This window comes from Mus caroli, unplaced genomic scaffold (assembly GCF_978045245.1).
Source record: "Mus caroli unplaced genomic scaffold, Mus_caroli_1 scaffold_4, whole genome shotgun sequence".
Taxonomy (NCBI): domain Eukaryota; kingdom Metazoa; phylum Chordata; class Mammalia; order Rodentia; family Muridae; genus Mus; species Mus caroli.
This window is the reverse complement of record NW_028227259.1, coordinates 12,375,368-12,447,456: the sequence shown is the minus strand read 5'-3', so window position 1 is coordinate 12,447,456 and position 72,089 is coordinate 12,375,368. Positions and strand designations below refer to the sequence as shown.

Genomic DNA, 72,089 nt, shown 5'->3' with positions numbered 1-72,089 from the left:
ATTGTGGTAATTTTATGTTATGGAATCTCTCTTTTGCAAAGAGCAAATTTTTTTGGCAAGGGTTGAAGATTTCTTATCTATGGGAATACATGCTTAGATTGTCGTTATGGATTATGCTAGTTGATAAAGTAGGAGGTAGATTCTCCTCCAATACCCATAACTTCATTATCCATTAGCAGTTAGCTATGTTTCCAATAGCAGGCATGTTTTCCCTCTTGTTGGGCATTTCTTAAGTCCAATTTCCTTCATAATTTCTACCATGTTATGTGTGCTGCTACAGCACCCTTAGGGTAATCAAATCAGGTTAGCCATTATTATGATTCATGGACATGATAGCTAGGTAGGACTGCTGGTTGTTTCTGTTCTTTGGAAATTTAATGATGTCTTTCTTCTAGTACCATGAAAGCAAGTCCTCAGAGAGGAGACATTCAGGTCAGCTTCAGTTCAAGGGCAATTGGGAATTATTTCTGAAGTGCATGTTGACTTAAGCAATAGGGACTTAACTACCACTTAGTATGTGGGGGCAGGGGCTAACAAGGGCAATAGCAATGAAGAAACACATTTAAAAGTCTCTTGGACAATCTTGACAAATAACACAAAAGAGCATTTCTGAAGTGTAGTTTTGTTGTTGTCTTCAGTGAATGATAGTGAAATATACAAAAGGAAAAAAGAAATAAAGAGAATTCTATGCTAAAGTAATTTATATAGTATAGTTAACACTGAATACTTGTATTAGTATGAAATTAAATACATTTTGCGATCTTTGTTTCTGTGACTCTATAATGGTGAATGCAACCAACTTAAAACACATTGGAGCATCAAATTGTCCAACATACCTTGGTCCATATTCTTTCTTAAGTACCCTTTGGAGATCATTAGTTTGTCTGCTAATATAGAACACCAGACATGTTTACAGTGAGGTTATTTCTTCTCACACACTATTGTGTTCTCTCTCTCTCTCTCTCTCTCTCTCTATCTCTATACATACTGTAATGTAGTTTCATACTTATGTATGCTAAGAATAGACTACAGAGCTAGAAAAAAGCTTCTACTTCCTTTTATTCTTATTCTTTTCTTTCAGCATATTAATAACGAACATGAAGAACCTACACATGATACAGGTCTAATAACTTTGGATTTCCTTTTTAGTTTCTAAGCATATCAAAATTCTTCAGTAAAATTCTTGCTTAAGCTGTTTTTTGTATAAACATGAAATATTAAAAAAATAGTGTAATATCTTAGACTAAAAGTGCAATCCTTAAAGTGTCCTGATGTGCCAATCACTTTCCATCCATTCATCTCTAAATAGGAACATTGGGAGCCAAAATATTAAATGGAAAATATTCAAATATCATTGTAGAAATGAAAATTGTAAACCAAGTGGTATGTTCCATTTAGGATGAACCTGAGAGCCAGATAATTTAATTTTCAGGTTTGGAATCATATGTCTGCAGTGATTTAAAGGCCATTGAAACCCCACAAAATTCTATTTCTAAGTACAGGGGTGAAGCAGGGATAGTTAGTCTTCATAAAATCTATGGGGATAACATTAAGCTCAAAACAATATAGAGTACACAGGGAAGCAATTATGCAATGAGTACAAGTTGATATATTGATGTCTTACAAAATTGAGAGGTAACTTGCATGAATTTATTATCATCCAGAGAAAAAAAAAGAAACTGACCCTTTTTACCCATTGTAAAATTCACTACAATTCATTAACACAGAAATACCTACATCATATCTGCTAGAAACAAAACAATATACTTTTTGTTATTATCTCTCAAAAGCCTTCAGAATCAAAAAAAGCTATAAACCCGTGTAAGTGGGCTCATGGTAGAAGTAATTGTCCTAAGACTCAGGATCTAGGGTGTGATGGTTGGTATATGTTTGGCCGAGCGAGTGACACTCTTAGGAGGTGTTGCCTTGTTAGAGTAGCTGTGTCCCTGTTGGAGTAGATATGTCACTGTGGGCATGCACTTTAAGATCCTTTTCCTAGCTGCCTGGAATCCAGTCTTCTCCTAGTAGTTTTCTGAAGGAGATGTAGAACTCTCAGCTCTGCCTGCATCGTGCCTGTATGAATGCTGCTATGCTCCCACTTTGATGATAATGGAATAAATCTCTAAAACTGTAAGCCAGCCCCAATTAAATGTTGTCCTTATAAGAGTTTCCTTGGTCATGGTGTCTGTTCACAGCAGTAAAAGTCTAACTAAGACATATGGAGAAAGTTACATTCACAGAACGATTGTTGGGATAAAAAAAATGAAATATTCTAGAATTAGGGGACCAAAGCCTATGCCGAGTAAATGTAGAGGCTCCACTAGTCCAAAATATTATAACTTACCGAGAGCAAGACAAATTAATAGAATATAGGTTTGAAAGCTCTCTGAAACAAGTAACATGATTTATACATATTTGAAAATCCTCTTACTTAAAGATTGCAAACTGATTTATGTACAAAAGGAAAAAAATAACTGACTGAAGACACAGCTTATGGAATGGGGGAAATTCATTATTGGTCTTATATGTAATAGTGGATTAATATCTAAAACATATAAAGTTCTCCAAAAACTAAATACCAGTGAAACCAAACAACAATAGCTGGGTTAATTTGATGAATAGTCAATAATCAAAAGATGAAGGGCAAATAACCATAGCATACAAAATACAGGGGCCATAGTGTTCAATTTTCTAAAAGAATCTCCCTTGTGATGTGTTGTTGTGATGTGTTGTTATGATGTGTTGTTATGAATGTATCCAGGATGTGTGTACTTACTATCATGAGCAAAAATATATTTCTGTTTTATAAATTTCACAAGCAGTTTTTATATGTTGATAGTTACACAGGTATGTTAATATGTATGTGTATAAATAGTTACCATGCAAACAGATTATGGTTATTTATTATCTTTAAAGAGTGCAACTACACCTAATTTTCCATTATTTAAGGAAAAAACAAGAAACATCTCAAGAGCAGTGTGTAGATATAATACTGTCTACAGTTTGAATCCCCACAGCCCACATAGAAACCTGGCAGGCATCGTGACAACCTATAATCCCCAACATTCTGGAGGCAGAGATAGGTAGATTCTAAGGTAAACTGGCTAGATATACTTTCAGAAATTGATAAAACTTGAGGTTAAGTGAGGGACCCTATATAATAAAGAGTCAAAATAAATAGAAACTGATTGTAGAAAACAACAAATGGAAAACATGCATATCTCAAATTTCATGCAATAAATAAAAAAGAAGTATCTCAGTAGTTAGATGTAGAGATTATTTTTAATAATATATAAAAATCATCTGGCATCCATACTAGTAAAATGATGAATGAATACATGTGGAAATTAATGTCCATCTGTAAAGGCATGGTGGGTATCTGGGTTTCTAATTCCAGAGACTGGATGATAGAGGCAGAAAGATCAAGAGTTCAGTTCAAAACCAGCCTTTACTAAAGAGTGAGTTAACGGCCAGTCACAGAATATGAGGTGCTGCCTCAATTTCAGCAAAGACAACAAAAGAGGTGCCTTTACCTACATTTTATTTAAGGCAAAGCTACACAGCTCTAGAATATCTATTCTAACCATATGGAAATTCAGAAGCTAGTTGAGATACACAGCCCTCGGCTTTAGCTAATCTTGCTATGTAATGGCTTATAATTTGAAGTTTCTTTACAATATAGCTTTAATTAAATTTTATAAAGTGCCAAAGTATCTTGTAAAACCTTAAGAGTTACTTCATCATGGAAATTCTATTACGAAAAGAAAAACTGGCAATCAGAGTGTGCTTTTAATGCACAACTTGTTTCAGTCTTTTCCTTCTCATATTTGTCTTAATTAGGGTTTCTATTGCTGTGAAGAGATACAATGACCCTAACCCTAACCGTATCCCTGAACTCTTATAAAGGAAAACATTTAATTGTGACTGAAATATAGGAGTTTAATCTATTATTGTTGTGGAGGGAAGCCCACAGGCACACATGATACTGGAGAAGGAGCTAAGAATTCTACTGTAAAGTAAATTCCCTTGTGTGCTGTGTAGAAGCATTGTCTGTCAGTTAAAAACCTGAGGCAGGAAATAGGATGTCAGAGTTCCAGTAGAGAGAGAAGAACTCTGGGACAGAGTCAGGCATGTGAAGAAATTCCATCCAAGCTCTGAGGAGACTGACCCATTGTACTGGCTAGTTTTGTGTCAACTTGACACAGCTGGAGTTATCACAGAGAAAGGAGCTTCAGTTGAGGAAATCCCTCCATGAGATTCAACTGTAAGGCATTTTCTTAATTAGTGATCAAGGGGGAAAGGTCCCTTGTGGGTGGGACCATCTCTGGGCTGGTAATCTTGGTTCTATAAGAGAGCAGGCTGAGCAAGCCAGGAGAAACAAGCCAGTAAAGAACATCCCTCCATGGCTTCTGCATCAGCTCCTGCTTCCTGACCTGCTTGAGTTCCAGTCCTGACTTCCTTGGTGATGAACAGCAGTGTAGAAGTGTAAGCCGAATAAACCCTTTCCTCCCCAACTTGCTTCTTGTTCATGATGTTTGTGCAGGAGTAGAAACCCTGACTAAGACACCCATGAAACTGAGGAGAGGTAAGAAGCCATTTGGCAGAACTTAGACCAGTTTAAACAAGATAATTGAGTTATAAGCTATTGAGAATGAGCCAAAACTTGTGGCCTAGGCATTTATTCAAGGAGAGTAAGTCTCAGAGTCATTAGTTTGGGAACTGGAGCATATGGAAAAGCCCACAGTTACATTCTACATGTGGACTGGATGGTTTGCAGCAGGGATAAAGAGACATGGGGGCTGGCTTGAGCTTTTGAAACCCCAAAGCCCATGCCCACAGTGATGCAGTTCCTCCACAAGACCACACCTATCCTAACAAGGCCATACCTACTAATCCCTGACAAGTAGAACCACTCCCTAATGAGCAAGCATTCAAACCATGAGCCTATGGAGGCCATTCTTATTAAAACCACCACAATGCATTTAATTTATAATATATTTGCTTATTACTCTATAACATGCCCATTCACTTTAATCCCTAACGTTCATTTTCCAAGTTTTCCATAATCTTTATGTCTTGCAATTTCTTTCCTTAGTCTACCTTCCACTTTCTGCCCACTAAGCTTTTCACTGAGTAAGCTCTCCAGGGTTCTCTTTCTTATAAGTGCATTTTGAACTTCCTAAGGCAGCTCTGGAGACTACAGAAGGCCAGAAGGCTGCCTGGGGAACATGCTTCTCTTTATCAGGCATTTGGTCAAAGAGACCAAAGGAAAAGCTCGATAAAGCAAATTATGGGAGGAAGGACTGACCTTGGACAGTGTGGCAGGTGACAAAGTGACTACTGAAGCATGTCCTAGTTTTTGGTTACAGGACTTTGGCAGCCAAGACACAGAAGAGGGGGAGGAGTGGGTGGCTGTAAACCTCAAGAATTGCCCTCCAGTGACCCTTTAATCATGCCGCTCATCTCATCAAACAAAACAACCAGTTGGGGACCACATGGAAACTTATAAGCCTGTGGGGAGCATTTTACATTGAAATCACAGTAAAAGGTTAGGAGCCAGAGTCTCTCTTAGCATTTTTATTCTGGTCAAAGTGCAACCACACACTATTACAGGTATAACACATGTACATGAGACCATACTCAATTTACAACTAGCTTTCCACTAAAAGTACATTGTGAAATTCTATATTAGTAGCTTAAATAACTTCACATTAATGAATGTCATAAAATTTGTTTATTTCTTTTGATAAAACTTTTAAAAAATATTTAATTGAATATTAGTTTATGTTTTAAGGTTTTCAGTCTTATGTTTCTAGAAGTAATACTGGGGAAAAGTTAAAATAACTTAAACATTTTATAATATTTTAAAGTGTTTTCTCCATAGTAAACATATAGCAAAATTAAAATCAGTTTCCAAACTTTGTAACTGTGCAAAAAGGACTATTTTCATCTATAATAGTAGCTACATATATCTATTTCAGTATTCAGCATTTGTTTTGTTGTTTTTTGTTTGTTTGTTTGTTTGTTTGTAATAATAGAGGTTGAAGTAGTACCACCTTGCATGCTAGGCAATGTGCCAACATTGAGCTATATCGCCAACCTGAAGTTATTGTAGGAGACACTTTCTCTCATTTTAATTTTACACGTTTATAAACTGTCAAGATGGCTACTCACCATCACCACTGAATTCTAAAGAGTTCTCCTTTGGTTGTCCTAAAAATGTGGTTTGTGTCTTTCTCAAATATTTACTAGTAATTACATTAATACTGTATGAAACAATTCCCACTGCTCTGCATGTTACTGTGGCTGGATTTTATGTTGTACTTCATAACAAATAAAAATCATCCAATCTAATTCAACGTAATTTTTCTCTGAGAGATCACAAGCTCTACTGAGTTCAAACTGAAATCCCATGAAAGACTTTTCTGCCAACACAGGCCTTGGAGGAGAGCTCTGCATTCCTTGGCCTGTTATGGCAAAAGTGCTGGCATGGGAAGAGCCAGTGCAAGCAGAAGCTTGTACAGATAAAGCTGATTTGGGAAAGAAATGAAGTGATCAACACATGAGAGCAATTCCTTAGTGTGTCACCAGAGTCCTGGGCCAGCACGACATCTACACATCATCCCTGCCTCAAAAGAGGCTCTCAACTCATACCCACCTAAACTCAAAGTCCCCAGGATTTATTTTCGTTTTAACTCCCTCACCTTCTTTTTCAGGGAGTCTATTTGGTACAAGTGAATCTCAAGTCTCTATCTCCTGTCCTGTTACTTTTCTGGATGTTTACATGTGCCCTAAGTATTCTCATTTGGGTGGTATTATTATTATTATTACTATATTTTATTTACATTTCAAATGTTATCCCTTTCCTAGTTTCCCCTCCACAAGTCCCCTATCCCAACTCCCTCTCCCTGCCTCCACGAGAGTGCTCCCCTGCCCAGCCACCTACTCCTGCCCCACACCACTAGCATTCCCCTATGCTGGGGCATCAAGCCTTCACAGGACCAAAGGCTTCTCCTCCCATTGATGTCCAACAAGGCCATCCTCTGCTTTATATGCAGCTGAAGCCATGAGTCCCTCCATCGGGGACTCTTTGGTTGTTGGTTTAGACCCTGGAAGCTCTAGGGAATCTGGTTGGTTGATATTTTTGTTCCTCCTGTGGGGTTGCAAACCCTTTCAGCTCTTTAAGTCCTCCATTGGGGTCCCCGTGCTCAGTCTGATGGTTGGCTGTGAGCATCCACCTCTGTACTTGTCAGACTCTACCAGAGCATATCAGGAGACAACTATATCAGGCTCCTGTCAGTAAGCACTTCTTGACATCAGCAATAGTGTCTGTGTTTGGTGTCTGCAGATGGGATGGATCCCTAGGTGAATCAGTATCTGGATGGCCTTTCCTTCAGTCTCTGCTCTATCCTTTGCCCCCGTATTTCCTTTAGACAGGAGCAATTCTGGGTTAAAATTTTGGAGATCAGTAGGTGACCCCATCCCTTAACCAGGGGCCATGCTGTTTTGCTTTGCTCACATTGATCATTTCTGAACACAAACCTGTGGTGCCTATCTCCACTTGAGATCAACCTCTACCCTAGGAATGCCTGTTTCTGTTCAGCTGTGCTGGTCATATTATTCTGCTTCAGGACTGCCTTATCTCTTAAATATTGAGTTTGTTTGCTCTATTCCTGTGTGTGTGTGTTCCCTCATAATTTAATACTCCATATTAATTCAACCTATATACTCTAATAAAAACTGTATTTATACTGTTTTAATAAAAACCACAAAAAATGAACAAAATCTTCCCTAATACTTATTTTCCTACTTCTATTATTTCTATCACTTAAACTCTTCCTGAATAGTTACAGAGACAGTATTCTTAGAAATGGTGCTTTAGTAATAATTACCTCATTATAAACAAAAGAGAATCATTGGTCCTCCCTGTCATTGTACTTCCCAAAGCAAATATCACCATGATCTTCAATGTAGTACACCTTTCATCTGCAACAAAACCAGCTTTCCATGTGACTATATACTCTTGATTTCTCCCATTCGATATCCTACATAAATGAAGCCCAGATCCTGATGGAACTTACTTATTTCTATTAACTCCATCTCACAACAAGCATAAAGACTTTGATAAGAGATTACATTGATCTATCAGTTGAAGATTAATAATAACACACATTTTAAAATATATAAATTTGTGTTCTAACATGCTTATCTGCCACTTAATAAATAGGAAGAAGAGGCATGAAATTTGAGAGAATGAATGCTGAAAGTTATCATCAGGAATGAAGAATTAAAAGGAATTATTCTGATAAGTTATCAAGCATGTTAACAATAATTCATAAAGAAAAAGAACTATGATAAAGATCATAAGTAACTTTTAACAATTATAGAAGCGAGGCACATTAAAAAACAAAAGTGTAAGATGAAAAACACACTCTCATACTGGCTACTGAAAATATTTTAGCAACATGACTAAGACACTGAAAGGAAATGGAAGGAGTCAAAACAATACTTCAGTAGGTAATGAACAGAAGGAGTTACTCTGTATTTTATACCCTGTTTTTATATTCAGAAGGAAGGGAGTCAATGAAAAGGTCAGGCTGAGGAGGCCAGCTGTTAGGATGTGACTGATGGTAGACCAGAAGGCAGGAGTGCCTTCAGAGGGACATTATTCTCCTTTGAATTCCTAGTTCCTTTCTTAATTCTTGGCTCCAAACAGAAGTAGAATAAATAGTTTTTGAATTAATAGATGAAAGAAGGAAACCCCAATGCAACCACGGGAAATGATAAAAGCATGGGTAAGCTAATAAAAATGCCTTCCCCGTTACAGACAGCATGGAGAATTTTAATGTACACCTATTTCCAGCAAAATGGGAGACACAGTACTTGAAAAGAGTGAGTAATGGACTAAGAGTGGGAGACTGGTTAGAGTAGAAAAAAAAAATGGTTGCAGAAACTCTGTAAAGGAATAGAGGGCAATAAAGATAAAATACATTTAAGCTACATTGACATTTCCAAATAAAATGACAAAATTAAAGCATCAGTCAATAAATTCCAGAGTAAATTACAGTGGTCCTGGATTTCTACTATCAATGACTCCAGTATACCTGCTATCAAACATTAAAAACAACAAGAAAACAAACAAACAACAAAACAACACAGGAGCAAAAATTTCAGTGTTATGTCTCATGGGGAGAAATGCTTTCTGATCATTAGTGGTAATGCATCTACAGAAAATTGCTAAGACATTATCTTTATCAAATCATTTTGTTTTCTTCTCAGTTCTTTCATTTATTTATATATTTATTTATTGGATATTTTATTTATTTACATTTCAGATATTATCCCCTTTCTCGGTTTCCCCTCCGGAAACTCCCTATCCCATTATCCCATCTTCTCTCCCCCTGCTTCTGTGAGAGTGGTCACCCACCCACTCACTCCCTCCTCTCCACCCTGGCATTCCCTTTCATTTGGGCATCGAGCCTTCACAGGACCAAGGACCTCTCCTGCCATTGATACCCGACAAGGCCATCCGCTGCTACATATTGCTGCTGAAGCCATGGGTCATTCCATGTGAACTATTTGGTTGGTGGTTTAGTCTCTGGGAGCTCTGGGGGGTATGGTTGGTTGATATTGTTGTTCTTCCTATGGGGTTGCAAAACCCTTCAGCTATTATGTTATTTAGGTTATTGATGTTTAATTTCTTGAGTACTTTAAGAATTTAGGATGTTAACCCTCTTTCAGATGTAAGGTTGGAGAACATCTTTCCCAATCTGTTGGTTGCAGTTTTGTCCTATTAACAGTGTCCTTTGCCTTACAGAAGCTTTTCAGTTTCATGAGGTTCCATTTATCAGTTTTTGATCTTAGAGTTTGAGCCATTGGTACCCAGTTGAGGAAGTTGTTTCCTGTACAACGTATGAATTCAAAGCTATTCCCCACTTTCTGTTCAATTAGATTCAGTTTATCCAGTTTTATATTGAGGTCTTTGAAAAACTTGGACTTGAGTTTTGTGCAGGGTGATAGATAAGATCTACTTGTTTTCTTCTATATGCAGACATACGTTATACTAGCATCATAAGCTGAAAATGTTTTTTTCCCATTGTATGGTTTGCTTTTGTCTTAGTCAAGGTTTCTATTCCTGCACAAACATCATGAACAAGAAGCAAGTTGGGGAGGAAAGGTTTTATCCAGCTTACATTTCAATACTGTTGTTCATCAGCAAAGGAAGTCAGGACTGGAACTCAAGCAGGTCAGAAAGCAGGAGCTGATGCAGAGGCCATGGAGGGATGTTCTTTACTGGCTTGCTTCCACTGGCTTGCTCAGCCTGCTTTCTTATAGAACCCAAGACTACAAACCCAGAGATGGTACCACACACAAGGGGCCCTTCCCCCCTTGATCATTAATTGAGAAAATGCCCCACAGCTGGATCTCTTGGAGGCATTTCCCCAACTGAAGCTCCTTTCTCTGTGATAACTCTAGCCTGTGTCAAGTTGACACAAAACTAGCCAGTACAGCTTTCTTTGTCAAAAATTAAGTGTCCATAGGTATGTGGGTTTATTTCTGTCTTCTATTTGATTCCATTGATCATCCTCTCTGTTCCTATACCAATATTATGCAATTTTTATTCCTATTTCCCTGTAGTATGCCCTGAGTTCAGGAATAATGATATCTCTAGAAGTTCTTTTATTGTTCGAGATTGTTTTAACTATCTTCGATGTTTTTCCTTTACTGTTTGAAGTTGAGAATGGCCTGTCAAGGTCTGTAAAGAATTGTATTAGAATTTTTATGGGAATTACATTGAATTTGTAAAGTGCTTTGGGTAAGATGGTCGTTTTCACTATGTTAATCTTACCTATACTAGAGCATGTAAGATTTTTCTATCTTCTGGTATGTTCCTCAATTTCTTTCTTCAGCAACTTGAAGCTCTTGTCATATCGGTCTTCCACTTGCTTGTTTAGAGTTATACCAAGATATTTTATATCATTAGTGGCTGTTGTAAAGGCTGTTGTTTATCAACCTGTTAATCATTTAATAAGAGAGGGCTACTTTTTAAAAAAATTAATTTTGTATTCTCCCACTACACCAAAGGTTTTTTTTTTATCAGCTGTAGGATTTTTCTGCTATAATTTTTGTGTTCACTTATATCATATAATCTGCAAATAATAATAATTTGGCTTCTTCCTTTCTAGTCTGTATCCTGTTGATCTTCTTTAGTTGTTTTATTGTTTTGGTTAGAACTTCAAGTAATGTAGTGAAATTATAGGGAGAGAGTGGGCAGCCTTGTTTTGTCCTTGAATTTAGTGGAATTGCTTTAATTTTTTTCTCCATTTAGTTCAGTATTAGTTATTGGCTTGCTGTATATTGTTTTGATTTTGTTTAGGTATGTGCCCTGTGTCCTTGATTTTTCTAATACCTTTAACATGAAGACATATTGGATTTTATCAAAGGCTTTTCATCTCTAATGAGAAAATCATGTGAGTTTTTTCTTTAAGTTTGTTTATATGGTAGATTATGTTGATGAATTTTCATCTATTGAAACATCCCTGCATCCCTTAGATGAAGCCAACTGGAACTTGATCAATGATGACTTTGATGTGTTCCTGGATGTTGTAGATTTGAGTTAACACTTGTTATTATATAAACTGGTTCACAAAATTGCCCTAGAATCCCTCAAGTAAGATGCTGAGGGTCCCTGCCCTGAGTTGGTTCTGACTGGTAAATAAAGTTGCTCATGGCCAATGGCTAGGCAGGGTCACAGAAGTGGGACTTTAGGATTTGTGGTCAGGGTACCAAGAGAAGAAGGAATTAGGATCACCATGTCAGGAAAGGAATAAGATGCAGGATTCAGAGCTTCGGAAGACAGTGTATCAATCATATAAGAGCAGGGGAAGAGTGGCTCCAAACCTCCCCTGTTGGATCTAGGGTAGCAAGGACAGAATATAGAATTTAGAAACTTATAATTCAAGAGTACCAGAAGCTTGGCATTGGCAACATGGAAGTTTGAGAGTGACCCAGTCATTGAACTGATTAAGCAATATTAAATATAAGGCTGTGTGTGTGTGTGTGTGTGTGTGTGTGTGTGTGTGTGTGTGTGTGTGTGAGTGTATGTGTGTGTTTCATTAAGGAATCTAGGACACTGGGCTGGGTAGCTATGAAGTTTTGCTTCCTTCACCAAGCAAGTTGAGTAGCATTAATCACCTACAGCAGTACTTGGATTTAGTTTGTCAGTATTTTATTATGTATTTTTTATGAATGTTCATAAGAGAAATTGGTCTACATTTCTTTCTTTTTTATTATTATTTAATTTATTTATATTCCAGTTGTCCTCCCTTCTCAGACCTCCCTTTCACAGTTCCTCATCCCATTCCTCCTCCCCCTTGCCACCAAGAGGGTTTTCTCCCTCACCAGGTCTCTCCCTTCCCTGGAGCCTCAAGTCTCTTGAGGATTAAGCGCATAATCTCCCACTGAGGCCTGACCAGGCAGACCTCTGCTATATTTGTTGCAGGGATCTCTGACCACTCATGATGTCTCCTGCAGCTCCCTGTGGTCTGGGTAAGTTGAGACTGCTGGTCTTCCTATGGGGTCACTCCCCACTTCAGCTTTTTCAATCCTTACCCTAATTTAACCATAAGGATCCTAAATTGTAGTTCACTGGTTAGGCACAGTATCTGCTCATGTCTTAATCAGTGGCTGGTAGGGCTATGCCAGGCTCCTGTCTGTAAGCACATCATGGCATCAGTAATAGTGTCAGGCCTTGAGGCCCTCCCATAAGATGGATCTCAAGTTAGACATATTACTGGACTGAATTTCCTTCAGTCTTGTCTCCATTTTTGTCCCTACAGTTCTTTTAAACAGGAATGGCTCTGGGTCAGAAATTTTGACTGTGGGTTAGTGACACTTTCTCTCCACTTGAGGCTCTGTCTATCTACTGTAGGTTGACTCTACAAGTTTCCTCTCCCTAGATGTTGGGAATATTGGCTAAGGTCATGCCCATTGAGTCCTTAGAGTCTCTTACCCCCTGGGCCTCCCCACCTCCTATCCCTCCCCATGCTTATCTCCCTTCATTCTGTTTGTCCTCTGAGGTTCTTTCCTGTCCACGCCCCCCAAATCTGACCCTGTTCCCCTTTCCCCTTCCCCTATTTTCTCCCACCAAGGTCTCTCCCTCCCTATGCTTCCTGTGATTATTTCCTTCCCCTTTTTAGGTGTAATTGAAATTAGGGCCTTTCTGTTCTCTTTCATTGTTGAGTTTTTGTGTGGTTTAGGTATCAGGGTGACTGTGCCCTCATAAAATGAGTTTGGTAGTGTTCTGTCTGTTTCTAATTTGTGGAATAGATTGAGGAGAATTGTTATTAGATCTTCTTTGAAAGTCTAGGAGAATTCTGCACTAAAACCATCTTACCTTGGGCTTTTTTTTTTTTTTTTTTTTTTTTTTTTGGTTGGGAGATTTTTTTAAATGATTTAATGCTTCAATTTGGTTAGAGGTTATGGGCTGTTTAAATAGTTTACCTGCTCATTATTTAACTTTTGTAAGTGATATCTGTCTAGAAAATCATCCATTTCATGAAGATTTTCCAATTTTGTGGAGTACTGTCTTCTGAAGTAAGAACTAATGGTTCTTTGGATTTCCTCCATGTCAGTGCTTGTGTCTCCCTTTTCATTGATTATTTTGGTTATTTGGATACTGTCTCTCTGTCTCATGGTTCATTTGGCTAAGGGTTTGTCTATCTTGTTTGTTTTAGCAAAGAATCAGCTCTTGGTTTCACTGATTTTCTCTATTGTTTTCTTTGTTTCTGAATGATTTCAGCCTTGATTTTGATTATTTCTATGCCTTATATTCCTCTTTGGTGTGCTTGCTTCTTCTTTTTTCTAAAGTTTTCAGGTGTATTTTTAAATTGCTGATATGAGAACACCCTAATTTCTCTATGCAAGTTCTTAGTGCTCTGAATTTTCCTCTTAGCACTGTGTTCATTAGGTCCCATAAATTTGGGTGTGTTGTGCCTTCATTGAATTCATTGAATTCTAGAATGTCTAGAATGTCTTCATTGAATTCTAGACATGTCTTTAATTTCTATCTTCATTTCTTCCCTGGCCCAGAGATCATTCAGTAGAGATTTATTTGATTTGATTTGTTTGATTTCCATGAATGGGTATGCTTTCTGGTGTTTCTGTTGTTAAAGTCCAGCTTTATTCCCATGGTGGTCTGACAGGATACAAGGTATTATTTCAATTTGCTTGCTTCTGTTGAGGCTTGCTTTGTCACAGACTATATGGTCAGTTTTGGAGAAGAATCCATAAGAGGCTAAGAAGAAGATATATTCTTTTGTGTTTGTGTGAAATATTATGCAGATGTCTGTTATATCCATTTAACTCATAATGTCTCTTAGTTTCATTATTACTTCTTTACTTTTTGTCTGGATGACCTGTTAATTGGTGAGAGTGGGATGTTGAAGTCTCCCACTATTAATGTGTGGGTTTGATGTGTAATTTAACCTTTAGCAATTTTTCTTTTACAAACGCAGTTTGCCCTTGTGTTTGGGGCATAGATGTTCAGAATTAAGATATCATCATGGTGCATTTCATTTAATGAATATGAAGTGTCCTTCCCTGTCTCCTTTTGATTAATTTTGGTACAAAGTCTATTTTATTAGATACTAGCATGGCTACTCCAGCTTGCTTCTTGGGTCTGTTTGCTAAAAAAAAACATTTTTTTCTTTTACCTATTTAATTTTATTTTCCAAGATTTCTGTATGGGATTTATTTGTTTCTTCCTTAAAGACTTTTACATGTTTGATTGTGTTTGCCTGTATTTCTTTAAGGGATTTATTAATGTGCTAAAATTTTATTTATGGTCACCTTCTTGTGGTTTGGTTGTATTAGGATGTAGAGATTGCTGTGATAGGTGTCTGTGCTCTGAAGTTGCCATATTGCTGTGGCTTTTGTTGATTACATTCTTTCAAGGGTATTTATCTGGATTGTTTTGGTACCTGGATGTTCCTGTTGTAGTAGGTATTAGGAGTGGGGTTAACATTGATGGTCCTGGTGAGACAGGACTCTGATAAGTATCCTTGGGTTGTATAGTTCCAGATCAGCAGGTCTGTATGGTTCAGGCTTTGTAGGTCTGATGAAGGTTGGCCAAGAGGTCGCAGGAGAATAGAGGTTTCTCTGAGGTAACAGACTTCTCAAGACAGCTGGAGGTGTCCCAGAAGGCTGTTTCCATTCCCTGTTAGCAGCGTTCCTTGACAGGTATCTAATGGCTCTGGCATCTCTTAACATCTTGGCGTCTCCAAAGCATCTTCAATTTCACAGCTCCTTGTTCCAGTGTCTAGTGTCCACAGATGATTTTCTGGACTTCTCCATAGGAAGTTGGTCACTACTCTAGCTCTGCCCTCTATAGCAGTGTAGGCCCTGGCTGGTTCAGTTCCAGTGTTTCTGCTGTATTTGGTTCTCATCATATACTACTGGCAATTCTAATATACTGGGGTAGTCTGCTGAAACTAGGCTGCACTTTCATCATAAGCTCTTTTTGTGGTGCTAAGTCTCAACTTCCTTGAGTGACCCATTCACTTCTGTGCCTTCACCAATGGCTTTTCCTGGCCTCTTACAGTGCCAAGCCTCAGTTGCTCTGCAGAACTCTTTCATGTCTTCAAAACCATTGCCACCTGGGTGATTCTTACACTTTACAAAGTCCAACTCCTAGCACAATGTTTATCACTAGAACACAGCTTCTTTTGATCCCAGTAAACAGTTCCCAGAAGATTTCACCACAGCAATGCTGGTCTCTTCTTAATCACCACTAATTTCTTTCTTAGCTCCAGCTAACAAGCATCAATTGTGACTTTAACTATTTCTATTTTTGATTCTAAAACCGGAGCCATGTGGCCGAAGCTGCCAAGTTCTACTGCTTGCTGGGGCTGGAACACAGCCCTGTGTTCTACTAGATCTTCAGCAGTTTTCTGCTTTTGATGATTGTTTTTTACTGCCTAAGTTTGGCTGTCCTTGAATTTGCTGATTCTTAATTAAGAAATCTGCATGCCTCTGTCTCCTGAATTCTGGGAATTAAGGGGTGTACTAACACACCTAGAACAAAGCTTTTCTTTACCTAGAACATGTTCTATACCAGGCTGGCCTGAAGTCAGAGATCGGCTTGCCTCTGTCTCCTGAGATCAAAGGCATGTACCACCATCCTGTACCTAAGCTTTTCATGGCCACTAAGCCTCAAATACAGATCACAAGCATGTGTCATCTCATGTCAAGATCTGGATCAATAGCCTTTGTCTTCTAATCTTAAGGTCTAGTTCACAGATATGCTCTTCATTTATAGAATAGAGTTCATTCCAGAAATAATGTTGATATCTGAGAATAGTCATCATAATACATCCCTTGTCAATTTGACACACAATCCTATTCCTTTAGTCAAAATGAAAACATTCCTAACATGATATCACTTGTTTAACTGCAAATACATAAACAATAAGCTTAGCTGAGTGGGATATTGCCCTGAGGTCACCAGTCCCTTAACTCCAGTTGGAATCCTTGAACACAGGATTTAGCTCCATTCTACTTAATGGTATTCTTTAATCACTGAACAATATATTTTGTATTTTCCTTTCTAATCTTGCTACACTTAATCAAAATGTTCTTCAAAAAGTGAACCATAGGACAAAACCTATGTTAGGCTGTTTTGAGATTTCATTGTCAATACAATTAATCTAAATCTCTTCACCTAAGCCTCAGGCATACTCTTAAAAAAAAAAAAAAGGTGAGGGTAGGGGGAGCAGCCACATTCTTCACCAAAATATCACAAGAACAATGTCCAGGCAACGTACTAAAAATCTATTTTGAAACCTCTTGAGCCAAACCTCCATGGTTCAAATCACTCTCAGAACAGCTGTCTTCCTTGCTTTTACTAGTGTGGTCTCTTAAACCCAACTTAAAGCATTCCACAACTTTCCTAATTCAAAGTTCCAAAATCCACATGCCTTCAAACAAAAGCATGGTCTGGCCTATCAGAACAATACCTGTCTCCAGTATCAACTGTCTTATTTAGAGTTTCATTGCTGTGAAGAGACAATTCTTATAAAGAAAAACATTTAATGGGAGCTCTCTTACAGTTTTAGTGGTTCAATTCATTATCATCGTGGTGGAAAGCATAGCAGTGTCTGGGCAGACATTGTATCAGAAAAGTAGAGAATTCTATATATTGATCTGAAGTCAGCCAGTGGGAGAGGTTGGATCATAATGGCCGGTGCTGAGCATACTTGAGTGTGTGAGACCTCAAAGCCCCTTCTCCACAATGACATACTTCCTCTAACAAGTCTATCTCTTCTTTAATAAGGACACACTTCTAACTGTGCCCCTGGCCATAGGCCAAGCATATTCAAACCTTCATATCCTGTAGCTGAATTTTTCCCTAATTCCTTACAATAATAAATACAAGAAACCCACTTACTGGGCGAGAAGGAGGCGAGACTTCTGGGTCCAAGAGAGCATAAGGGGACACAGAAGAAATGGATCTTCCTTTTGGACTGCTGGAGCAATTCAGACACAATGTAGGCCAGAGGCTGCTAGTTTTCTGCCATCGGAAGCTTTCTAACATAGACTAGTTGATAAATTTAGGATGCTAGGTTCTGTGCCCAGCAATTCTGTTATCTGTTGACTCTTTTCTTCTTCTCTTCTTCTTCTTCTTCTTCTTCTTCTTCTTCTTCTTCTTCTTCTTCTTCTTCTTCTTCTTCTTCTTCTTCTTCTTCTTCTGGAATTTTTTATTAGATATTTTCTTTATTTTCATTTCAAATGTTATCCCCTTTTCTGGTTTCCCCTCTGAAAACCCCCATCCCCCTGCAAGCATCCACCTCTGTATTTGTCAGGCTCTGGCAGAGCCTCTCAGGAGACAGCTATATCTTGTATATTCACATCGGAGAATGTACAACTTGGAACTTTAGATGAATGAAAAGATATGATGCTTGTCTCTCTGGGTATGGAGTACCTCTGTCAATAGAATCTTTTCTAAGTCCATTCATTTACCCAAACACCTTTACTTCATTTTTATTTACACCTGAATAGTAAATATTTCATTGTATATATACCACATTTTTCTTAACCATTCATCTACTAAAGAACAGTTACTTTATTTCCATTTAAAATCTATTGTAAATCAGTCAACAGTGAATATTGCTGAGCAAGTGTTTACAAGGTAGGATGTTGAATCCTCTGGGTACAAGCAATGGAGTGGTGTAGCTGTCATATCTGATAGATTTACTTTTCTATTTATCTTTATATTGATTGATTGAGTGATTAATTGATTGATAGTGGCTTCATTAGCTCTCATTTCTACCACTGTTGTTCCTCTCTTTCCAGCCCCAACATTTGTTGTCAGTTGTTTTGTTCATCTTGGCTGTTCTAACTATTGTAAAAGGAAATCTTATAGCAGAATATTTATTATTATTATTATTATTACTGAGGATAATGAACACTCTTTGAATTATTTCTTAGCCATTTTTCTTTCTTCTTTTGACAACTCTCTGTTTAGCTTCATAGCACATTTTTAACCTGGGTTATTTTTTTCCTTGACTCTTTTTTTTTGAGGTATTTTGTACATTCTGGATATTAACACTCTCTCAGAATTTTAGCTGTCAGGGAATATTTTTATTCCTAAGAGTTTCTTTTTCATTCAACTGATTGTTTTCTTGGATAGACCAAAGGTTTAAATTAAAGGAAACAATATACTTCTTTTTCCAAGTCTAATTTTCATTCTTTAGATAAATGTCAATACAGCTACTTTTCTTATGCCAGCACTAGATAGAATCTAAAAGTAACAAAGTATCTATTAATTTATACAGAGAATCCCTAGAAGTAGATCTCTCCCTCTTTATCCGTTCCTCCACCCTCCTCCTGCTCTCCCTACCCCCTTTCTCTTATAATCCTTTACAGCAGCTGTCACTAGATTTCTGCTGCTTTTTAAAAGGCATCAACAGCTGGAACGGAAAAAAAAAAAGAAGGTGTGTCAGCCTCTGACTTTGTTTTCTTACTTTACCTACCACCTTTTGACAAGGACTGTCTTTGTTCAGGAAAAGTTTCTAGATAATGGGTGTCAACAATTCTTTACAAGCTTCTTCTTCGGTGTTGAATGAATGCACAATAAGTTAGAAGGCAGCTCTGCTTTAGGTTTGAGGACAGTACCACTCAGCTGCCAGGATGCTATTCCTTAGCTCATCTATGTTTGAACTTTGTAAGACCAAGTAGCACATGATGAAAGTTTTGAGTCAGGATGAAGTTGGTAAGGAGTGGACTCTGGATGGAAGTGAAAGTGTGGTCTAGTGCTGGCTCAGCTCCCACTTTAACTATGAGATTGAGAAGCTAACTCTGCTCACCATCTTTTCAATTGTTATCACAGCAGCCACGACTTAGAGTTACCGAGAGAAATATACAATACAAATGACATAAGACAGATTCTGGTGCACCATAGGCTCCTAAGAGAAGCATGTGGAAAAATTGTCTTCTTTCGTTTACTTAAAGAAAAGCAGACGGGGAGTGGTGGCACACGCCTTTAATCCCAGCAGTCAGGAGGCAGAGGCAGATGGATTTCTGAGTTTGAGGCCAGCCTGGTCTATAGAGTGAGTTCCAGGACAGCCAGGGCTACACAGAGAAACCCTGTCTTGAAAAACAAAACAAACAAACAACAAAAAACAAAAAAAAAGTAGATTAAATTTATTTAATAGAGATTTCTCTGGTTTCAATGCGTATTTGTTCTTACAATTTAAAGATGTTTGATTAAATAGGAGAATAAACAGCAGCTTATGTTTTCTTTAAAGAATGACAGAAATTTTTAGAAATTTCTCATTCTACAGGAATGCATTTACAACAAAATCTAAAATTAGGGCTTTTTAAAATTAGATATTTTCTTTATTTACATTTCAAATGTTATCCCCTAGTTCCCTAGTTTCCTAGTTTTCCCTCCGAAAATCCCCTATCCCCTCCTACCTCCCCCTACTCCCCAACCCACCTACTCCCATTCCTGGTCCTAGCATTCCTCTATACCGGGGCATAGAGCCTTCACAGGACCAAGGGCCTCTCCTCCCATTAATGACCATCTAGGCCATCCTCTGCTACATATATAGCTAGAACCACAAGTTCCAGTGTGTGTTTTCTTTGATTGGTGGTATAGTTCCAAGGAGCTCTGGGCATACTGGTTAGTATATAGTGATGTTCCTTCTATGGGCTCAGTCCCCTTCAGCTCCCTGGGTATTTCTCTGGCTCCTTCATTGGGGACCTAGTGCTCTGTCCAATGGATGACAGAGTATCCACTTCTGTATTTTCCAGGCACTGGCAGAAATTAGGGCTTTTTTAAACCCTTAAATTACATATATTTTATAGGGAAAATGTTTCCTTTTCTACCCCACAGTTTGATCATTAAAAAACTAAATTGTTTGCATCTTGTGGTTGTTATTCTAAGGGATTGAGACAAGTAAACATTGGTCTACAGGAAAAGATTTTCCACTCTGCATTTTGAGACAGAGTTTCAGTATATAGTCTAGGCTGGACTGGAATTCACAATGTAGACAAGGCTGGCTACAAAATCACAGAGATCTACCTGTATCTGCCTCCCAAGTTCTAGAATTAAAGTCAATCAGAAGTAGTCAGGTCACGGAAAGTAGTGTTTTTCTCCAAAGTCATCTTTTTTAGGATTTATTCAATAAAGAGGGGCAATTTTCATCAAGAAATTTTAGTAAACTCATTGTACTGTCAATGCTATTTTTCTATAGGTGGCTTGACCTGAATTATGAACATATTTTAGAAGCAATGTTTTATCTTAAGATCTATGTATTTTGGACAAAATATCAACTTTACTGTTAAGTCATTGATATTAAAATTAAATTTTTAACTAAATATTTTCAGAAAATGTTGGATATTTTAGACACCACATCAAATTAAATTTCAAGTCATATTTTGTTAATAAAAATTTTAATTTCTTTTAGTGCTACTCTGAGATTAATCATGTAAGTTTTGACTGTCTGGTAGTAGCTTTTATTGTGTGATATTACTTCTAAAAGATTCTCTTTCTGTCATTTTTAAATTTTATTTCTAAAACATCTATGTTTTCTCTTTCATGTCTTCTGTATTTTTGTTGAAACACTCTAGTTTTTCACCTGGTTCATTCTGATCCATAAGTGATTATTGAAGCATTTGCCAAAGTTATGTTAACATCCCTGTGAGATGATTTTAGCATCCTTGCCAACTTCAGTTCTCCCCTTTTGTTCTGTGAGATGCTAGTTTTGAAAGGGAGTTAGTCCCTCAGAAGATGAACCACTTTCTGTTGCCACCCTATGCTGGAGTCAAATCTCTCCATAGGGTGAAGAGTCATACGCTACATTGCTTCTAACCTGTTTTTCAAGATTGAAGTCTTCAATTCTATGTTCCTTATAACATCTTTCAAAAATTCTCCCTCTCCTACCACTGTTGTATTTCTAGGATTTTACCCTGCTTAGCATGGAGAAACATAGATGAATAATTGTGATGTCTTCTGTACTTGAAGACAGAACTATCTGTTTCACAGAGTGAACATCTGTTCTTTTACAAGTTAAACACACTTTGTAAAGCAAGCAAATAAAAAGCGCTTTCTTTGCCAAATTATTTTCTCATCCTCAGTTTGACTCAGAATCTGCCACAAAGATGCGATCCCCTATGCTTTGACTGATGATTTAAAAATATAAACATAAAAAGTTGAGGGAATATTGTACTTAGATTAATTTTAAAAATCTTTAACAAAACTACAGTTGGTTATAGGAAAAGTCATGTGATGCAAAACAAACAGAATGGGCTCTCATTAAGAAGCTGTTTCTCAGTTTATTGTACAACCATACATGTTTCCATCTGCCTTTATTCTTGCTTTTTGTAATCATGGAATTAGAAAAATCAGGATAGAATAGGAAATCATTAGTATTTCATAATGGAGTTGAACTGGGAGGAAGGATTAGTACTGGACAAAGCTATCCTGAGTGTAAAACAGTGTACTTGATCCCCACCCTTTTACGAAATAGTTTGCAACTTATAACATACATTCATTGGTTTATTTACACAGATTAATCCTTAATTAATAATCTTTCTTTTTCTGTCATGTTTACCAAGCATATAACCACTAGTGTATGCAGTAATTCCTAAAGGAATTTATTTTGGAAAAGAGTTTTTGTTGTGTTAATACATAATGTATATTCACTTAAAACCTCATAACTTTATACATGGCAAATACTTGAAAGTCTCTTTTAAATGACAGACTATTTTGCCTATGAAAAAGTCTTCCAGATCTCAGCACACTCCTGACTAAACAGACTGGATTATGCATCAATTTAAGAACTTGTTCAAACTTGAACTTCTGTTGAATACTGAAATTGAATGTCTTTTCATAAGATTTGGGAACATGCCTAGCAATAGAAAATGAAACAATAATTTTTGGCTTCTATCTTAGCCTGGTTTATTAAAAGTGTTTGATATGTGTTTCCATTGCTGGCACTCTAACTGGTATGTGCCATTGCCTACAATACATTTCAATCACCTTTATTGTAATTCTTTATATCAAAAATAAGGCCAGGAGGATAACAGTGATTCTTTTCAGTTAAGTTTTAGCTTTTGGCAAATCTTTGTGAGAACAGCAATTTTCCTCAACAAATTACATATTAATCTCAATCATTGCCCATGAGTTATGAAAACGTGCAATTTTATGTTTTTGGAAGGCTATTTTAAGACATAAATATATCTAGACTGTTGAAGAGTTGCAGTGAACCTTTACCTTTCAAGAAGACGCAATAGGAAGTCTGTCATTAAACAATCTGCCAGGCAATACCATGTTTAACTATTGTCATTGTTTGATTTTATTATATGTTTGTATCAGGAAACTGATTCACATCCTCTGCGTGTGATCTAAAATTACAGTCTTAAGTCTAAGGATAATTGTTATCGAACACCAAGTACCACATAGCAAAAAACAATAAGGTACATGCCCACCACATCCTTCCAATCCCTCTAGTTTTCCCTTTTATTTCTTATGAAGTTTTCTTTCAACTGAAAAAAAAGTTACTAGTCATAGTATCAGATTTATTTTTGCTATATTGTTTCTCACTCTTCTATGACTATTGGAATACTTGAATAACAATCTGATGTCAAACTGAGAAAGAAATATGATTCAGACCAAAACAGATATTGAAAACACTTCTTTTTTTTCTTTCTTTCTTTTAGGGAATTCCTCATGTTTTCTGCCTTATTCACCTGTCTTGATATTGATTAGAAATTTCATAGCTCTGTCTTAAATAAGTGAATAATAAAAATTTTAAAAACCCAAGGTCACTTTGTTGACTAATTTTTAAACCAACAAGAACTAGTGTAAGAAACTCCCTCCATCTGCGAGGCAGCAAAGGCATCTCTTGTACCTGCACCTGGGCAACTCGCTTCCGAGATTCCAGAAATTTCCAGTCCATTGTCAGGAAATACTGAAAGGACTTAGGCGTCTATTCGTCGTCATCATCATCATAATCATCATTATTATTAAATCTTTTTTCTCAGTCCATTTGCCATGCAGTCCATCCTCCAACTGCTCCCCATCCCACTCCTCCTCCCAGTCTCCATGGCGATGTCCCCACCTCCCACCCACACTCCACCAGACCTCCCCACTCCCTGAGTCCCCAAGTCTCAGAAGGAATAACTGCATGGACTCTCACTGAGGCCAGACCAGGCAGTCCTCTGATGCATATTGCCTAGTGTATGCTGTCTGGTTGGTGGCTCAGTGTCTGAGAGATCTCAGAGGTCCATGTCATTTGAGACTGCTGATCCTCCCATGGGTTCGCCCTCCTCCTCAGCTTCTTCCAGCCCTTTCCCAATTCAACCACAGGGGTCAGTGGTTTCTGTCCATTGGCTGGGTTTAATTATCTACATCTGATTTTTTTCAGCTGCCTATTGGGCCTCTCGGAGGGCAGCCATGTCAGGCTCCTGTCTATAAGCAAACCACAGCATCAGTGTCAGGCCTTGGAGCATCCCCAGAGCTGGATCCCAATTTGAGCTGGTCACTGAACTTCCTCTCCCTCAGTTTCTTCTCCATCTCTGTCGCTGCTGCTCATTTAGACAGGAACAACTCTGGATCATGTTGCCATCCCATAGTCTAGAGGTTTCTATTCTTAGTTGGTGAGCAACCATAAGTGAAACAAAAGTCTTCAACTGTGGAAGTGAAAAGGATTGATATCGAAGGGAATCTTTTAGTCTGCATCAGATGGCTCCCACCCAAGAATTTCTGCAGCGACTGAGCACCCTTCATCCATGCTCCTAAAATGACACTGTGGAACCTGATTTTAAATACAACAGTGAAAATACGGCATTTAATTTATTCTATCATAAGTTAAAATATGTTTCATTTTCATTGCTTCCCACTGATAAATAATTTGAAGAGCAATGCTTTCTAGTTTTAATGTGTTGTTTAATACTTGGAAATGTATCTCTGTGTGTATGCAGTAATAACATAAGCAAAAAGGACGATAAAGTTTATGTACAAATAATATAATTTTGGACATAAAATAAAGAAATGACATTATATTTGTAGTAACCTAAGCAATAATCTCTGTGACAATTCTGAAGTGACTCTCCAGCCTCTATGTAAACATCTCTTAATGGAAGCAGGGTATAATCTATTGCCAAGGCTGCCTGACTTTTTATTGGAAACGTCAGACTGAAGTTTTCTTATTCAATAAAGTTCTCTCCATAGAAGTTTATTTATTGACTTTTGTTTGTGTTCCCTAAAACTATGCCATCATACATAGTTAACATTTTCTCATATGATTACATAAATATGAATTTTAATGAATTCAAATGGCATAGTACAGTAATTAATGTCTTCAGACATGTTTGTCACATAGTAAGTGCTCAGTAACCATATATGGGCAGTTCCTAGTCTCATGGATATTATGCAGAATATCATTACCTTTTCAGTAAGTAGTATTGATCAGTAGAGCATGAGTAAAACGTTAAAATTACATATGTCAGTTCCCTTCTAATATGATAATGTTGTGTCTTTTTGTAAATTTAGAATCAAGTAATAAATCACTTTAATTAAAAAAAATAAGCATCTTACTGTTTCATGTTTTACTTTGAGCCCCAGGAGACTTTCACTTAGCAGTGAGAGACTGCCAAAGACAAACACATCAAAGAACAACAGCCATGTTAAATAAGCAAAAGTTTCGGTTTTAAATATTAACATGAACAGTAGAAATGAGAACTATAAGATAAATGTGTAGGGAACATTAATGGTTTTGAGTACCCAGAGTAAACTTCATTTACAAGATTTTGATTAAAGATATGAAAGTGTATGTGAGTAAGTCATGGTCCTAGATAAGTTTCCTTCAGGAGTAAGCAGCTTGAGGAAGAAAAAGATCCAAGCCGACAAGGACACAGCCAGCCAGGAAGTGATCAGTAGGAAGAAATGTAACATGAGAAACGCTGGGCAGTGTGGACACTGCTCTGTAGACCATGGTAAGGACACTCTGAGACTATTGTAGTGTCTTGACTGGAGAAGTTACATTGTTATCTGGTTTATTCTATTAAAGTATTGAGACTTAGTCTTTCAGCAAGAATGGGGTACATGTGTAAAACTAAAATATGGTGTTATACGACTTGTAAAGTTGCTTTTTAAACCCTCTCAACCTAAATTTCCATTGTGTCTTCTACTTAACAATCTCCCTTATCAGTGTCCCCTGGAAATGTGCTTCCAATAATAGGACACAATGTCCCAATGATGTGATAGGAGATGCTCAGGATCCTATTTCTTCTCATGATCTGTATGCCATTGTTCCAGATCTGCTGGATTGTTGTCAAAGCATTTCCTAAGTAACTTAAGTTATTATCGAGGAATTAAACACACATCAGTGTTTATCTTTCTAAATTTTATCCTGATTAATTTAGCCCAATGTTTCATATTTCCTGCCTTATTTAAAATATAAATGTACCACATAATAGCTCTCTCCTTTTATCCAAATTACTAATCTAATTTTTCCTAAGGCAGGGACAAGAACAGAAGGTTTTGTGTTTCCCTGCCTAGTATCAAAATTAAGCAGGGAAGGGCAGACGTAATGCTTCCTTTTCAAGTCAATACAAGATCATGACCTACTTCTCCACGAATATAGTTCAGTTGTAAAACCACGCATTTTACTCTTCTTTCAAAATGGGTCTAGAACCCAACCCAGTAATTGAGTCTCACAGGGGATGAATTGAACATATCAATAAACTGGAACAAAAATTTTAATCAAGAAATTTTCAAATGGAGAAACTGGCAAAAATTATACTGAGGAGCTCACACAGGACCCGAAGAAAAGTATGGTGTTCTCTCTCTCTCTCTCTATATATATATATATATATATATATATATATATATATATATATATATCGCTTCTAGTTTCACATCCTTTGTTTTATGTGTTAGGATGGAAGGCATGTGGTTGTCAGGATAATAGACATTATGGGGTATGGGCAAGAAAGGTACCCTAGTAGAATCTGGACCCTAGTAGAGCAGAGCAGTACTGGGCTCAAGGAGGTTCAAGCAGGTAGTGGAGTGTAGAAAATAGGTAGGGAAACAAGGAGTCAAAAGAAAGTCAAAATTCAGTATGTATGAATCAAAACTATATGAAAATATATGACCATTAAAGTCAAGTAAAAGACATGAGGGAATATGGAATACATATGATGATATAAAAAATGGAAAGAAAAATATTGGAAGCTAAAATTTTAAGTGGTAGTTCGGGGGAAAGATGAAATTTGAATGGAGGGGTTGAGGAAAGTCAACAAAAAGTGATGATGTGTACAGAATCCCTATAAAAACCCACCCTTTTATAACCTAAGTAAAAATAAGTCTTTAAAGGAAAGACAACCCTTACTAAATTGCAATACAACTGTAAGGTTTTCATACATTCCATTTCTGAAACATTGCTTATGATACTGTATGCTTTTGTACACATCTAGTTCCATGTACTGAGACTGAATAGCTCTGCCTGAGCACCCATGGATGGGACATGTCTATCAGCCTGTTTCTCAACATCAAACATCAGAAGAGGGAAGAGAAAGTATGTAAAGTTGGAGGCTTGGAGGAGTTCTGTGAAATTCTGCCTGCTAGGCATGACATTTGTACATTAACTGACAACAGATGTGGTGGTTGCCTACACAAGCCCTGGATAAGATCTTGCTATTAATATTCTAGCCTGGAGTGGGTAAGGGCTACCAAGTTCACACCCATAGATGAAAGCAGTTGATGGCTGATAGTGGAAGAACACTTTCTTTCTTTGTGAGGATGGACATGGATGTGTTGCCATGCCCAGTGGATAATCCCATAGCTATATCCACATGACCATCAATAACTGAATTCAGTAGATAAAATGAATATACATATAATACATGCCTACAGATAAAAACAAACAAATGAAGTTGGAAAGAAAATATATTCAAAGATCATGGACTGAGTTGTGAAGGTGCTAAGTAAAAAATATTTGAATAAGATACATTGTAGACATGCATAAAATTTTCAAAGAACAAATTAGCATATTATTTATGAAAAGGGGAAAATAATTGTGAGGAGAAACAGTGAGGCTTAGGGAGTGTATCAGTAACTTTATTTGCTGAAACAGCTCTTTCAATTTAGTAACTATTATAATTTATGAAACTAATTTATGGCAAAGCTTGCTTCTATCTATGATACTGAATGCACATAAGACCAGGAAGTCTGGAAAAAAGTAGTCCCTGGCTTCTGGAGAAACATGTCCCATTGTCACAAAGCTCAGATAACTAAAGAAATATATCATGTGATTGTGAATGTATGTGAGATGAGAGATGGAGAGAAAAGGAAGGCGGGATCGAATGATGAAAAGAATGGAATTTATGGGTAAATTCAGATTTATCTTTCAGAAATCCATTACCATAGCTTTATGATGTTGCTGCATTTGATATTATGGACTGTGTCCATTACTGTGGTAATAAAATGCCAGAACTTTATTATAAATAACTAAGATTCACAGGACTTTTCAAAACCTTGGAAATATTTCCTTACCCAATCGACTCAAGTGTTCTCCACTGTGCCTTTTCTCATAGTATTGCCCTTCTCCTGGGGCTGCTGCACAGGATCCCTCAGAACCTGCCATCGAGGCAAGTTCCCTGCTGAGGATCATCTGTGCATGAAGAGGCTCCCCAATCACGGTTGTCACCTCTTGGAGAGGTTGTCGCTTTCTAACTTACATAATAAGCCACAAGGACATGGGCTTTCCTCTCCAGCTGACTACTTTACTTTTCTTCATTTAATTTACTTTTGAAATCATGTTATTATTTTATCTATTTTTCTGTTCCTTCCTAGATTGTATGTCCCACTAAATGGAGATTTTTGTTTATTTATCTTATTACTGCATTTCAAGTACTTAGAACCATGCTTTAAATATAAAAGTTAAGCAGTATTTTCAAAATGTATAAATGAATTATCATATATATATATTGGGATTTCTAAAAATATTTACTTTAGCTGCTATCTGTTAAAAACCCATGAAGTTACTGGAGAAAATTATTTCAAATGTCATAATTATTTTTATTTTTAATAAAATCTTATTGTTTATCCTTTCATTTGAAAACACTTAATTATATATATTTATGAGGCATAAAATGTCCATGATTTGTGACTACAAACTGTTGTGGAGGGCTGGAGTGTTGTTTGTATTTTGATGTTCATTCTGCTTTCCCAGGAGGGGCTCTCTGGAACAGGGAATGAATTCATGTACTCAGGTGACTTCTTGTGACCCATCCCCTAAGGAATAAAGGAACCAGTCACTGGGAGACTTCTGGCTTGGAGAAGGGAAGAGAATAGGCAGGAGAGAGATAGGGACTTTTGGACAAGGATAGTGAGAGAATACGATGTAGCTACTAGTGTCTCCCCATTTAAATGGCAAATTCTCCAGGATTCACCTCTGCAGGACTTAGATTTAATATGGCTTACGAGATTAGGACTCTAGTTGTTGCGCCCAGTGGTTAAGTTACCATTGTTTCTGAACTAAGTTTGTTTGGTGCTTTCCTTCATGTGGTGATCCTCTGGGTTCCAGAGAGAAAGGTACAGTGACAAAGCGTGGGTTTGCCAGATGTGCACCACCAAAGGCCATGGGAGTTTTGAAGCATGGGGTTGGTGTGGTAGCAACTCATCACTGGGAATTTAGCAAGCTGGGTGGAGAGATTTCTGAGCTCTGAATCAGAGAGTCTCGAGATAAGAACAGGCCAGCCATTCTCCACTAGTGCATGGCCACCTAGCTCGTATGGACAAAGAGTAGCTGGGTATAGAGTGAAATGGTGCCGACTTTTTAGATATTTCCCTCAACAACAAGTTAAAATGATTAGGTTGAGTTAGCTAACTTTCTCAATGCCTTAACATTTTGTTTGAGATTTTAAAAATTTACCACAGGGGTTTTTGAAACAGATGATAATCTATTATTATGTCCATCATATTGTAAAATAGAAAACCATAGTTTCCTGTTGAAATAATATATTACAACCTTTGATCATCCTCTCCCTACTATACTTGGCTCCCATCTAGCCACCAATCAAGTCTCTGCTTTCCTGATGTCAGTTTTTCTAGGTTCCATATGAGTGAGAAGATGTAGCATTTGACTCTCCATGTTGATATATAGTGCAATTCATGTCACTGCAGATGACAACAGCTCTTTCTGTCTCTAAGCTGCATACCGTTTGTGTGTATGTGCATTGATTCATTCATCAGTCCACTTTCTCAGCCCTTTTGAGTAGAACTTCTATGAACACAGCAGTGAGACATCACTTGTAAGTCTGGATTTCATTTCCTCTAGATCTTCACTGACTAGTGGGTTTTTTGAGAAGACATGGTAGCCTCATTTTCTATTTCTGGGGAGCATTGATTCTGTTCTTCATAAAGCCCTTGCTGAACCAAATGTTCACTAAGCATATCTATGAGTCCTTTTCTGTCCACATATTCACCAACAGGTGTTATCACTTTGTCATTTTTAGAACAACATTCTGATGGATGTGAGAAGATGCCTCACTCTGGCTTTGTTTTCATTTCATTTATTCAAGCTGGACCTCCTTTTCATTTATTATCCCTTTATGTATTACTTTCTACAGAACTCATTGCACATTTTAAAATTGGTTTTCTGTTGTATTGCTAACATTTGTGTTTTTCAGATATCAATGCCTTATTGGATAGATGGCTCACAAATATTTCTACCAATTCAGAGCTTTTGATGTCACACAACTGATGTCTCTTGATGGCCTGCTTTTTAACAAAGGGAAATGGAGGGGATGTGAGTCAGGGGAGAGGGAGATGGAAGGGTTCTTGAAAAAGTAGAGGAAAGAAAAACTGTAGTTGGGATGTATTGTATAAAAGAATAATCTATTTTTAATAAAAACAAATTTAAAATGGTATAATTTGTTTTTGGAGTTAAAGGATCAATTGACTTATTGTCCCTAGTGAAACCTATGATTGTTCACAAAATCAAAGTAACAATGACTTCAATGAACTATAAATCATAATTTATCTCCAGATGCTAACATTTTTATGCATAGGTATTTTAGCATGTATAAACCAGAATTATAATTCCAATTAATTACATAAATTATTTTCAAGTTATTTATGGTGAGTTTGAAGAACACAGATCTTTAGGATAAATAAATAAATAATAGATACATATGGTTCTGAATTTTGGTCTAACATTATAAAAATAAAAAGAATAAAAGTAGTTTTATATCAATTGTAAATTTTTCTTTAGCCTTAGCTGTCAATGGTGAGGAGAGGAATCATCAATTGGAACACGAACAAGTCAATTGGAAGGTCAAGCTATATCAATAAATAAAAAAGGCCAAGCAAGCCTTTCAGATAATGTAGAGATCTCTAGAAAGTTAATGAGTTTCTGCCATGAAAAATCTATTAGTCTTGGTCATGAATTCCAAATGTACTGCAAAGATGATTGGAAAAAATGACATGGTGATAAATTATTATTGACATTTAATCACTCATATTTCAAAATTCAGAGATAAGGACTCCAAACCCATTCTTTTATAATACCTAAGATCTTGTTGAAGAAAATGATAGTTTTCTGTTTTAAACATGCTTTGACTGAATTGGGTAGCTTTGTCCTGCATTCTTCCATGAGGAGGATTTATATGCCGTATGTTATGGATGGGACAGGGAACAAATTAGCTGTGTCTACATCTAAGAAGGTCCCTAAAAAAGGTTAAAATGTTGGGTTGACATTTGGGAAGATTTGGGGAGTTTTCCATCTTTTATCACAAATAATTCATTTCATTTCCAAAATAAAGAGTGATAAAAATAATGGTGATAGGGACAAGCACAAATTCATCATGATTCAATGACATTTGATTTTACAAGATGGTCATTTCTGTTGACACCAGAAAAAAACTTCCTTGAATAAAGTTAATTAACATTTTAACTGCTACTTTTTACCATGTATCCAATATTATAACTACAAATGATGACACATGCTCATAAATTGGGGTTTTGACAGGACAACACATGCCTAGAGTTTTGCATGTTTGAATGTACATTACTAGCACCACCAAGTCAAAGCTTTTCCAGAGACTGAAGTTATGTGACAGGGAAATTTTTAGGAGATTTTAAATCTCCTGAAGCTATTCATCTTTGCCACAGAACACTTTACAATGTGTACTTGTGCTCCTCATGGAGATATGTTTACAACTTATCAAATTCAAAGCAAATCAGTTTCAAAGCAAATAGTTGCATACAGAACATGTAGCTAGCATAAAATTGAACAAGTAAAGGTTATAAATTAGAAATTTATTTGAAGAAAATAACATTTACTATGAGTTTTACTACTTATTACTAAAAGAAGATAAAAAATACTGGTGAATAGAATCACATACATTGTCTGGCACTTAAAATCCCCACAGTAAACATTTTCTCAAAAGCAAAATAAGAAATTTATTTACTGTAATTCCAAGACATGCATCAAAGTAACATAAAAATATTGAACAGAGCATATACGTCTTTATGTTTATTAATGTTGTAAAGAACATAAAAGTCGGTTCTAATCATGAATAACAAATATACTACTGAGTTGGAAAAAAATCTTAATATGCTGACTTAAAGCAATTAAAATATAATTGGCATTTAAACTTCCATCAGACAGTAAATAAAGAAAGCAATATAAAGGATAATTAAAGGCACCAAATTCTGCTTAACAAAATTTGTCAGAAAACAAAGGACGATATTTGAATAATATGCCTGTTGATGTGAATGTTCATCTGTAAATACATGAATGAGAATGCCTGAATTTCAGAAATTTTGTAACCATGAAGAAATAAAAGAATAATTCTCACCAGTTGTTTTATGAGAATAGTAATGGCCTCACAAAATAAAAAAAATTCTTCTTTGAAAATAAATATTCCTTCTTCTTTTGGGGGTACTTAAGTGGGATCTGTATAGGTCTTTAAATATTTGATGAAATTTTTCTGTAAGAGTTATCTGATTCTGGGGTTTTAGTGATGCAAACACTTTTATTCCTGATAGAATCTTACTGTTATTGGTCTTGTCAGATTTTCTCCTTCTCAGTGATTCACTCCTAGAGAGTTATATATGGTTGGAAATGTCTGCATTACTTTCATATTTCTTCATTCTATAGCATTTATTTTGTCATGTTTATTTTGTCATCTAATAAGATTTTTGTCTTTATAATATCATTTTAATGCCCCCCTCTATTGTTTGTTTTACTTGACTTTTTCCTTATTTTTCTTGATCTAGCTAAATGTTTGTCATTTTCTTCTTTTCAAAACTTAATATTTAGTTTCACTTATCATTTATGTCATTTTTCTGGACTTTTTATTTTCTATTTGTGATTTTAATCTTTCCATTAATTTGGCACCTAATTTATTCTTCTTGTCCTATTTACTTTTATTTTTTTAATTGCCCTTTACTATGTGAGAATTTCATGTATTTGTGCAATGCAACGTGATCGCACTTCCTCCTCCTACTTCCACGTTATAACTCAGCTTGTTCACCTGTCAATCTGCCCCTTGCAAGTTCACTTTTTTTTTCCTTTCAATAACTAAACCAAGTCCAGTTCATGCTGTCCATTCCTGCATGAGTATGGGAATATCTCTCGAAGCATGGGCTACCTATTGGTGTCTGTATATTCAAACTAGAATCATTCTCTCTCCTTCAGCAGGTGTCAGACACCAATACCTTCTCCGTATATTCTGAGGTCTGGAGGTCCCATACCCTACATGGCCTGAGTTTTAGATGTATCTTGTTATTGTTCTCAGAGATGTAAGTTTAGGTTTTTATTTGGACACTTTCATCTTTTTTTTGATGTGGGCACTTGAGTTTTCTGTAATCTCATCCTTAAGTCTGCTTCTGTTGTGTGACAGTTTTGTTATTTGCTTCCATTTTTGTCCTGTTATTTTTATTATCCTTTTGGTTTCTTAATTGGTTTACTCATATTTTAGGAACATTTTTAAAATGTTTACATATAGTCGTAGAGCCTATGGAATGCTTCCTGTGATAGATTCCTAGTTTGCACTTGATCCTGATTTTAATCTTTTTAAATTTTGTGTATGTGGCCCTATGTGGGCTCTATCTTAGATAATATTCCATGAGAACTTAAGAGATATGTTGGATTGAATATTCTTTAGAGTTTTCAGTCATTTTACATAGAGTATATTTTCTGTTTTGATTTTTATTTGATGTCTATTTAAAGAAACAATGAAGCTTCCTGTTACTGTTGTATTTTATTTAATTATTCCCTCAACCTGTTCATATTTGTTTTATTTGGGTATACCAGCTATTTTTTGGAGATAAATACACACACCTCCAAACACACCAGTTGTAAAAATTCCTTTTGAATTGATACTTGCCTCAAAACATAATACTTTCACTGTCTTTCTACAAATTTTTATTTAGAGTTAGTTTTCCATTAATACAAAGTATTTGTTTTCTTTTCAACTTTCTTTTTGTTGCTTGTTTGTGAGGCACCAGCAGTTCTGGAACTTTTTCTGTGACCAGGCTGGCCTCAAACTTGGAGATCCACCTGCCTCTGCCTCCTGAATAGTGGGGTTAAAGGTGAGCACCACCACACCCAGCTCTCAGCTTTCAACTCTTGACCTACATTTTCCCTTAAAAGGGAAGTGAATCACAGACAGCATGGACTTTTCTGTACTGGCATGATTTGATTTCTTCTTTATAATATAAAATAAATAAATAGAAATAAAATTAAAATAGTGAAAATTATTCATTGATTTCCTATTAGTGGGGCAGTGAACCATAAGGGTAAGCCTGGTATGGTCTAGCCAAAGGCTGGAAGCCCCAGAGACCCTGAAGGGGTTGATAGGAGCTTTGTTTGCTCCAGGCACCAGGCCCCTGTGCCCTTCCACAAGTAGATGAGGCATAATTAACATTTCAGACCAAGACAATAGGAAAAGTCACAGTCAAATAGGCTAAAACCTGAGTTTTCCATGCTAATGAGGTACCTAGGAGCCTGGACGGTATTGCCAAAGCTTCTCTATGCAAACAGCCCTTCCTATAAGAGGTATTTAATCTCTGGCCCACCCTGAGAAGTGGGGTATGGCTTTATGTATCCACTTTGCACCATGACAATAAGCTGTTTGGAACCACAGACTCTCTTTTCATTGAGATCCACAGTGGAGAGCCATGGAGAGGACCTCTGCCTACAGAGCTGTCTAGTCTCCTGTAGAAGGCCTCTACACTCCTAACTACAACTGCCACCAAGTCTGCCACTCATCGAACAAAGGACTCTCTCAGTGGGACTAGCCAGAGCTCCCCTCTCCCCTGTCCCCAGGCTAGATCCAGTCCTCCAGCTCCCAACTCTGCACTCAGCTCTTCTGCAACTCCCAGTCTCTGTGGTTCTGTAACTCCTCCTCACAGACCAGCGACACCTGACCCAGCTCAGGCTTTCCCTTGGCTTAGACTATGCTTTCCCACCCCCAGAGTAGTGTCTGTGGGCTTCCCTACAGCCCACACCCATCCCTGCAACATCCTGGGATAAGCACAATCAAACTCCCCTGTCCTACTTCTCTCCCCAATGAGCCTTGCCCAGTGGTGGAGTGGATGGGGGCCAACAACCCTGTAACCATTTGCCTCTAAACAATAACTTGCAATTATAATAACATAGCAATTAATATTGTTTTGAGTTAATGTCCTCCTATGTAGCTAGACTGCTTCTTGATCTTCCTATTCACCTTCCAAATGCTGACACTATAAGCCTATTTGATTCCTCAATTATTTTCTTCTTTCAAACAATTTCCATTTGCTATTTCCTAGTTTGTCTATAGATACTGTCTACAATACAAAAATACCCTCAAGAGATGAAATCATAGACAATCATGAATAAGCAACCATCTAATACATTGAAAGATTTCTTTTTTTATATACTTAAACAATTTTTATTAGATATTTTCTTCATTTAAAATTCAAATGCTATCTTGAAAGTCCCTATACCCTAGTCCTGCCCTGCTCCCCAACCCACCCACTCCTGCTTCCTGGCCCTGGCATTCCCCTGTATTGGGGGATATAATCCTTGAAAGACAAAGAGCCTCTCCTCCACACTTTGGTCTTCCTTATTCTTGAGTTTCATATGTTTTGCAAATTGTATCGGGTATTCTAAGTTTCTGGACTAATATCCACTAATCAGTGAGTGCATATCATGTGAATTCTTTTGTGATTGGGTTGCCTCACTCAGGATGATACCCTCCAGATACATCCATTTGCCTAAGGATTTCATAAATTCATTGTCTGGGTTTGTTGTGTCTCTAGCTTCATAGGTTGCAGAAGATGGCCTGGTAGGCCCTCACTGGGAGTAGAGGCTCCTTAGTATTGCAAAGTATGCCCCAGTACAGGGGAACACCAGGACCAAGAAATGGGAGTGGGTGGATAGGGGAGCAGGGTGGAGGGAGGGTACAGGGAACTTTCAGGATAGCATTTGAAATGTAAATAAAGAAAATATCTAATAAAAATAAAAAATAAATAAGTGAAAAAAGAAAAATAATATTCAAAAAAAGAAAAAAAACCAATACCGTTGACTTTTTGTGGTTTTCATTTGTGTGTGTGTGTGTGTGTGTGTGTGTGTGTGTGTCTAGAGAATGATGTTGGGTGTTCCCTCAATCAATTTTAAAAGAAGGGTAACTTCTTATTTATTTTTCTCTCATATAGCACATTCTGTCCCTTTCCTTACCACAGCCCTCTCCCCTTCACCTCCCCTTTCCCCAGATCCACCCTCCTTCCCCTACTCTCAGAAAAGCACAGGCCTCCCAGGAACATCAACCAAATACAGCATAACAGGGGACAATAAAACTCAGCACATGTTATCATATCAAGGCTTGGACAAGACAAGGCAGGTCAGTGGAGGAAAAGGGTCCAAAAGGAAAGCAAAACATTCAGAGAGAGCCTTGCTCCCACTGTTATGAATCTCGCAAGAACGCCAGGCTACACAACCATAACATAAATGCAGAGGACCTAGATCAGACCCGCACTGGGCCTCTGCTCTCTGTGATTCCCCACGGGTCCTTGTCAGTTGACTCTGGTGTCATGTTCTTTCTTTCTTTCTTTCTTTCTTTCTTTCTTTCTTTCTTTCTTTCTTTCTTTCTTTCTTTCTTTCTTTCTTTCTTTCTTTCTTTCTTCCTTCCTTCCTTCCTTCCTTCCTTCCTTCCTTCCTTCCTTCCTTCCTTCCTTCTTTCTTTCTTTCTTTCTTTCTTTCTTTCTTTCCTTTATATTTTCTTTATTTGTATTTCAAATGTTATCTTTTTTCCTAGTTTCCCCTCAGAAAATCCCCTATCCCCTCCACCCTCCCCCTGCTCCTTAACCTACTGACTCCCATTCCTGATCCTGGCATTACCATATCCTGCATTAAGGGGGGAACAGGAAGATCCTGGGAGGTAGAGAGGGACCTGGGAGGGAGAGAGGAGGGGTGGAAATAAGGGAGGCAGTATCAGATACTGGAAGGGATGGGAGAGAGGAACAGGAGGTCAGGATTTCGGAAAAAAATTACATAGGGGGGGTGGGAAGATGAGGAACACGGATAGACTCTTGAAGCTCTCAGACATCAGGGAAACAAGAGGCTCCCAAGACCCAAAGGGGATGGATTTAGTCGAAATGCACAGAGAAGGGGAAGAAAGAACCTGAAGAGAGCACCTGCAGTAGATAGGTATGCCTCCCCCACGTCCTCCAACCCCCATCGCGACCCCTACCAAGGCTCTCTGTCAAGGAATGGTGCCACCCAGCCATCTCAAAGATTTTAACCACGAAACGTTCCTGAGAAAAGGAAAATCAGGGACAAGAAATGGAGCAGAGACTGAAGGAAGGGCCATCCAGAGACTTCCCTACCTGGGGATACTACCTGTCTTCAGACACCAAACCAGACACTGTTCCTGTGGTCAAGAGGCTTTTGCAGACAGGAACATGGAGTGGCGGTTCTTTGGGAGGTATGGCCAGCAACTGACCGTTGGAGCCAACCATTACACTGAGCTCAGGGAACTCACTGCGGGAGCTTGCAGAAAAGCTGGAGGTGCAGAGGGGAATGCAATCCTATTGAAAAACAACATCTGCTGGCAGGACCACCCAGTGCTCCTAGACACTAGACCACAACCCAGGAGTGTATAAGGAGGGATCTATAGCTCCAGATACATTGTAGCAGAGAATGGCCTTGCTGAAAGCAATGGGAGGGAAGACCCTTGGTCCTGTGGAGGTTTGATGCTCCAGTGTAGTGAGTTTCTCAATCAGTAGGGCAGGAAAGGGAGGGTGGGTGAAGGAGAATCCTCATCCAGGCAGAGTGGAGGCTGAGAGTGCAGATGTAGTTTGAGGGGTTAGTGGAGGGTCCAGGAAGTGGCATATCATGTGAGATGTAATCCAATGGAATGATTAAAAAATACATTTTTAAAACACACACTTATGCCACCCATTTAATTTTACCAGTGAAGACTCAGTAGCCAGCTCAGAGAGTCAGGAAAAGCACCCAGCTCACCTTCCTACCCTGATGACCTCCCAGTAGGAAAGCATTCTTTATCCCTCTCCACACTGTCTTAAATATCCTTCAACTTAAAATCCTTCTTTCTAAGGCCAGACAGTGGTGGTGCATGCCTTTAATCCCAGCACTTGGGAGGCTGAGGCAGGTAGATTTCTGAGTTCAAGGCCAGCCTGGTCTACACAATGAGTTTCAGGACAGTCAGGGCTCTATAGAGAAACCCTGTCTCAAAAAAAAAAAAAAAAAGACCTCCCTTCTGTTTAGTTATATTCATTCCCTTTCAACTGGTTGATTGCTCTACTTTTGGATGTGGTGTTAACTTTATTTTGCTTTGCAATAAATGTGTGTGATAGGCATGAGCCACAGGTCAGAAATGTACACTGAACAGAAAGCTCTTGGAATACAGGTCTGTGCTAGGGCTGAGCTACACCATAAAAAGGGTTTTTTCTTTTTTCTTTTAGAAATTAACACAATCTTGGGGTTTACAATGTGACCAAATATCCTGCAGCATAAATTAAATATAATCCCTCCCTTGTAGAAATCAAGTTATCTGATAAGTGTTCTGGTTGTTCCAGGCATGCCTGAGTGCATCATCATGGGAAAACATGATTCCAAGGACATCAGAAATGGGCTCTTGAAGCTGTTTCACATGGCAAATAGAAACCTAAAAAGCACCAAGCCACCCCTGATCCTTATCATAAGGGATAAATTCCCCTTCCCTCTTGTCATATAATTTATGGCAAGAGATCACCATTCTTGACCTTGGCTCAGTGTCCTAAGTGCTGCTGAATGGAAGTGTTGCTGTCCAAGGGTCAACAAACAAACCACAGAAACACTGAATTCAGTTAAACAGGGAAGGTTTACTGAATGCACACCCCATTACAGAACAACCAGGGCAACAGCTGAAAACTGTATGCTAGACATTTCTTAGGGCAAGCTCCATGAAAAAAACTACAAAGAACTCATGCACAAGGGCTGGAAATGCAGCCCTGATTCAAGCCATTTTAGACTTAATAGTTCATATTGACCTTGAATTTGAAAGGTCTTATGTGAAACATATAGATGTGGAAATTCATAAGATTAACAAACCTCATAACATACAGAACATAGCAGGGTACATGGTCAGCATAACCCTGCTCTGAGTCAAGATTTTGTTTCGTTTTGTTTTACATCCATGACTGGAGTCTTAGTTAGGGTTTTACTGCTATAAACAGACAGAATGACCAAGGAAAGTCATAAAAACAACATTTCATTGGGGCTGGCTTACAGGTTCAGAGGTTCATTCCATTATCATCAAGGTGGGAGCATGGCAGTATCCAGGCAGGCATGGCACAAGCAGGGCTGAGAGTTCTACATCTTCATCCAAAGGCTGCAGGTAGAAGACTGACTTCCAGGCACCTAGATTGAGAGTTTGAGCCCACTCCCACAGTGACACACCTACTCCAACCAGGTCACACCTATTCCAACAATGGCACATCTCCAAATGGTGCCACTCCCTGGTGCAAGAATATACAAACCATTATATTCCACTCCCTGGCCCCCATAGACTTATTCAAACACATGAGTCTATTGGGGCCATACTTAAACATAGCATAATGCAAAATGCATTTAGTCCAACTTTTAAAATCCTCATAGTCTATAGCAGTCTCAACAATATTAAAAGTCTAAAGTTCAAGGCCACTTCTGAGATTCATCCAATCACTTAACTGTAATCCCCAAAGAAAGACAGGAAACCAGCTGGGCAAACTCCAAACTCTGCATCTCCATGGCTGATGTCAAAGTTCAGATCTCCACTCCTTTTTCATCTTTGTTGACTGCAACAAACTGCTTTATCCTGGGCTGGTTCAACTCCCTGTTAGCAGCTTTCCTTAGCATGTATCCCATGGCTCTGACATCTTTAAGATCTTTGTGTCTCCAAGATAATTTCAATAATATAGCTTCTTGTTTCAGTGTCTGGGATTCCACTTGACCTTTTGGGCTCCTCCTAAAGGCTGGCATCACTTCTCTACCTCTGCCCTCTGTAGCACTCTAAGCTCAGGTAAATCCACTCCACTACAGCTGTTATTCTTGGTGATCATCCCATGGTACTGACATCTCCAATACATGACATCTCCTACTAGGCTTCACCAATAGGCTCTCTTCATGGTGCCAAGCCTCAAATCCTTTGCATGACCGCTTCAGTCCTGGGCCCTCAAATACAGCTGAGTCTACACCTTCTCCAATGTCCTTCCATGACCTTTCACAATGCCAAGCCTCAGCTGTTCTTCATGACACCTCATCCCTTCAAAACCAGTACTACCTGGGTGACTCTTACACATTACCAAGTCCAGCTGTAGCACTAGGTACAACCTTGGCTATCTCTGGAGCACAGCTTCCTTGTGGTCCCAGAAAACAAATTCCAGATTACAACTCAGTGATGCTGGTCTCTTCTTAATCATTGCTAGTTTCTTAGACCCAGTTAACCAGCATCAATTGTCCCAGTAGTTCCTTCCATTCTTAACTCTAGAGCCAGAGCCACATGGCCAAAGCTGCTGAGTTCTGCTGCTTACAGGAACTATATAGAACATGACACCCTTGTACTATTACATTATCACTGGCTTTATGTTTTCCAAATCCTTCACTGCCTAAACTTGGCTATCCTGGTTCTTGCTCTGTAGGTTGACCTTGAACGCAGAGATCAACATACCTGTCTCCTGGGATTAAAGGTGTGTACCACCATGCCCGAATCTAAATTTAGCTAGGTAGGATCTTCTTGCCCCAAGGTCCTACTCCCTTAATGTGTTATCTCCTAGAACACAGTATTTTGTTCCATTTCACTTTCTGGTATCCCTTTAATACTCGAACCATGTATTTTATATTTTTCCTTTCTAAGCTTACTATGCTTGTTCAAACTTCTCTTCATAAGACTTAACCAGAGAACAAAGTCTCTGCAGGGCTTTTTTGAAACTTCCCTTGTCAACACAATTAATCTGATGCCCTACACCTTAGTCTCAGGCAGATGTTTCAGTCAAGGGCAAAAAGTAGCCACATTCTTCACCAAAATACCTCAAAACAGTCTTTATGTCACATTCTGAAATTCTTCTCCTTTGAAATCTCTTGGGCAAGGTCAACACAGTTAAAATTACTCCCAGCAACAAAGTCTTCCATATTCCTACTATGATGACCCCTTAAGCCACATTTAAAGCTTTCCACTGTGTTCCAAATCCAAAGTCCCCAAATCCACATTCTTTCAAATTAAAGCAGGGTCAGGCCTATTACAGCAATAACCCATTCCCTGGCACTAACTTCTGTCTAAGGTAGGATTTTACTGCTGTGAACAGACCCCATGACCAAGGCAAGTCTTATAAAAACAACATTTCATTGGGGCTGGCTTACAGGTTCAGAGGTTCAGTCCATTATCATCAAGCATGGCAGCATCCAGACAGACATGGCACAGGCAGAGTTGAGAGTTCTATATTTTCATCCCAAGTGGGCTAGTGGAAAACTGACTTCCAGGCACCTAGGGTGAGAGTTTAAGCCCACAGCCACAGTGACACACCTACTCCAACCAGGTCACACCTATTCCAACAAGAACACACCTCCAAATGGTGCCATTTCCTGGTGCAAGAGTATAAAAAACCATCACAACTGGGAAGCATATTACAGCAACAGCATGAAATAGACTGCTGCCTTGTAACAAATTTCCTACAGATAATGTAAGGGGGCAAGCCTCACCAGAGAGAACTTTGTATCATTAGGTAAGATGTCTGCATGATGTTAGCATGTTTATACAAGGTCCATGACCTCAACAGAAGCTCTTTGGAAGGAGGACAGAGAATGTGATTTTTACTTGAAATAAGGGGCCTCAGCACTGTTGCTCAGACTGATCAGTGCTCATTTCACCTCACTCTATCTGTTCAAGAAACCCAAGGTCTCCTCCCACCTTCCCTTTGAGCCATGTCTAGGCACAAAAAGGCCATGACACAGTGCTGGTGTCTAACTCCTCAGTTATGCTCAATTTTCAAATATTGTTTAAAAAATACAGTGTGGTCACTTCTTATTGATAGTCTTCACATCTTACTGAGGGCACCAAGTTCTTGACTACACCAAACACTCTAAAAAGTCTGGCCCTGGGACATATATCAAGATAAATCTGGCATGGAGGTGCATGAACACTTTCCTGTACTGAATGCAGAAAGGTGGAGGTAGAAGTTGATGTATGGTTAATTGGCCACCAAGTTCACATTGTGATCCTGGATTTCATCTCAGGACAAGGAAGTGGAGAGTCTCTGATGGATTCTGTGTAGCCCCTTGAAATGTTCTCTGAGCTTTGGCCTCAACACTTAATACTTCCTGCTGGGTCAGCAAAACTAAAGAAAGCTAAGATTATCATCAGCATAGTATCACTCTAGCAGCAGTGGATATTACTCAGTTGTTCAGATGATGATATTCACTTTCATTTGTTCTTAATGTGGGCTTAGGGAAAAAGAGAGCATGGTCCTTAGAATGGAAAGACCATTTTCACTTCTCCATCTTCCCAGAAGAAAGACTGGAAGGGAGAGAATGGTAAGTTCTTTATAATAGACAAGACTTGGGAAGTGAGGCCTTGGATGTAGCATGTGTTTTAGTGTTGTTTTCTGAAACAGGGTCTCAAATACCCCATGTGGGCCAGGATAACCTTGAGCTCAGACAATTCTGCTTGCACTTTACAATATTTGGGCTTACAATTGGGACTTCCAAGTACTGTGAAGATAGAACTAGTCATTATGAGAGACCTGGATAATCTAATGCTGAGGCATGTACTACCCAGTATAACAATAGCCATTGTGTTCTATGTCTGCCCCCTATTTCAGATTGTTGCTGTCATATGACAGCCAATCATCAACACAGAAAAACAACTTGACTCAGAGCAAAGTCATGGTGTCCACAACCTGTGATGTTCTGTATGAGGTTTGTTAATCTTACAATGGTTCATAAAACATTCCATGAGACCCCTCAAATTAAGAGTCAATATGCATTTTTATATCTAAAATGGCCTATTCAGAACTGACCACTGAATACTTCCCTAACTTTAAATGAACTGATTGTATTTTTTTTTCATTTCTTTTTGTTGTTGTTTTTTGTTTGTTTTGCTTTTTGTTTTTGCTTTTTGGGATTTGTCTTTATAAGTTAACAAAGATAGATTTTTGGGGCTATGGCTCAGCCCACAAAACCTGAACTATGGTTCTGATCAATCAACTTAGGGTCTGCATTTAATGAATCATTCATGTTTGACTGAGATTGGGTTTTGTTTTGGTTTGTGGGGCCAATCATGAACCCAAATACAAGATGCTAGGCCCTTGCTCTGTCAACTAACCTATGTCTATTGTATTTCCCTGTACCTTCTGCCTGCACATCTGCACCTCTGTTGAATATATTATTTATTTCATACAGAATCTCAATATCTGGCACACAGAGGGCTGTAAGAAATACTGCTTGGTGAGTTTGGTGCAGTGAGGAAAGCCCCCCCACACACACACACACACAATCTGAGGGCCTCACATTGGTGGCTCCAATATTTCAGTTTCCTCTGCCAACAGATCTCTAGACTGTTGTCAGAAGCATGATGACTGCATGTCTCCCTCCTAAGTATCTTGGGGCAAATTTAAATGCTAAGCACAAGATTCATGAGTGTGGCCCCTAACACACACCCACATTGCAACTGGCCCTGCAGGCTCAGCCTGGATGAGATTTCATGCACCTGTACATGATGAGACAGGAGTAGATTTGGCTGCATATTCAAACTGGTATGATTTCTCAGTAGTTTTTTAATGGTTCATATTGCTGATTGAGGAAAATTTAAGGTAGGATGAGACATTTCTGAGAGGGGTTTGGAAAGGAAACACTGAGTTAGATACATAGGAATTACTTAGGTGGTGCCAATCAAGCCTAGAACAAACCCTGGCTATGGAAGGAGGATGTGCTCAATGGCTATGCCCCAGGAAAGAGCAGCTCAGTTTCCTGTCAGTACAGGGAGAACATTAGCAGGGAACCAAAGGCTGTATGGAGTCCATGACATCAGCAGTCCCTTCTTGCCTCCTGGAGAGAGAGTTCTTAGCAACTTCTGTGATGTCACAAGGTTTTGGTGACAACAAGCTCACTGAGATTTCCCAGTTGGTATCTGGCCATTTCAGAGATGACCATGTTTGTCCGACTCAGGAGACTTTTTCAGAGAGCCAATGTGGATGGGAGAGAGACAAGAGAGGGGAGGATGGATGCTGGCCTTCCATGTGAGAGTAATGAAGGACGAAGGAGGTGGACTTGGCGAATGAGGAGTAAGTCCTGGGAAGTGGATTGAGCTTCCTGGTAGGGGTGGCTTTAGCTGTCTTTCTAGTAATGTGGAACAGGGGACTCTGGGTAGTGAAAAAATTTCCAAGGTTATCACAATTCTTGAACATCAAGGATTTCAGAACAGTACTTTCTCCATCCCCTAAGGGAGGAGTTGGCAAGGTCAAAGCTGTTATGCTATGAACTTCAATATTTTACTTCCACTGGGTATTGGGGATGTTACATGGAGACAGAATGAGACCTATCAGGAGTGACAAGAGGTATAAGTTATGCCAGTTTGGGGGAGGGAAATCCTGCACTTCAGTCCATGGCTTCTTTTAGCTCCTGTAGTTATCTGACATTAGTGCCAGGGAGAGAATGGCGCTCCAGATCATGACCTCATGTTCTGAGAACTACTCAGACCTCCTGTTTGTGACAGTTCCTACATTAACTTTCTTTATCACCAATTGTGGGTGGCAGGCATTTCTATACTGTAAACAAAGAACTATCAGTTGACACACCCAGACAGAGGGGGATTCTATTGCTACTTCTGGGGTGTTTGGTGTTGGGGGGAGGGGGGTGTATCATTGTGTTGACCATGTTTTCCCCCTGCATGACTTTTTAAGTCAATTCCTTGGCTTAGATTAACAGGTAGGATATCTGAGCATCTCCAAAATCTCAAATATTTTTGAATAATGAATTTATCATCTGACTTGTGAAACCACAGGGCTCAGTGCTCTGAAGCCAAGTTGTACCCTTGAGAAGACATCTCTCTGGTCCTCATAAGCATGTTTAGGAAGACTGGGGAAATATCTGGCTACTTGCAACACCTGATCTCTCTAGAGTGATGGTAGAACTGAAATCCACTGAGAAGAAATCTCATACTGGGACCAATCTCTTGGTGGTGTCACTAGGTTACAGGCATGTATTCCTTCTCTGTAGTCAGTCTACACTCTTTGCATTTTCACATCAAATATTCTTGTATTCATCTACCTACAGGGGCTCACAGACAGACATCATCCCCTGTACCTGTCATAAGCAAGAATCAGTTTGAGAAGGAAGAGGAGGAGCTGATGGAAGAGATCCAGCTCATTAGCCAGGAGATAAATGGGCTGAGAGATTACCTGAACATTACCTTGGGATCCAAGATCATGAGGTATACATTGCTCTAAAACCTGCAGTGTCAATCTGGAGTCTGCAATGCCTCCCTCATCTTATGCTTTTAAAGGGGTGGGTTCTAGGAAGCTGTACCAGGAGAACATACCTGGGCCCCATTTCATGCCCCTAAACACTTCTTAGAGGAGAGGCAACGCCTGAAGCTTTGTCAGGAGTGAGATGGGAAATAGACTCTTCTGGTCCCTCCACTGAAAAGAGGAACTTGGAGTCTGAGTGAAGAACTCAGGGAAAGAGGCAGTGATGACTTCCTAGGGTTCATTTGGAAAGCCTTTGACAGGAGGTTGCTAGGTGATGGGAGTTTGTAGTTGTGTTTTTACTTGTCTGGCAGGTGACTGAGTACTGGAACCTCCAGGTAGCAGCTAGAGGGACCTGGTCCCACATGGTTCTTCTCAGAACTTCATTAGAATGACTGAAGTTCATGCCTGTTCTTCTTTGTGTGCCTTATACTCTGAGGCAGTAATGTTGCATACACTTCTTCTCACATTGTGTTCTCTTTGTCTCCGTCTCTCTCTCTCTCATTCTCTCACTCTTTCTTTCTCCATCTTGTGTATAGTTCTAAGTCTGTGAGTCTGTGTATGTGCACAGGTACAGACCTGTGAATATATTTTGTATGTTGTTTTTATTTCTCTCCACAATTTGGAATTTAGGGGTAGGTGAATTGGCCTGAGGATTTACCTGCCTAACAGTTTCCAGGTGATGTGGGTCCTGAGGTCTGGTAGTCCCCACTTTAAATATCATTGCACTTTGACTATGTGGTCACAACTCTTCGTACATTTGTATCCCTTGGGCAGATTATAAATCTGGGGTGATGTCTGGCCTCTTCTCCATAAGCATGTGTAATATCTGTCTCTAAAGTATTAGGTATCCAGGATTTAGAGTCCCTTTTATGAAAACAGGAGAATTAACATCACAGGTGTCTGGTGGGCAATGACCTGTAGCCCAGGCTCCTGAGAACATAACTGGTTAGTCTGTCCTTCAGCCCTACTGAGCAACACAGGGAGCCAGGTCACCCTCCACCTGAATGCCTAGCTTCTGAAGTTCTGGGGCCAGGATAGCCAGTTTCCCAAGGTTAAGAAAATCCCAGCATTTAGAATGCAGAGTGTGGTTTCCATGGCTGCAGTAGTCCAGGACTCAACCTGAGTTCATGTGTTCCTCAAAGCCTAAGTTCATGGAGTTCTGTCTTCCTGGGGCCGGGCCCTAACACAGGCTAAATCAAAGTTATGAAGAACTGAAGTTAAAGCAGAAGGAGCTCATGACATTGCAACACAACGTGGAGATGGCAATCATGAAGGTCCGAGCGATAAATCAGGAGATCAAGAAGGAGATAAATTTCTATCGGTAAGTTCTTGTCAGGGAGGCCAACACTTGTGAAATGGCCATTTCTACCTTCCTTAGTTTCTGATAGGGAGACTGCAGGTCTGCTTCTATCCTTTCTGCTTTTGAGCCATCAGTGTGCCTTGGATCTTTTGGACTCAGTTTTCCTAGGTCTCTAAGAGACTGTTACCACTGCCAGTGTTCCCCAGGCATCCTCAGGAGCCTCTAAACAGACAAGTGATTCAGATCATCAGAAGGTTATTATGCTGTCCTGGACTTCTGGGGCTCAGGCAGGGTTTTACAGAGCTGAGTGAGATGTAACATAAGGATAGAGTACCCTCCCTTTGGTTCTACTGACTACCCTGATTGCATTTGCAGCCTACTAATTGGTATTGCCCCAATGCATGGGCTGTCGTAGGTAGATGGAGTTCCCACTTTCTTTAGGAGAAACATGGACCCTTTTTGGTGTTTGGACTGCAGCAAAAATTTCTTCTTCCCTGAAATGGCTATTTGCTGTTTGTACAGCTGTCATGGATGTATTGAGGTGGATTGTATTAGGTCTTCATGGGAACCAGGGTACAGGTCAGGTTAATGGGACCTATAAGTAGAAATGGGAGGAGGAGGCTGCAGGATCTTACCATGCAGAGTGTGCTTCCAGTAACCTGCACAGCCAGCTCCTAATGGAGAATAATCTTATAAAGAAGAAGTTGGTGACATTGCAGCAGGAGAGCAAGGAAGTACGGGCTGAATGGGCCAGCATTCAACAGCATTGGATGGACTTGAACCTGATTGGTGAAGACGAACAGGAGAAGAACAGCATCCTTGACACTCAGGAACCTCAGGTAGGGACAAACAATTCGGTCAGGCTATAACTGTCTGATATCATTGGTTTATCATTAGATTTCTCTTTGCTTCATACTTTCTAGTCCATACTCCCAAGCAGCCACCCTCCTCATGGAATGTAGTTGTTCATTGCTCTGTCTTCACACAAGCATTCTGGGAAATTAGCTTCTTGTGAGACACTGAATTAGCCTCATTTGAGACACTGTTACCACTGGCAAGTGTACCTTTCAACCCTGCTTTAATCTGCATTCAATAAGGGTGACAGGTGAATAACATGTCACATTCTTGCATGTCTTCATGATAGGTGGAATGCTATGCGGAAGTTTGAGTGAGTTCTGGGTCCTTAGACATGAGAAGGCAGAGGTCATATGAAGTCCCAGGTTCATACACCTTGGAGGGATTAGAGCCAAGTACAAATGTCAAATGAGTGCTTCTCATTATCATTGATCTTGGTGGCATGTGGCCTTCTCCTTTCTTCTTGTAATCCATTGAGGTCTCTTTCTTTGCCATATGTTTGGTTGGAGCTGATAGAAGCCTGAGTTGATCTTTTTCAGACCATGTTTTGTGACTGTTTTTGAATATTTTACCTGTCTGCAGATTGAACACCAATAATTTCAGTTAAAATATTAATGTTGACTGTCAAGTTAAGTTGAGGTAGTGGGAGGCAACAGCCTGACAGCTACCATGACTTTCCCCACCGTTCCTGTGTCTTAGTAACTGCCTTCCTCTTCCAGGTCTCAGAAACTGCAGGAGAGCTGGGATTGGCCACAGATCAAGAAGACAGAATCCTGCAGGATGATTTGCCACCCCAAGAGGCCCCTGCTGAGGAGTTGCCACCCCAGGAGGCACCTGTTGAGCATTTGCCACCCCAGGATGCCCCTGCTCAGTAGTTGCCACCCCAGGAGGCCCCTGCTGAGCACCATCTCCAGCACCCACAATCTTCCTCAGATGAATCTTCTTATATCACATGTCTTGAGTGGGAATAGGCCCTAACTAGGAAGCCATGGCTGATTCAGGGTGTTATTCCCTTTTCTCTTCAAACAACTCCTCTTGGCAGAGAACTGAGGTGACTGCACTGCTACCATGTGTCCAAGAGGAGTAGCAGGCTATAGGTCTGTGCTGCTAAAAGTGCAGAAAAAGAAAGCAGCTGAACAATAATTTTTCTTTAGAGTTTTGGTTGAAGTTTTGATATTGTTCTTTGAGTTGTTGCTATGTTATTTAGAAGTTATATGTTCTTGTTCTTATATTTCATTGTTTGCTTTTGCCTTTATCTCTATATTAATTAAACTTTTAAAACCTATTTTTTAAAAATTCTATTTCTTATGCATAAAAATTGATTTGCAAGTAGTGACTCTTGAGAACATCTTCCTTATTCAGGTGTTCTATCCCCTGCTGTAGACCTAGAACTCATATCCAGAGACGGATCTTTGTAAGTTCTAGGCAGCCAGGGCTATATAGTAAAGTCATAGCCACCTAGGGGTATACAAGGAGATGATCCTTCGTGTGTGGATAATTTCACTTACCCCATGGACACACACTTGATGATGTAATCACTGCCATACTGCATCCATGGTGTCATGAATTCTCTTACTCCTAACACATAGCACTCTGTAACACACATTCATTCATGATCCTGTGGACCAGGTACTGACTAATATACAATCATTGTTCTAGAGCTGTTGAGGATATAAAAACACTCAGAAAAGAATACAAAATAAATCAGGAAGGCCGGAGCCATATGCCTCAGTTTTACTTGCAATACAGCATCAATGATAACGACCCAGCAGATATAATGACCTTCCATGTCTTCCTGGGAAATAGGTTTTTTTTTTTTCTTTTTATTAGGTATTTTCTTCATTGACATTTCCAATGCTATCCCAAAAGTCCCCCATACCCCCCCGCCAGCCCGCAGGCCCCTACCAACCCATTACCAGTTCTTGGGCCTGGCATTCCCCTGTACTGAGGCATATAGAGTTTGCAAGAGCAATGGGCCTCTCTTTCTTTTGATGGCCAACAAGGCCATTTTCTGATACATATGCAGCTAAGGACATGAGCTCTGGAGGGTCCTGGTTAGTTCATATTGTTGTTTGACCTATAGGATTGAAGACCCCTCTAGCTCCTTGGGTACTTTCTCTAGCTCCTCCATTGGGGGACCTATGATCCATCCAGTAGTTGACTCTGAGCATCCACTTCTGTGTTTGCTAGGCCCCAGCATAGCCTCTGGAGAGACAGCTATATCTGGGTCCTTTCAGCAAAATTTTGCTAGTGTGTGCAATGGTGTCAACGTTTGGAGGCTGATTATGGGATGGATCCCTGGGTATGGCAGTCTCTAGATGGTCCATCCTTTCCTCTCAGCTCCAAACTTTGTCTCTGTAACTCCTTCCATGGGTGTTTTGTTCCCAATTCGAAGAAGGGGAAAAGTGTCCACACTTTGGTCTTCGTTCTTCTTGAGTTTCATGTGTTTTGCAAATTGTATCTTGGGTATTCTAAGTTTCTGGACTAATATCCACTTAACAGTAAGTACCTATTTTGAGTTCTTTTGTGATTGGGTTACCTTACTCAGGGTGATGCCCTCCAGGTCCAACCATTTGACTAGGAATTTCATAAATTCATTCTTTTTAATAGCTGAATAGTACTCCATTGTTTAAAAACAACATTTCATTGGGGCTGGCTTACAGCTTCTGAGGTTCAGTCCATTTTCATCAAACATGGCAGCATCCAGACAGACATGGCACAGGCAGAGAGTTGAGAGTTCTATATTTTCATCCCAGGGATACTAGTGGAAGACTGACTTCCAGGCACCTAGGGAGAGAGTTTAAGCCCACATCCACAGTGACACACCTACTCCAACCAGGTCACACCTATTCCAACAAGGCCACACCTCCAAATGGTGCCACTCCCTGGTGCAAGAGTATACAAACCATCACAACTGGGAAGCATATTACAGCAACAGCATGAAATAGACTGCTTCTGTGTAACAAACTTGCTACAGATATGGTAAGCGGGCAAGCCTTGCCAGAGAGATGTTGCCATGTTTATATAAGGTCCATGGCCTGAACAGGAGCTCTTTGGAAGGAGGACAGAGAATGTGTTTTTTACTTGAAATAAGGGGCCTCAGCACTGTTGCTCAGACTGATCAGTGCTCATTTCACCTCACTCTATCTGTTCAAGAAACCCAAGGTCTCCTCCCACCTTCCCTTTGAGCCATGTCTAGGCACAAAAAGGCCATGACACAGTGCTGGTGTCTAACTCCTCAGTTATGCTCAATTTTCAAATATTGTTTAAACAAATACAGTGTGGTCACTTCTTATTGATAGTCTTCACATCTTACTGAGGGCACCAAGTTCTTGACTACACCCAACTCTCTAAAAAGTCTGCGCCCCGGGACATATATCAAGATAAATGTGGCATGGAAGTGCATGAAAACTTTGCTGTACTGAATGCAGAAAGGTGGAGGTAGAAGTTGATGTATGGTTAATTGGCCACCAAGTTCACATTGTGATCCTGGATTTCATCTCAGGACAAGGAAGTGGAGAGTCTCTGATGGCTTCTGTCTAGCCCCTTGAAAGGTTCTCTGATTTCTGGCTTCAGCACTTGATACTTCCTGCTGGGGCAGCAACACTAAAGGAAGCTAAGATTATCATTGGCACAGTATCACGCTAGCAGCAGTGGATATTACTCAGTTGTTCAGATGATGATATTCACGTTCATTTGTTCTTAATGTGGGCTTAGGGAAAAAGAGAGCATGGTCCTTAGAATGGAAAGACCATTTTCACTTCTCCATCTTCCCAGAAGAAAGACTGGAAGGGAGAGAATGGTAAGTTCTTTATAATAGACAAGGATTGGTAAGTGAGGCCTTGGATGTAGCGTGTGTTTTAGTGTTGTTTTCTGAAACAGGGTCTCAAATACCCCATGTGGGCCAGGATAACCTTGAGCTCAGACAATTCTGCTTGCACTTTCCAATATTTGGGTTTACAAGTGGGACCTCCAAGTACTGTGAAGACAGAACTAGTCATTATGAGAGACCTGGATAATCTAATGCTGAGGCATGTACTGCCCAGTATAACAATAGCCATTGTGTTCTATGTCTGCCCCCTATTTCAGATTGTTGCTGTCATATGGCAGCCAATCATCAACACAGAAAAACAACTTGACTCAGAGCAAAGTCATGGTGTCCACAACCTGTGATGTTCTGTATGAGGTTTGTTAATCTTACAATGGTTCATAAAACATTCCATGAGACCCCTCAAATTAAGAGTCAATATGCATTTTTATATCTAAAATGGCCTATTCAGAACTGACCACTGAATACTTCCCTAACTTTAAATGAACTGATTGTATTTTTTTTTCATTTCTTTTTGTTGTTGTTTTTTGTTTGTTTTGTTTTTTGATTTTGCTTTTTGGGTTTTTGTCTTTATAAGTTAACAAAGATAGATTTTTGGGGCTATGGTTCAGCCCACAAAACCTGAGCTATGGTTCTGATTAATCAACTTAGGGTCTGCATTTAATGAATCATTCATGTTTGACTGAGATTGGGTTTTGTGTGGTTTGTGGGGCCAATCATGAACCCAAATACAAGATGCTAGGCCCTTGCTCTGTCAACTAACCTATGTCTATTGTATTTCCCTATACCTTCTGCCTGCACATCCGCACCTCTGTTGAATATATTATTTATTTCATACAGAATCTCAATGTCTGGCACACAGAGGGCTGTAAGAAATACTGCTTGGTGAGTTTGGTGCAGTGAGGAATGCCCCCCCCCCCACTGACACACACACACACAATCTTAGGGCCTCACATTGGTGGCTCCAATATTTCAGTTTCCTCTGCCAACAGATCTCTAGACTGTTGTCAGAAGCATGATGACTGCATGTCTCCTTCCTAAGGGATCTTGGGGCAAATTTAAATGCTAAGCACAAGGCTTCATGAGTGTGGCCCCTAACACACACCCACATTGCAACTGGCCCTGCAGGCTCAGCCTGGATGAGATTTCATGCACCTGTACATGATGAGACAGGAGTAGATTTTGGCTGCATATTCGAACTGGTATGATTTCTCAGTAGTTTTTTAATGGTTCATATTGCTGATTGAGGAAAATTTAAGGTAGGATGAGACATTTCTGAGAGGGGATTGGAAAGGAAACACTGAGTTAGATACATAGGAATTACTTAGGTGGTGCCAATCAAGCCTAGAACAAACCCTGGCTATGGAAGGAGGATGTGCTCAATGGCTATGCCCCAGGAAAGGGCAGCTCAGTTTCCTGTCAGTACAGGGAGAACATTAGCAGGGAACCAAAGGCTGTATGGAGTCCATGACATCAGCAGTCCCTTCTTGCCTCCTGGAGAGAGAGTTCTTAGCAACTTCTGTGATGTCACAAGGTTTTGGTGACAACAAGCTCACTGAGATTTCCCAGTTGGTATCTGGCCATTTCAGAGAGGACCATGTTTGTCCGACTCAGGAGACTTTTTCAGAGAGCCAATGTGGATGGGAGAGAGACAAGAGAGGGGAGGATGGATGCTGGCCTTCCATGTGAGAGTAATGAAGGACGAAGGAGGTGGACTTGGAGAATAAGGAGTAAGTCCTGGGAAGTGGATTGAGCTTCCTGGTAGGGGTGGCCTGAGCTGTCTTTCTAGTAATGTGGAACAGGGGACTCTGGGTAGTGAAAATATTTCCAAGGTTATCACAATTTTTGAACATCAAGGATTTTAGAACAGTACTTTCTCCATCCCCTAAGGGAGGAGTTGGCAAGGTCAAAGCTGTTATGCTATGAACTTCAATATTTTACTTCCACTGGGTATTGTGGATGTTACATGGAGACAGAATGAGACCTATCAGGAGTGACAAGAGGTATAAGTTATGCCAGTTTGGGGGAGGGAAATCCTGCACTTCAGTCCATGGCTTCTTTTAGCTCCTGTAGTTATCTGACATTAGTGCCAGGGAGAGAATGGTGCTCCAGATCATGACCTCATGTTCTGAGAACTACTCAGACCTCCTGTTTGTGACAGTTCCTACATTAACTTTCTTTATCACCAATTGTGGGTGGCAGGCATTTCTATACTGTAAACAAAGAACTATCAGTTGACACACCCAGACAGAGGGGGATTCTATTGCTACTTCTGTGGTGTTTGGTGTTTGGGGGGGGGGGAGGATTGATCATTGTGTTGACCATGTTTTCCCCCTGCATGACTTTTTAAGTCAATTCCTTGGCTTAGATTAACAGGTAGGATATCTGAGCATCTCCAAAATCTCAAATACTTTTGAATAATGAATTTATCATCTGACTTGTGAAACCACAGGGCTCAGTGCTCTGAAGCCAAGTTGTACCCTTGAGAAGACATCTCTCTGGTCCTCATAAGCATGTTTAGGAAGACTGGGGAAATATCTGGCTACTTGCATCACCTGATCTCTCTAGAGTGATTGTAGAACTGAGATCCACTGAGAAGAAATCTCATACTTTGACCAATCTCTTGGTGGTGTCACTAGGTTACAGGCATGTATTCCTTCTCTGTAGTCAGTCTACACTCTTTGCATATTCACATCAAATATTCTTGTATTCATCTACCTACAGGGGCTCACAGACAGACATCATCCCCTGTACCTGTCATAAGCAAGAATCAGTTTGAGAAGGAAGAGGAGGAGCTGATGGAAGAGATCCAGCTCATTAGCCAGGAGATAAATGGGCTGAGAGATTACCTGAACATGACCTTGGGATCCAAGATCATGAGGTACACATTGCTCTAAAACCTGCAGTGTCAATCTGGAGTCTGCAATGCCTCCCTCATCTTATGCTTTTAAAGGGGTGGGTTCTAGGAAGCTGTACCAGGAGAACATACCTGGGCCCCATTTCATGCCCCTAAACACTTCTTAGAGGAGAGGCAACGCCTGAAGCTTTGTCAGGAGTGAGATGGGAAATAGACTCTTCTGGTCCCTCCACTGAAAAGAGGAACTTGGAGTCTGAGTGAAAAACTCAGGGATAGAGGCAGTGATGACTTCCTAGGGTTCATTTGGAAAGCCTTTGACAGGAGGTTGCTAGGTGATGGGAGTTTGTAGTTGTGTTTTTACTTGTCTGGCAGGTGACTGAGTACTGGAACCTCCAGGTAGCAGCTAGAGGGACCTGGTCCCACATGGTTCTTCTCAGAACTTGATTAGAATGACTGAAGTTCATGCCTGTTCCTCTTTGTGTGCCTTATACTCTGAGGCAGTAATGTTGCATACATTTCTTCTCACATTGTGTTCTCTTTGTCTCCGTCTCTCTCTCTCTCATTCTCTCACTCTTTCTTTCTCCATCTTGTGTATAGTTCTAAGCCTGTGAGTCTGTGTATGTGCACAGGTACAGACCTGTGAATATATTTTGTATGTTGTTTTTATTTCTCTCCACAATTTGGAATTTAGGGGTAGGTGTATTGGCCTGAGGATTTACCTGCCTAACAGTTTCCAGGTGATGTGGGTCCTGAGGTCTGGTAGTCCCCACTTTAAATATCATTGCACTTTGACTATGTGGTCACAACTCTTCGTACATTTGTATCCCTTGGGCAGATTATAAATCTGTGGTGATGTCTGGCCTCTTCTCCATAAGCATGTGTAATAACTGTCTCTAAAGTATTAGGTATCCAGGATTTAGAGTCCCTTTTATGAAAACAGGAGAATTAACATCACAGGTGTCTGGTGGGCAATGACCTGTAGCCCAGGCTCCTGAGAACATAACTGGTTAGTCTGTCCTTCAGCCCTACTGAGCAACACAGGGAGCCAGGTCACCCTCCACCTGAATGCCTAGCTTCTGAAGTTCTGGGGCCAGGATAGCCAGTTTCCCAAGGTTAAGAAAATCCCAGCATTTAGAATGCAGAGTGTGGTTTCCATGGCTGCAGTAGTCCAGGACTCAACCTGAGTTCATGTGTTCCTCAAAGCCTAAGTTCATGGAGTTCTGTCTTCCTGGGGCCGGGCCCTAACACAGGCTAAATCAAAGTTATGAAGAACTGAAGTTAAAGCAGAAGGAGCTCATGACATTGCAACACAACGTGGAGATGGCAATCATGAAGGTCCGAGCGATAAATCAGGAGATCAAGAAGGAGATAAATTTCTATCGGTAAGTTCTTGTCAGGGAGGCCAACACTTGTGAAATGGCCATTTCTACCTTCCTTAGTTTCTGATAGGGAGACTGCAGGTCTGCTTCTATCCTTTCTGCTTTTGAGCCATCAGTGTGCCTTGGATCTTTTGGACTCAGTTTTCCTAGGTCTCTAAGAGACTGTTACCACTGCCAGTGTTCCCCAGGCATCCTCAGGAGCCTCTAAACAGACAAGTGATTCAGATCATCAGAAGGTTATTATGCTGTCCTGGACTTCTGGGGCTCAGGCAGGGTTTTACAGAGCTGAGTGAGATGTAACATAAGGATAGAGTACCCTCCCTTTGGTTCTACTGACTACCCTGATTGCATTTGCAGCCTACTAATTGGTATTGCCCCAATGCATGGGCTGTCGTAGGTAGATGGAGTTCCCACTTTCTTTAGGAGAAACATGGACCCTTTTTGGTGTTTGGACTGCAGCAAAAATTTCTTCTTCCCTGAAATGGCTATTTGCTGTTTGTACAGCTGTCATGGATGTATTGAGGTGGATTGTATTAGGTCTTCATGGGAACCAGGGTACAGGTCAGGTTAATGGGACCTATAAGTAGAAATGGGAGGAGGAGGCTGCAGGATCTTACCATGCAGAGTGTGCTTCCAGTAACCTGCACAGCCGGCTCCTAATGGAGAATAATCTTATAAAGAAGAAGTTGGTGACATTGCAGCAGGAGAGCAAGGAAGTACGGGCTGAATGGGCCAGCATTCAACAGCATTGGATGGACTTGAACCTGATTGGTGAAGACGAACAGGAGAAGAACAGCATCCTTGACACTCAGGAACCTCAGGTAGGGACAAACAATTCGGTCAGGCTATAACTGTCTGATATCATTGGTTTATCATTAGATTTCTCTTTGCTTCATACTTTCTAGTCCATACTCCCAAGCAGCCACCCTCCTCATGGAATGTAGTTGTTCATTGCTCTGTCTTCACACAAGCATTCTGGGAAATTAGCCTCTTGTGAGACACTGAATTAGCCTCATTTGAGACACTGTTACCACTGGCAAGTGTACCTTTCAACCCTGCTTTAATCTGCATTCAATAAGGGTGACAGGTGAATAACATGTCACATTCTTGCATGTCTTCATGATAGGTGGAATGCTATGTGGAAGTTTGAGTGAGTTCTGGGTCCTTAGACATGAGAAGGCAGAGGTCATATGACGTCCCAGGTTCATACACCTTGGAGGGATTAGAGCCAAGTACAAATGTCAAATGAGTGCTTCTCATTATCATTGATCTTGGTGGCATGTGGCCTTCTCCTTTCTTCTTGTAATCCATTGAGGTCTCTTTCTTTGCCATATGTTTGGTTGGAGCTGATAGAAGCCTGAGTTGATCTTTTTCAGACCATGTTTTGTGACTGTTTTTGAATATGTTACCTGTCTGCAGATTGAACACCAATAATTTCAGTTAAAATATTAATGTTGACTGTCAAGTTAAGTTGAGGTAGTGGGAGGCAGCAGCCTGACAGCTACCATGACTTTCCCCACCGTTCCTGTGTCTTAGTAACTGCCTTCCTCTTCCAGGTCTCAGAAACTGCAGGAGAGCTGGGATTGGCCACAGATCAAGAAGACAGAATCCTGCAGGATGATTTGCCACCCCAAGAGGCCCCTGCTGAGGAGTTGCCACCCCAGGAGGCACCTGTTGAGCATTTGCCTCCCCAGGATGCCCCTGCTCAGTAGTTGCCACCCCAGGAGGCCCCTGCTGAGCACCATCTCCAGCACCCACAATCTTCCTCAGATGAATCTTCTTATATCACATGTCTTGAGTGGGAATAGGCCCTAACTAGGAAGCCATGGCTGATTCAGGGTGTTATTCCCTTTTCTCTTCAAACAACTCCTCTTGGCAGAGAACTGAGGTGACTGCACTGCTACCATGTGTCCAAGAGGAGTAGCAGGCTATAGGTCTGTGCTGCTAAAAGTGCAGAAAAAGAAAGCAGCTGAACAATAATTTTTCTTTAGAGTTTTGGTTGAAGTTTTGATATTGTTCTTTGAGTTGTTGCTATGTTATTTAGAAGTTATATGTTCTTGTTCTTATATTTCATTGTTTGCTTTTGCCTTTATCTCTATATTAATTAAACTTTTAAAACCTATTTTTTAAAAATTCTATTTCTTATGCATAAAAATTGATTTGCAAGTAGTGACTCTTGAGAACATCTTCCTTATTCAGGTGTTCTATCCCCTGCTGTAGACCTAGAACTCATATCCAGAGATGGATCTTTGTAAGTTCTAGGCAGCCAGGGCTATATAGTAAAGTCATAGCCACCTAGGGGTATACAAGGAGATGATCCTTCGTGTGTGGATAATTTCACTTACCCCATGGACACACACTTGATGATGTAATCACTGCCATACTGCATCCATGGTGTCATGAATTCTCTTACTCCTAACACATAGCACTCTGTAACACACATTCATTCATGATCCTGTGGACCAGGTACTGACTAATATCAATCATTGTTCTAGAGCTGTTGAGGATATAAAAACACTCAGAAAAGAATACAAAATAAATCAGGAAGGCCGGAGCCATATGCCTCAGTTTTACTTGCAATACAGCATCAATGATAACGACCCAGCAGATATAATGACCTTCCATGTCTTCCTGGGAAATAGGTTTTTTTTTTCTTCTTTTTATTAGGTATTTTCTTCATTGACATTTCCAATGCTATCCCAAAAGTCCCCCATACCCTCCCGCCCCCCCGCAGGCCCCTACCAACCCATTACCAGTTCTTGGGCCTGGCATTCCCCTGTACTGAGGCATATAGAGTTTGCAAGAGCAATGGGCCTCTCTTTCTTTTGATGGCCAACAAGGCCATTTTCTGATACATATGCAGCTAAGGACATGAGCTCTGGAGGGTCCTGGTTAGTTCATATTGTTGTTTGACCTATAGGATTGAAGACCCCTCTAGCTCCTTGGGTACTTTCTCTAGCTCCTCCATTGGGGGACCTATGATCCATCCAGTAGTTGACTCTGAGCATGCACTTCTGTGTTTGCTAGGCCCCAGCATAGCCTCTCGAGAGACAGTATATCTGGGTCCTTTCAGCAAAATCTTGCTAGTGTATGCAATGGTGTTAATGTTTGAGGCTGATTATGGGATGAATCCCCAGGTATGGCAGTCTCTAGATGGCCCATCCTTTCCTCTCAGCTCCAAACTTTGTCTCTGTAACTCCTTCCATGGGTGTTTTGTTCCCAATTCGAAGAAGGGGAAAAGTGTCCACACTTGGTCTTCGTTCTTCTTGAGTTTCATGTGCTTTGCAAATTGTATCTTGTATCTTGTGTATTCTAAGTTTCTGGGCTAATATCCACTTAACAGTGAATACATATCATTTAAGTTCTTTTGTGATTGGGTTACCTCACTCAGGGTGATGCCCTCCAGGTCCAATCATTTGCCTAGGAATTTCATAAATTCATTCTTTTTAATAGCTGAGTAGTACTCCATTGTGTAAATGTACCATAATTTCTGTATCCATTCCTCTGTTGAGTGGCATCTGGGTTCTTTCCAGCTTCTGGCAATTATAAATAAGGCTGCTATGAACATAGTGGAGCAGGTGTCCTTCTTACTCATTGGAACATCTTCTGGATATATGCCCAGGAGAGGTATTGCGGGATCCTTCAGTAGTATTATGTCCAATTTTCTGAGGAACTTCCAGACTGATTTCCAGAGTGGTTGTACAAGCTTACAGTCACACCAAAAATGGAGATATATTCCTCTTTCTCCACATCCTTGCCAGTATCTGCTGACACATGCATTTTTGACCTTAGCCATTCTGAATGGTGTGAGGTGGAATCTCAGGGTTGTTTTGATTTACATTTCCCTGATGATTAAGGATGCTGAACATTTTTTCAGGTGCTTCTCAGTATTCCTCCGGTGATAATTCTTTGTTTAGCTCTGAACCCCATTTTTAATGGAGTTATTTGATTTTCTAGAGTCCACCCTCTTGAGTTCTTTATATATATTCATATTAGTCCCCTATCTGATTTAAGATAAGTAAAGATCCTTTCCTATTCTGTTGGTGGCCTTTTTGTCTTATTGATGGTGTATTTTGCCTTACAGAAGCTTTGAAATTTTATAAGGTCCCATTTGTCAATTCTCAATCTTACAGCACAAGCCATTGCTGTTCTATTCAGGAATCTTTCCCCTGTGCACATATCTTCGAGGCTTTTCCCCACTTTCTCTTCTATAAGTTTCAGTGTCTCTGGTTTTATGTGGAGTTCCTTGATCAACTTAGATTTGACCTTAGTACAAGGAGATAGGAATGGATCATTTTGCATTCCTCTATATGATAATCGCCAGTTGTGCCAGCACCAGTTGTTGAAAATACTGTCCTTTTTCTACTGGATTGTTTTAGCTCCCTTGTCAAAGATCAAGTGACCATAGGTGTGTGGGTTCATTTCTGGGTCTTCAATTCTATTTCATTGGTCTAGTTGTCTGTCCCTATACCAGTACCATGCAGTTTTTATCACAATTCCTCTGTAGTACTGCTTTAGGTCATGCATGGTGATTCCACCAGAGGTTCTTTTATCATTGAGAAGAGTTTTTGCTATTCTCGGTTTTTTGTTATTCTAGGTGAATTTGCAGATTGCCCTTTCTAAGTAGTTGAAGAATTGAGTTGGAATTTTGATGGGGATTGCATTGAATCTGTAGATTGCTTTTGGCAAGATAGCCATTTTTACAATGTTGATCCTGCCAATCCATGAGCATGGGAGATCTTTCTATCTTCTGAGATCTTCTTTCATTTCTTTCTTTAGAGACTTGAAGTTCTTATCATACAGATTTTTCACTTCCTGAGTTACAGTCACGCTAAGATATTTTATATTATTTGTGACTATTGTGAAAGGTGTTGTTTCCCTAATTTCTTTCTTAGCCTGTTTACCCTTTGTGTATTGAAAGGCCACTGATGTGTTTGAGTTTTATTATATCCAGCTACTGCACTGAAGCTTAGAGTAGATTTAAGGGATATTTTTCTACATAAAAGTATATTTATTTTCATTGAAGTTTTATATATTATGTATAGTTATGGTTATACAGGTGAATATAAATGCACATTCTAAAATAATGATTGGGTGTAGTAATATTAAGTCATAAGAATGAATAAATAAGAGGAAATGTAGAGTCATAATTTCAGTCTATCATGTACATGGAAATCACTAATTAGTCAGCAGGCTCTAAGTCCTGAATTACATGCCACTTTGATAAAAAAGAGTTTATGCTTAGAAAGGTAAGCCTATTTAAGCATCCTTCTTGGTTGTTACTTATTAATTCAGTGATTATTTGAGGGGTGGTTATTTATTTAGAACCTCCATTAAGGCACACAATGTTTCCAAACTTGTGTTGTCGGTAACATTCAATTGATTAATCATGAGCAGATAAATAGCAATATAGGACATTATGAAAAGATATATACAAAACTTTTCTGAAATTTAAAAAATAAATAAAAGTGGAAGATTTTCCACTGCTCTCATAATATTAGAAAGTGCTATTCCAATTGCTAAGAAAAACAATCAGTAGCTCTAGGTAGCCATAAAACTTGTGAAGGACTACACAATGAAAAGGTTAATAATATACCCACAATGTTGAACCAGCCTTCCAGGTTAAACACCAGTCTAGGGGTTAAACACCAGCTGTCTAATTGGTATCAAGGCTCACTGAAGAGAATGGAACCCTTTTCATATAAGTCTAGCCAACACCCTATGACAGAAAAGGTTCTAAATCCTAAAGTGAGACTACTATTTCCATTTATCTATATAGTTCTCCCTCATCACCATAGAAGCTAAAGATGTTTTTGTTGTTGTTATTGTTGTTGTTGTTTTGTTTTTTGCATCAGATGTAAGCTACTCCAAATATACACGACTGGTCAACTGCAGAAAATAACAGCCTGTAAAGTGCCTGGCTCCATCTGGGAGATCTACACAAAACTACTAAACCTTAGTCTCGGGGAACATTGTAGAAGAAAGTGGGAAAAGACTAAAAAGCCAGAGGACAAGCATACCTGCTGCTCCGGATGCTGCACCTATGAATTTGTGACAATATGTCCACCTAAAGACCTACATTTATGCACATGGGAAATTTTACAATTTTCCAACCCTAAAAAGCATTTTGGAAAACTAATGGTTTCTAGAAAGGAAGATTAGAGGTTACCAAGCATAAGTGGTCAGTCTGAAATCTGTACATATGTTTGCATACTAGCAGCACTGAGTAAAGTCAGTAAAACACACATACATGTATGCATGTATGTAATATAGAGATAAATGCAGATGCAGATACAGGTACAGATATAGATACAGACAGATATAGATTTGAAAAGGTTGTCAATTTGGGAGGGAGTGTGGGGACACAGGAAGAGTTAGAAGATAGGGAGGAAGCAAAAAAAGGATGTAATCCCAGAACTCTTGTATGAAAATCTTACAAGACAGGTAAAACTTTAAATAAAAATATATAATTTCAAAACAGTATTTTCCATTGAAAGCATTTTTAATTCAGATACATTACTCTTATGAAGTCTCTATGCATAAAAATAGAACCACAGAGATTTCTTTTGCCTTACAACATATTGTAGTATTATTGATCCCAAAGCATAAGTCAGCGACTTGCTTTATAGTTTGACATAAAGAGAAAAACAGACTTGATATATTTTAATTCTTATCTAATGTGTAATATTGGCTAAAAGCGATTGGTGGGATTAAAAATCATTTGAACATGCTCGTCATGATCATAACCTTTCTGGCAGCATGCTGTTTTTTAATGTTCTTGGCAGAATAAAAATGAAACAATCTGTCCTATAGTAACAGGTTCTGAGCCCAGGAATGCATAATACTTCACTGTCTGGAGAGGTCTCACTGCTGTGAAAGCTTTCACCATGGATCTGGCCACATACCCAACCCTGTTTCTACCTCTGCCCTAGCTGGAAAACTAGTTAGTAATAATAGCATTGCGGATCTCCCATGGATACCAAGGAAATTCCTAAACTCTGTGATCAGAATATTCTCTCTGCTATGACTACTGAACTATACTAAAGTAACTCTAGATGACTAACACTTCTCAAAACAAGCGCAAAGACAGATAAGATTACAAAGGTGGGGATTTGTCACTGCAGAGTTGCTGACTGGAGGTGAGCCCACATCCTGTGTGAAGCCTCCAGTCTTGGATCATTTGCTTGCAAGTCTGAGAAGCCAGCAGTGCATACACACGCACTCACATGCACACACAAACACAAGCACACACACACACATACATTTCAGTAAATACATGATACTTGTAAAGAAAATGTGTTATGAAAAGAAAAGTATTACTACGACATGCAAAACTAAAACAGAAGGAAACAGGTAAAGATGAAAGAAGATGGATGATGATGGACAACCTTCTCCTTTAAAGCATTACTTCAAGTCTACACATGAAGAGTACAAAATGCTAAATAGAATGTAGAGGCTAATTGAAAGCTAGGGGCAGTATTTGGGAGTTTTATTTTTCTTAGGAAATGAAAAGTGTAATAAAAAAATTAGCACAAAGAAAAACTCTGTACATGTCCTAAGCCCCTAGTGCACATGGTGCCCCAGGATAGAAGGTCAGAGCATGTGATGAGATTGGCAAACTGAGGCCTAACAGATTCAGTTCAGTGAGGCAGTTTATTCTGCTCTTCTCCCTATGGGCTCTCAGGCAAAACACAAAGTAAATGTTCCTAGAGACATGAGCCATCCAGATTTTCCAGAAACCCTCTCTGAAAACCCATCCTTCAGTGAGATACAGGCATAAGCCATCTGGCTATTGATATTGGTGCCTGTGAGATCTGGTTCTACATTAATATAAATGACATTTTCTAAACCCAGAAGTTTGAAATCTATATTTAAATGTTATGATAATAAAAATAAATAATATAATTAAAATGGCAACATTTGAATTGATATTTTAAGGACACTGTAGCCTAGACAGGCTTCAAACTGAGTAATTCTTTTTCAACTTCTCTAGTGCTAGAATTATAGTTGAATTGATTTTAATATTATATATACCAAATGATAGTATTTATAAGCTGTAATGTGGGTTTTTTTCAGAAAATATTAAAAAAAAATGAAGCACAGAGATAAAAAAAAACAAGAAAAACCAAATATAGGACAATGTAAAATTAACTGCACACATATCATTACATTTCAAGTCTCAAGCAGAAGAACAGCTGGAAGGTACAGAAACATATTTCAAAAGAAATTCCAAAACTCACAAAAGTAATCAAGTCACAGATGTAAATGTACTATGGAACTCGGTTCAGATACACTGGCAAGATGAATACAGTAGAAAATGATAGTCTATCAAGAAGTCAAGAATGTAGTTAAATTATAATTTCAAACAGTAAAAGAATGAATTTAAAAAGGAAAGGCAAAATCAGGAATGTTGGAACTAGTGAAACTAGTTAAAACAAAACCTTCCTGGTCTGGGAAAAGAGGCCCATGGAGAGCAGTGGCAAACATTGTGCCTACTGGTGATAATTAGAAAGCTTTCCCTTGATATTAAAACTTTTTTTTTAAAGAATCATCTCTTCCCTACACATCTAAGAATCATTTACAGAAGTCCTGGACGTGAGTTAAACAAGAAAAATGCAAAATGTTATAGGTAGTGGTAAAAGTCTATAAGTATTTTTTTAAAACTAGCACAATATAAAAGTCCTAAATAATTCACAGGTAAAACAAAAAAACTACAAACTATAATGCCATATTCCATATGCAAGAATTATTATTTGTGTTTTTACAAGTTACCCTAAAAATAATATAACTTGTGAACAAAATAAAATTAAACCCTAGAGAACATCTAAGTGATAGATATACAAGCCTTTCACCAAAAAATACAAATAACACTTAAAGAGGACCAAGGATTCATATTAATATATAATGTATATATAATATTAACATTCAGAATATTGGTCACCATATTGAATTTTTAAATTTATTTTATTTTCCCATTCTATATTGACATTTCTCGTACGTGTTGACAATCTAATATGCACTATGCTCTTAATTGCCACTGGATGGTAGATAATTGTGGCTAGAGACAAGGCAACTGCTTTGTGGTATTTAAGATCTGTAGTGTAAGAGATAGATAGTAAAGTGTAGACACATAGTGAATCACTAATCAGAGTTTGAGATTAAATATAGACCATTGAAATTAACATATTAAAGAGATAATAGAGAAATTCCATTTAAAATGGACCCTCAAGGGATTTAATGGAGTGAGTTTAGATTGATACCCTAAGTGGAAAAGGTGCAGAACTGAATTAAGAGTGTTCTGGAAGCGGATTAGTAAAGCCTTTGTGTCTGTGAAACTAAAGGAGGAGATTGGTGACAGGACAGGACCTGGTGATCAACCCACTTTGATATTAGGTGACTGGCTGATAAACCATGTGAAAGGCTTGCTGGGAAAATGGTGAATTTTGGCTCCTAGTTAGGGACTGTAAGTAGTACAGGAAGCAATAAGAGTAACTGGAGTGAGAATCCTGATAACCTTTCCATCCTGAGCATGGAAAGATGCCCTTGGCTTCAGATCTTCTTGGGAAACAGATTTGAACCCCACACTTATAATGGTAAGTAGAATTCACATTGGTTGGGAATGGCATGATGTTAATATTCTATCCTAAATACGCTTGGAAGAAGAGCCATCTACCTCAGCAGTAAAGAAAAATGCTCCCAGCTCATGAGTCAGAACTTGAGTCCTCTCAGCATACAATATTATACACATATCTGCATCTCTATCTTTAGGAATATTTTCCTTTAATCTCTACTCACTATGGAACAGTAACCTATCTCATGTATGCAAGTTTTATGGATGCCAAATGGATACATATTAAGATTTACCAAGACACTAATGTATATCAGGTGAAGTACTTGATATCTCACCCACATACTCAATATTCTTATCTTGGGGATAAACTGTTTTAAGTCTATTAGTTCATATGCTGAAACCACAGATGGAGTTAAATTCTAGGTCTGCATAATTCTGGTGGCCACATTCTCTTCATACTTTTATCATTTCCATGTTTTGTTTCCCCTCTCCTGTGATTTACACAATGATGGGTTTCCCCTGAGTTATGTTTCCTGGCTTTTGACTGTGAATCTTAGCCATAGCCAGATTTCATAGTTTCATCTTTTGGCTTCATAATCTCCTGGTGTTGTTTGCTTATTAGCCTCAAGTGTCTCCCCCAGTGCTCCAGAAACTAAAATTCTTTCTTTCATATATTTTTGATATGGCTAACAAAATGTTGGCACTGTGCACTGTTTGAAATCTACTCTAGATATATGCTGCTTCTTTCCTTATCCCTGTGTCTATAACCACTGCAATGCCTACCAGCTGTTTCTCTGTCTAGCATTCTATGACATGTGCCTTCTCCTATGTGACAAGGGGTGGGACATCGTGAAACCATCTTACTTTTGTTGCAGAGCTTGCCTTCCATAGAAATTTGCACTCTGGCTAACTACATAAATTTAAGAGTAGTCTCTAAATTTTAAAAAGCGTGACATACCGTGCTTTAGCTTACTTCAGTAACAAATGAGCATCCATCCTTAAAATGAAAACCAAGTGCAGAGAGATGGCCAGCTCAGCTCCTTTTTTCTTGTGCCCAGATTTGTGCATTTTTTGACAACAGAACAATTGTCTTTATTCAACTAACTGGGTCATATTTGTCCTGCCAGAGAGGAATGTTAGAATAGTGTTAATTTTTTAAATATGGTAAAGAGAAAATTTAACCTTCATCTAAAAAAAATTAAATTAGTGGAAACCATCAGAGTAAATCTGGTGAATATATCCTCAACTGTTATCATTCAGTTTAGAAATGAGAGAGTGACACTGAGAGAACTTATCTGCACTTAATGTGCAATGCTTCCACTCAAGCTAAACCCCTAAGCCTCACATTTGATTAGAAACATCAGGCTACTGTAAGTTAGAAGACCAAATGCATTCTTTGCTGGAAAATGGAAGGAGTGGCCCCTGTCCCAGATAGGTCAGCCAAGAGCTAGAGGGTGGAGGAGAGTGGAACAAGAATCAAAATTTATTAAACCATATTGTATGCATTTAAAAAGCATATTTTATGTTATTTCTTCCAGGTAGAAAGAAGAAAAATCTGCTAACAATTTACACTGCTTATTTTTGTCCCTCCAAGAAAGGGTGTCTGTTAATTTGAAGTAATAATGGGTACTTGAAGTTTTTCATTATTTTGTAACTTATTTTGAATAAATACACTTTTAAACTTAGATTGTAATAGGGTCCTGTTTCTTCTTTGCATATGTGTGCAAATTTCACCGTCCAGCCACTGCAGATGTATAAAACTAGAAATCGCTATGTTCCAAGACCCTGAGTCACTTTCCAGTCTGACTTTCCCTTGTGGCTCTGTGGAGTGAGGACTGCTTAACCTTAAACTATGGTAGATGGACAGAGAAAGTGCTAAGCCCAGGTACTCCTCAGAAGAGCATCTGTGGTTAGTAAACTAGGACAACATTAGACTGCTTCTTACTTTTACAAACTAAAAAGCAGCATTTTTCTTGTAGTTCACTTTTAGGCTGTCCAATAAACATTGCTTAAGAGGGGAAAATAGCACAGGGAATGTTGAGACTGCTCCTTGAAGCCTGGCTTGGGTGGCTGATTCAGAACTTTTCAGCATGTCTGGTTTCCCCAAGGTTACTGGCTTTGATTAGGCTCTGGTAGAGCTGAAAATATTCTGTCTCAGTAGATTCGGAACACTGTTTTGGACTGAGAAGTTGATGCACAGTATTTCTTCCCAAAGCACTTCTTCTCAAAAGTCACATTCAACTCAACTTGGCCAGTCATCAGGCTCTCGGAGCAAAGTTGCTTCCATTCCATAGTCAGCTGGTCCAGAACAAATCATTGAAGTTCTGAACAGAACCTCTCTTTCCTAACATTGAAAGATGATGCCAAGGTTCAGAATGAGGCTCTCTTGTGGACATACCCGTAGATCTCCCAGCTGAACTAGCTTTCCCTGGCTCTGCACCTGGCCCACAATCCTTATTCTTTTTTTTTTTTTTTTCTTTCTTTTGAATGGTGATTCAGGTGATATGAGTTCTACAGAAACAAAACCAGTCCATGGAAGCAATGAAACTTGTTTGTGGCTAGGCTACATTAAGTATGAACAAATGGAAATAAAGTGCTTATGAACAAATGGAAGTAAAGGGTGTTTAATCATCTAATTTCATCGATTATAGTGCATTAGGCTGGGTGCTGTCATATTTTGAAAAGATGTAGTAGCAATGCTAGTGTTCGATTAAGGGACATCAGAGAATATGAGTAATATATCTGTGACATTAAAAACATTTAGGGAAACACATAGTCACATATGATAATATTTTACAATGTCAGATACAAGTGTAGAGATAGAGTATACTAAGATGTATAGTTTAAAAAATATTTTGAATTCCTAGCCTCATTTCTTAGTAGGTAATACCTTTTCAGGATGTCTTCTTTTAATTATATTTCTGTGCTTATGTTCCATTTTGTTCTAGCATAAATTATTTAACAGAAATGGCAGTTTCGCCAGGCGGTGGTGGCGCATGCCTTTAATCTTAGCACTCTGGAGGCAGAGGCAGGGGGATTTCTGAATTCGAGGCCAGGCTGGTCTACAGAATGAGTCAGGACACCCAGGGCTACACAGAGAAACCCTGTCTCAAAAAAAAATAGCAGTTTCCACGAGGTAAACAAGATCAGCTTAAAGTAAAAAGTTAAAATCCTACTCTGAGGGTTCCCATATTGAACTCCAGTTGGAAGAGGCGAGTATGCGGAGGGCCATGAGCTGAAGTAAGCAGCGCAGCTGAAGAAGCTGTTTATTGGTGGTCTGAGTTTGGAACCCACAGATGGTAGCTTGAGAGAACATTCTGAGAAATGGGGCACACTTACAGACTGTGTGGTAATGAGAGAGCCCCAAACAAAATGTTTCAGAGGCTTTGGTTTTGTGATCTACTCTTGTGTTGAAGAGGTGGATGCTGCATTGTGTGCTCGGCCACACAAGGTTGATGGGTGTGTGGTGGAACCAAAGAACTGTTTCTAGAGAGGATTTTGTAAAGCCTGGTGCCCATTTAACGGTTAAGAAATTTTTTGTTGGTGATATTAAAGAGGATACGAAAGAATATAATCTGAGAGACTACTTTGAAAAGTATGGCAAGATTGAAATCATAGAGGTTATGGAAGACAGGCAGAGTGGGAAAAAGAGAGGATTTGCTTTTGTAACTTTTGATGATCATGACACAGTTGATAAAATTGTTGTTCAGAAATACCACACTATTAATGGGCATAATTGTGAAGTGTAAGAGGCCCTTTCTAAATAAGAAATGCAGTCTGCTGGATCACGGAGAGGTTGTGGAAGTGGATCTAGCAATTTTATGGGACACAGGGGAAACTTTGGAGGTGGTAAAGGAAGCTTAGATTGTGGAGGTAACTTTGGAGGAAGAGGAGGCTATGGTGGTGGAGAAGGTGGCAGCAGAGGTAGTTTGGGAGGTGGTGATGGTGGATATAATGGATTTGGAGGTGATGGTGGCAGCTATGGTGGTGGTCCTAGTTGCAGTAGTAGAGGAGGTTATCGCAGTGGTGGACTGAGATATGGAAACCAAGGCGGTGGATATGGTGGTGGAGGAGGAGGATATGATGGGTACAATGAAGGAGGAAATTTGGGTGGAGTTAATTATGGTAGTGTTGAGAACTATGACTTTGGAAATTATAGTGGACAGCAACAATCAAATTATGGATCCATGAAGGGGGGCAGTTTTTGTGGAAGAAGCTCAGGCAGTCCCTATGGTGGCAGCTGTGAATCTGGAGGTGGAATTGGGAGATATGGTAGCAGACACGGCTACCATATCTTAGCAGGAGAGAGTGAGGTGTTGTCAGGAAAGCTGCAGATTACGTTGAGACAGTTGCCCCAAATACATTAGAGGAATTGTAAAATTCTGCCACAGAAGGAACGATGATCCATAATCCTAATAGTTACTGCAGCTTAAACAGGAAACCCTTCTAGTTCAGAACTGTCACTGCCACAGTTTGCAAAAAGTACAACTATTGATTAATGCAATGTAGTGTCAATTAGATGTCCATTCCTGAGGTCTTTTATCTCTTGTAGTTTTGTCTTTTTCTTTTCATTACATCAGGTATATTGCCCTGTAAATTGTGGTAGTGGTACCAGGAATAAAAAATTAAGGAATTTTTGAACTTTAAAAAAAAAAACAAAAAAACAAAAAAACAAAAAAAACAAAACAAAACAAAAAAAAAAAAAACAGCCTACTCTGAGATAATGAAGAGAGAGAGGAAAAAAAAAGAAGGGTTCAGGGTGTTTAGATCTCCTAGGATCAAACACTGGCTGTGACTTGACACTGATACATAGAGACAAGACTAAACTGCCACACTGGGTGCCTTAACATTCAAGTGAAACAAAAGTGTTGATTGTGTTTGATATGTAAAACTTAATCATTCTTAGTGCTATTGTGTATGTATAGTTTACTTCTTCCAGCTGCCATATGTTGGAACCTTGATCCTCAAGTGGCAGTGCTAAGAAAGGGTAGATGCATTGTGACATAGTGTTTGAGCAAAGCTCAGTTTTTGGATGTCGAAACTCTCAGCAGGAATCTCGCATCGATTTTGCAAGATGAGCATCTTCTAGTGTTCCAGTTCTGTGTCTATTTAGTCTTTTCTTCTTCCATGTTCTTCATTCATGCTGCCATCCATTATGCGTTGATACTTGTACAGAGGTACTTTCCAGTGGCTGAATAAATAATAATGTCCAGCTTCCAAGTTTTTAATCTAAACAACTTTTCTTTATAGAGAATCCAGCCTCAGGGATAGTTTATAACCATGAAAAAACTACTAAGACATTTTGGCCACGTCAAATTTTCGTATGAAGAAATTCATTTTAAAATGGCTTTTGGACCTTAAAGACAAAGACAGTTTTTGTCTTTGCTCACTGATAAACAGTGCTAAAACGATAAAGTGAATCAGATCAGTGATCGGTTGTATATTAAAGTGACCATAGTTAAATGCCAAGGCAGATGAAAAAAGTCAGCACAAATCATGCTCTTAATGTATCCAGCTACATTTCCCTGTAAGACTGAGTATTTTTCACTATTCTGCTAGACCTGGCAATGTGATTTGTAGGCTTAGATTTTTCAAAATTAAGTTTAATAAGTAAGGGTTTGAAAAATCTTTGACCCCCCCCCCCCTTTCAAGCCTACTATCCAATGGTAGAGGGGAAAGATGGTAAATAGGACAAGGGGATGTGGACCTGTTTAGAAGTATTTCTTTGGAGGTGATTCCAATCTCCATTTTTCAGGATACCAGCAAGTCCAGTTCAAAAGAGTCCACAAACACAAATCAGCAATATTGGCACATTCTTGCAAAACCCGCTGGGCCTCCACAGAATTTGCAAGAATTAGCTGGAGCCATCAGGATGAGCTGGAATGCCAGGACTTCTGTGCAGAGGCTCTCTCAATAAAGTGAAGGTCAATGAAGAAGCAAGCCAAATGAAGATCTGCACTGCCAGCTCGGCAAGCACCCTATCACTCATTACCTGTTGAGTTTCACACTCTGTCCAAACATCACATGTCCTCCCACAGGGTCTTGCCTCAGCAAAATACCACTTGAGTCTGCATCACGTGAGACAGCCAGAAACGTCCACGTCAGAGAATTGTCTTAGTTAATGGATCAATAACAAATAAGCAAGAACTGAAAATGCTGTGTACTGATTGGGTGATTCCATGTACTGCTTTTGGAACTCTTCCAATATCCTATAAATAGCATCAGATGCTGTACATAGAAGAACTGATGGCACAGGTTGCATTGGCAACAGCCAAAAATCTATCAGGGATGAAGTGAAACTATTCTAGATCAGTCATTTCCAGCTAGTGCCCAGGCTGCTCATGCAGCACAGGGATGAGCTGATGTGGTTAGGGGACTAATGCACTAACTCCAGACTAGGCTGGAGCCTGAGGAATTGTGGGCTGACCTTAAGGTATACTTGCTGTTTCCAGCCACCAAATTCAGGTCAGCACGGTAATCTCCAAACTAACAGAATAAGGAAATCAAATTGTAATTAACCTTTGTGAATACTATTATATCATTAGTGTGAAAAGAGGGAATACGTGGAAGTTGGAAATTATTTGATGGAAGAGATGACATAGTAGACACATTAACAAAGTCAAACCAATATTGTCATCTACTCTGTCTACTTCGACAGTACATGAAACAGGATAAGCTTCAGATTATTACTGCCCAGGTGACCGTCCAATCTGGGAGTTATTTGAGGTCACCTGGCTTTGTCTTTGAGTTTATTTTTGAAACTGGCAGAGCAAGGGCTTAACGTAAATTAGCAACTGAA

The 72,089-nt window shown here is 39.2% G+C and overlaps 1 protein-coding gene and 2 pseudogenes across 1 annotated transcript; all 3 read left to right on the top strand.

The window, feature by feature from the left end:
- The first annotated feature begins 44,175 nt into the window (after window positions 1-44,175).
- Window positions 44,176-48,625, top strand: LOC147004924 (disks large homolog 5-like; annotated as a pseudogene).
- A 6,964-nt stretch (window positions 48,626-55,589) lies between these two features.
- On the top strand, window positions 55,590-57,527 carry LOC147004923 (disks large homolog 5-like). Its single transcript, XM_085836095.1, has 4 exons — window positions 55,590-55,722; window positions 56,357-56,540; window positions 57,276-57,356; window positions 57,447-57,527. Exons 1-4 carry the CDS (start codon window positions 55,637-55,639, stop codon window positions 57,525-57,527), a joined length of 432 nt encoding a protein of 143 aa, XP_085692221.1. The 5' UTR covers window positions 55,590-55,636.
- A 7,721-nt stretch (window positions 57,528-65,248) lies between these two features.
- Window positions 65,249-69,657, top strand: LOC110294140 (heterogeneous nuclear ribonucleoprotein A1 pseudogene; annotated as a pseudogene).
- Window positions 69,658-72,089: the final 2,432 nt, after the last annotated feature.

What these genes read in the sequence shown, in the direction of transcription:
- LOC147004923 (XM_085836095.1), top strand. Translation starts at nt 55,637, where the DNA reads ATGACATTGCAACACAACGTGGAGATGGCAATCATGAAGGTCCGAGCG. An exon ending in AAGGAGATAAATTTCTATCG is followed by an intron (nt 55,723 to 56,356) that starts GTAAGTTCTTGT and finishes GTGTGCTTCCAG; the next exon opens with TAACCTGCACAGCCGGCTCC. An exon ending in ATGATTTGCCACCCCAAGAG is followed by an intron (nt 57,357 to 57,446) that starts GCCCCTGCTGAG and finishes CCACCCCAGGAG; the next exon opens with GCCCCTGCTGAGCACCATCT.